The sequence below is a fragment of the Musa acuminata genome, chromosome BXJ2-5, assembly GCF_036884655.1.
Source record: "Musa acuminata AAA Group cultivar baxijiao chromosome BXJ2-5, Cavendish_Baxijiao_AAA, whole genome shotgun sequence".
NCBI lineage: Eukaryota > Viridiplantae > Streptophyta > Magnoliopsida > Zingiberales > Musaceae > Musa > Musa acuminata.
Window position 1 is genome coordinate 12,923,813 of NC_088342.1, and position 71,209 is coordinate 12,995,021.

The following is a 71,209-nucleotide window of genomic DNA, read 5'->3' on the forward strand; positions in this document are numbered from 1 at the left end:
AAATCTTCGTTTTGATAAAAACTGATATCGGAAATACTTAACTTTGAAAATATTCATAAGAGTGTGTAGTTAAAATAATGATGAAGTAAAGCAGTTACAAAGTAATTAAATGGCAACAATAGAAATACAAACCGAGTTTATAATAGTTCAGTCGTCGTGACCTACGTCCACTCCCGATTCCTCTTCCGTCGAGGCCACCGGCATCTACTAACGGTCTTCCTTTAATGGGCAAAGACTAACTACCCTTACAACTATATTCTCCTTTTGATAGGCTCAGGAGAGAACCATTATACCCCCACTCACTCCTCTCTAAATAGAAATCACACTTAGACTAGAGGAGGAGAACTTTCATAAGATTACAACAAAATTTTCTCTTGTTTTTGTTCTCAATTCTTATGTGTTCTAAGTAGAGGAGCATTTATAAGCCTCACATGGATTTAAACTTGGAGCCTAAAAGTATCTTATCCCCATTTTTGGGGTACTGGAGTTACCATCGCTTGTGCTGGGTGGTACCATCGCTTGCAGCACTGATATTGGGCGGTACTACCACTTGGGAGACTATGTCTGGGTGGTACCATCGATGGTACCATCACCTGACATTGGGCGGTACTACTGCCTGACATAGTCTTGGAGACTATGTCTCGGAGACTAAGCCACTAGCGGTGCAACCGCCTAGATCGGTGGTGCTACCGCTTGACTAAACTTTTGGGTCATTGAATGAGCCTTTCTCTTGGCCCAAACAGCCCCAATTCGGGCCTAGTTGGTCCCTAATTGATTTGGTTTAATTACATTCTAAGCCAACCTAATTATGACCTCAACTAACTCGATCTAAATAATTTAAAGCATGAATCATTTGTTATCCGACATGTCATTGGTTCTTCCGGCGCTTCATCTGATTCTTCGGCGCATCATCCTCTCCTTCGACATATTGCCCAATTAGCATCTTGTCTTCTTGCAACATCTGATCTCCTTGGAGTAATGTCTGATCTTCTAGGCCTGATGCCCGAATTCACGGATCGAAGCCTTCTGCCGACACGTCGACCGATTCTCTGGCCCGACGTCTAATCTCCTGACATGTTCAACTCCGACCCAACATCTGATTCCTCCTACTTTAATTAATTTGCTTCTCCTGATTGAAGCTAATCCTGCATCACTCAAAACATAGATTAGATCATAACATTATCAATTGGTTTCATCATCAAAATATGAGATTCAACAATCTCTCTCTTTTTTATGATGACAACCAATTGATGATGGAGTTTAGCTAAACTCCCCTTATCAATATGACATAAATGAGATGAACCTTGAATTAAAATTAAATTTAAGTCAAAGCAAATTTAATCATGAATATTTCATCATTTGCACACATCATTATCATAAGTTAAAGTATTGTATGCATAATACCAAATCATCATGTATATTTTTAAAATATAAAATTATCATTACATGCATGATTCCAAATCATCATTTATAATATCATACCATGTATGATCATCATCATACCTTCTCCCCCTTTATCATCAACAAAAAGGAGAAGTGCAACTATCAATATTTTAGAGATATAAGCTTAACAATTTAGCAAATTTTTCATCATTTTAGAACATGTAAGCTACTAAGTTCTTTCTTCTCTTTTGAGAAGTGCAAGCTAGTAATTTTTGCTTCCTTTGCAATGTTCGAACTAACAATTTTTGCTTCCTTTGCAAAGAGCAAGCTAGCAAAAGTTTACATCATTTTACAATTGGCAAGCTAGCAACAATTTTGAGTTTTGTAAGTTTATAAATTTTGCTAGATGTGTAAGTTAGCATATTTGCTTTTCTTTACGATGTTCAAACTAGTAAGTTTTTGAAAGAGAATGTGAGATAGTAAATAGCAAGTTTAGAACATGCAAGCTAATAAGTTTTTCACATATGAAAGTTGGTAAATTTTTTTGCATCTTTTGAGATGAGCAAGCTAGCAAGTTTTTCTTCCTTTTGCAATATGCAAGCTAGCAAATATAGTAAGTTTTACATTATTTTCGAATATGCAAGCTAGCAAATTTTATAATATTTTATAACATACAAGCTATCAATTTTATCTCCCCCTTTGTCATTATAAAAAAGAAGATAAGAATATAATTTTGTGATTCTTTTCCTTTTACATCAATTTTCATATCATGACAAAGATAAAGTATCATTCTTAATTCAATATGGCATATTGAAATAAGGTATCATTTTAAAAAATGATAATTGTTGACTTTCACATCATTTCATCACAAAATCATAAGTATTACATGTATCATTCCAAATCATAAATATTTCAGATCATGATGGTATCAAAATATCAAATTTCATTATATCCTACCATGTATAATCATAACTTCTCATTTGTATGCATCAACATAATATCATGAGTATTTCATGCATAATTTCATATCATCACATGAATAATATCAAGAAAAATTAATTGGGTGATGAGATATACACTACATGAATACAAATTTTAAGTTGTGAATATCAAAAAATCAAGAGAAAAATTATGATTCTTTTTGGATGACTCAAATAGTGAAAAGAAGAATCATAGTAAATGATCTTGATTCATAAAAAGAAATCTCATGTTATAATTCCAAGAATTCATAAGAAAAATCATGATTCATTTAAATAATTCTCCTTTTTATTAATTAGCAAAAAAAATATGGGAGTTCAAAAATAAGATCTTGATTCATAGAAAAATCTCATGTATCAAATATTGAGAAATCAAGATCATGATTTGAATAACAAATAAATCTCAATCTATAAAATTTTCTTGCATGAAATGCCAAGTCATCATCATTATCACTTTGGGCATGATACTAAATCAATAAATTTTCAAATCATTATTACTTAGGTATGCATGATACCAAAACATGGTTTCAAGTCTTCAAGATATAACATGCATAATTTCAAACCATTATCAATATCATAGTTTGTTTGCATAAGTCTCTTTTTTAGTAAATGGTAAGAAGGAATCATCAAAAAAATATTTTGATTCTTATAAAAGATAGCTCGAGTAGATAAATCAAAAGAAAGTCTATGATTTCGTTAAAAAATTTTCATTCAAATTCAATTTGTCAACTCTAAACTGATTATCAAAATCACTTTTCTTAATTCAAGAGATTCATCACTAATAATCACTTGTTGAAAAAATCAAAAAACTTTAGAGATATTTTCAAAAAACATGCATTCTCCCCTTTTTGTTTTAATTTAAGTGATTTGATTTTATACAAGCATGTCTTTGTCTTTTTTACCAAACAAAAATATGCATCGTCGTTTAAAACCAAAAAGCAACTTTCATTACGACAAAGATCAATAAGCCATAAATCACAAAAATCATCATGCATAATTTTGAAATATAAGCTCATTAAGCATGATTTCAAATCATCATTACTTCAAATCATCATTATATTATTACATCATTAAATCATCAACCATAGTTTCATTGAACATAAAGCATCTTCAATCAAAATAAAAAAGTAATACATAAATCATCAAGATACACATTATTGCTTCTTAAAAACATATATATGATTAATCTTACTAGGTGTACAAGTATTAGATTTAAATTTAATATTTTATTCTTTTATCATAAAGAAATACAATTACCATGATCAATTTTTTTAATTTTTCAAAAACACTAGAAAGAAAAGAATAATCCCCTTTTATTTTATTTTTTACATTTTATATATACTAATTTAAAAATAACTTATAAAATATATCAAGTAATTTCATAGTAAACTAAGGGGGTTTTGGTTACCTCGTTGTCGAAAGCCATTAAGGCGTAATTCGTCACCTTGTTTTTGTTGGTTTACTTCTCGTCTTCGAATGAGCTCGATTCATCTCAAACCATCTTGAATACTTTCTTTTTCTTTGGCAACTTCTTCTTTTTAAGTTTATTTTTATTCTTAGTCTCATATTTTATAAATTTTATAAATCTACTTGTGAGGAGTTCTATGTCATCATCACTTGAACTTTCGCTCGAGTGGTCTTCTTTTGTTCTAAGTGACAAGTTATTTCTATTCTTTGGAAGGTTGTTCTCAAGTTCATCATGTTCAGTATGTACCTTGCACGTTATTTCATATGTCATCAATGAACCAATAAGTTCTTCTAGTGAAAAATTATTTAAATTCTTTGCCTTTTGTATTGCAGTTACTTTCGGATCCCAACTCTTTAGAAGAAATCTTAATATCTTATTAACAAGTTAAAATTTTGAAAAAAATTTGCCAAGATCTTTTAAATTATTGATGACATCCGTAAAACGGGTATACATGTCAACAATAGTTTCGCTTGACTTCATCCGAATCAATTCAAAATCATGCATTAAAAGATTGACTTTAGACTTTTTAACTCTATTCGTGCCTTCGTGTGTGATTTCAAGAGTGTGCCAAATCTTATAAACCATTTCGCAAATAGAAACTCGATTGAATTCATTTTTATCTAAAGCACAAAACAAAGCATTCATAGCTTTGAAATTCAAAGAGAAAGTCTTCTTCTCCAAATCATTTCAATCGTTCATCGGAAGAAAAGACTTTTGAAATCTATTTTCAATGATGTTCCATAAATCGAAATTTATAGAAAGCAAGAAAACTCTTATTCGAGTTTTTCAATATGTGTAGTCCGTCCCATTGAACATAGAAGGACGAATTATAGAATAACTCTCTTGAAATATGAAAAGTGTCATTTCTCTTGAGTGTTAAACCAAATGAGAAAAACATGACTATGATACCAACTATTAGGATCAAGTCGGCACTAAGAGAGGGTGAATTAGTGCGTACGTAAAAATCACGTTGAGTTAGAAATCTTCGTTTCGATAAAAACCGATATTGGACATGCTTAACTTTGAAAATATTCATAAGAGTGTGCAGCTAAAGTAATGAGGAAGTAAAGCAGTTGCAAAGTAAGTAAATGGAAACAATAGAAATGCAAATTGAGTTTATAGTGGTTCAATCGTCGTGACCTACGTCCATTCCCGATTCCTCTTCCGTCGAGGCCACCGGCATCCACTAACGGTCTTCCTTTAATGGGCTAAAATCAACTACCCTTACAACTCTATTCTTCTTTTGATAGGCTTAGGAGAGAACCTTTAAACCTCTACTCACTCTCTAAACAGAAATCACACTTAGACTATAGGAGAACTCTCGTAAGATTACAACAGAATTTTACCTTATTTTTGTTCTTAGTTCTTATGTGTTCTAAGCAGGGATGAGAGGGGTATTTATAGGCCCTAAATAGATTCAAACTTGGAGCCTAAAAATATCTCATCCTTGATTTTCGACGTACTGGTGCTGGGCGGTACCATCGCTTGGGAGACTGTGTCTAGGCGGTACCATCGCCTAAACCTAACTTTTGGGTCATTGAATGAGCCTTTCTCTTGGCTCAAAAAAACCCAATTCGGGCCTAGTTGGCTCCTAATTGAGTTGGCTTAATTACATTCTAAACCAACCTAATTACGACCTAAACTAACTCGATCTAAACAAATTATTACAAAGCACGAATCATCTATTGTCCGATATATCATTGGTTCTTCCAACGCTTCGTCCGATCATTCAGCGCATCGTCCTCTCCTTCGACGTATTGCCCAATCAGCATGTTATCTTCTCGCAATTGTTGAATCCCATATTTAATCATGAAATCATTATGAGTTCAAGCTATATGTCATCATAAAATCATGCATAATCCAAATTTCAATACATCATTCCATGCATGATCATCATCATACCTTCTCCCCCTTTGCCATCAACAAAAAGGAGAAGTGTAGAGTTCAGCATGTATTGAACATTCAAGCTAGCAAGTTTTAGAAAAAGAATGCAAGATAGCATTTTTTCCTCTTGTTGAAATGTGCAAGCTAGCAATTCTTGCTTCATTTTGTAATGTTTTACTTTGCAATGTTTAAGCTAGCAAGTTTTCAAAAAAGAATGCAAGACAGCATTTTTGCCTCTTGTTGAAGTGTACAAGCTAACAATTCTTGCTTCCTTTTGCAATATATAAGTTGCAAGTTTTGCTTCTTGAGATAGACAAAATAGCACTTTTGCTTCTCTTGAGATAACATAAGTTTTGCCTCTCTTTGTGATGTGTATGTTTACAATTTTTGCTTCTCTTTAGATGTGCAAGTAAGCAAGTAAGTTTTTTCATATTTGAAATGTGCAACCTAATAAATTTATCTCCCCTTTTGTCATTGTTAAAAAGAAGGGAATAATATAATTTTGTAATTCCCTTTTTTTTCCTTTTACAATAATTTTCAAAGCATGACAAAGATAAATAACAAAGATAAATTTACATCAATATTTCAATCATAAAAAAAGAAAGATCAAGTCATGATTTTTGACAAATCTCTTCTTTTGTATATAGAATGAATGATAGGAAATGATCTTGATTCAAAAAGAAATTCAAGTCTAAAAAAATTGAGAAATCAAGATCATGATCTGTATAAGAAGAATTTATGCATTTGAGAGATTTAACATGTCTAAGTTTATCATTCAAGCTAGCAAATTATATTAGAACATGCAAGCTAAATCATTTTAGAACATACAAGCTAGCTATTTTGCTTTTTGAGGTGTGAAGTTTAGCAAAGTTTTTGTTTCTATTGAGATAACAACTTTTTGCTTCTCTTTACAATGTGCAAGTTAGCAATATGCTTTTCTTAATATGTGCACACTAGCAATTTTTTCTCCCCCTTTATCATAGGCAAAAAGAGGAGAATAGCTCGGGTGTAAATATTCAAGTCATCACATGGAAGATATTAAGAAAAATTTGGTGATGAGATATACTTTATAAATACAAGGAATAAAAAACAATCATATCATGAAGGATAAGATCATATGAATACCAAAAGATATAATTCATTTTGATAAATATTCTCTTTAATAAAATAAAAGAATCATGGTGAATGATCTTGATTTACATAAAGTTTCAAAACATAATTATCAAGATCATGGTTAGTTTCATAGATCTTCTCTTTAGTAAATGATAAAAAGAAACATAGGAGACATAAGATTTTGATTCGTAAATCTCAAGAATACGTGAAAAATTGGAGAAAAGTCATTCAAATTTAACTCATCAAAATCATTTTCATAGTCCAAGAGATTCATAAAAATGATACAAATAGATTCATCAATCTCTTTTGAAAACTCGATAAGGTAGGGATTGAAAAGTTTTAAAGCAAAATGCTTTCCTCTTTTTTTGTTTCAACTCATGTGATTGATTTCATACACGTATACCCTTTTCTTTTATGTCAAATCCATGCATCATTTATTAAAACCGAAAAATATATTTCATCATCAAAGTCATCATGACCAAAAATATAACACATTAAACATAAGGCTTCTTTAAACAAGTGATTTGATTTATCATTTTGATTCCAATGATAATATATTTTTTATTTTATATATTTGTGATTGATTTTATATAAGTATGCTTAAGTTTTTTGTATGAAAACCATATATCATAGTTTAAAATCAAAATAGCAAATTTCATCATAGAAATCATCAAGATAAATAAACCATAAATCACCCAAAAATCATCATTACTTCAAATCATCATGCATAATTAAATATAAAATCATCAAGCATGATACCAAATCTTTTAACATTTTTATTGCATTATCATATCATCAAGCATGATTTCATTAAACATAGAGCATTTCAATCAAAATCAATTTGTTTATTGTAGTAATGCATTTTCAATTAAAATGATTAAGTTAATCTAACTCTTCATGCTTAGTTTTTCATACAAAATCCATGCATCATTATTTATAATTGAAAAACAATATGGAAAACATCAAGATACATATTATTGCTTCTTAAAACATACATAAAATTAATCTTATTAGGTGTACAAGCATTAAATTTAAATTTAACATTTTGTTCCTTTATCATAAAACATATAATTGTCATTATCATTTTTTCAAAATAACTAGAAAAAGAAGTATGATATATTTTTTATATTTTTATTTTTTTACTAACTAATTTTAAAAATAACTTATGAAAAAGTATCAAGTAATTTCAAAATAAAATAAAGAAGTTTTGTTTGAGTTATTTACCTCATTATCGAGAGTTACCAAGGCGATGTTCACCACTTCGTCTTTATCGGTTTGCTCCTTATCTTCGGAGGTACTCGATTTGTTCCAAGTCGCCTTCTTCTTTTTTGGCAACTTCTTCTTTTTAAGTTCATTTTTATTCTTAGATTCTTATTTTAAGATTTTTTTAAGTTTTATTGTAAGGAGTTCAAAGTCATCATCACTTGAGCTTTCGCTCAAGTGGTCTTCTATTGTTCGAAGTGTCAAATCCTTCATATTATTTGGAAGGTTGTTCTCATGTTCGTTTTGTTCATCATGTTCATCATGTGTCATTTCATATGTCATCAATGAATCAAAAAGTTCTTTAAGTGGAAAATTATTGAGATCTTTTGCTTCTTGTATTGTAGTTACTTTCGGATCCCAACTCTTTGGAAGGGATCTTAATATCTTGTTAACAAGTTCAAAATTTTAAAAATATTTACTAAGAACTTTTAAACTATTGACGACATTCATAAAGAGGGTGTATATATCAACAAGAGTTTCGCTCAGCTTCATTCGAAATAACTCGAAATCATGTATCAAAAGATTAATCTTCGAATCTTTTACTCTACTAATGCCTTCGTGTGTGATTTCGAGTGTATGCCAAATATCAAAAGCCGTTTCACAAATAGATAGTCGATTAAATTCATTTTTGTCTAAGGCGCAAAACAAGGCATTCATAGCCTTGGCATTTAAAGAGAAAGTCATCTTCTCCAACTTATTCCAATCGTTCATTGGAAGAAAATACTTTTGAAATATATTTTTAATAATATTTCATAAATTTAAATCAATAGAAAGCCAAAAAACTCTCATTCGAGTTTTCTAATATCTGTAGTCTGTCTCATTGAACATAAGAGGACGAATGATAGAAAGTCCCTCTTGAAATCCAAAAAGAGTAATTTCTCTTGGTTGTTAAACCAAACGAGAAAAACATGGCTCTAATACCAACTGTAAGGATTGAGAGCGGCACTAAGAGGGGGGTTACGTCGATTTGAAAAACTTTGTATGATAAAATTCGATTTCGAAAATGTGTTTAATTTGAAAGCAGTAAGCAAGTAAGACAGTTTGCAATAAAAGTGAATTGCACAAATAGAAACGCAAACCGTTTTATATTGGTTCGGTCATCATGACCTACATCCACTCCTGATTCCTCTTTTGTCGAGGCTACTGGCATCCACTAATGGTCTTTCTTTAGTAGGCAAAGATCAATCTCTTTTTTACAACTCTATTTTCCTTTTGACAGGCTAAGGAAAAAATCTTTACACCTCTTTTTTAGACTTAGACCTCTCTTCTCTCTTTAGAAGAACTTTCTAAATACCAGGAAGAATGGACTCTACACTTCAACAAAGATTACAAGTTTTACTTAAGGATTTTTTTCCCTTTTTCTAACTCACTTTTCTTGCTTTACTAAGCAGGAAAGAGTGGGGTATTTATAGGTCCCAAATGAATTCAAATTTGGAGCCCAAAATTTAAATCCCCGAGATTTCGGGGTATGGGCGGTACCACCGCCTAGTCTGGCGGTTCCACCGCTGGACAGCCTCGGAGACCAAGATTTTTAAGTTTTCTAACTCACAAGTGGTTCCACCGCTTGACCCAACTTTTGGGTCATTGAATGGGCCTCCTAGTGAGCCCAAATCAATCCTAATTTAGGTCCAATTAGCTCCTAATTGAGTTAGCATGATTACACCAAAAACTAACTCAATTATTCCCTAAACTATTTCGATCTTAGACAAATGATTACAAAGCATGAATCCTTTGTTCGGCATGTCATTAGTTCATCGGCGCTTTGTCTAATCTTTTGGCGTATCATCCTCTTTTGCGACCTTTTGCCCAATCAGCATGTTGACCTCCACAACTCCAATCTCCTTGGCGCAATGTCCGTTCTGGTATCACCGCTTGATAGCCCAAATTTGGAGCTCAAAATTCAAATCTCCAAAATTTCGAGGTACGGGTGGTACCTGTAACATCCCATTAGTCCCACATCGGAAGTGGGCAATGTGTACGATTAGCTTATATGGGCCTGATGAGTGTACTACGTTAACTCCCGCTTAAGCATTTTGGTCCATGGTTGAAGGACCAAAATGGAGTTATTGGCCAGTTGGCTCATTAGACTCGGGTCGTGACATTTGGTATCAGAGCCGACCTAGCATTTGGGCAGGGTGAGAGGGCTCGAGTAGGAAAGGGCTACCCGTGGATGGAGTCAGAGAACTTATCACGGCGTGGAGCCACCACTGAGTTAATCCTCACATGCACTAAGCTAGGGTTTGATCTGGGATATGTCGGGCCTTGACGAGGACGTCAAGCTAATTGAGTTGGGGATGTGTATGATTAGCTTATATGGGCCTGATGAGTGTACTACGTTAACTCTCGTGACAGTACCACAGCTTGACCCAACTTTTGGGTCACTGAATGGGCCTCCTAGTGAGCCCAAATCAGTCCTAATTTAGCCCCAATTAGCCCCTAATTGAGTTAGCATGATTACACCAAAAGCTAACTCAATGAGCTCCCTAAACTACTTCAATTTTAGACAAATGATTACAAAGCATGAATCATTTGTCCGACATGTCATTGGTTTATTGGTGCTTCGTCCAATCCTTCGGTGCATCGTCCTCTTTTGTGGTCTTTTGCCCAATCAGCATGTTGACCTCTACAATTCCGATCTCCTTGGCACAATATCCGCTCTAGTATCATCGCTTGACAGCCCAAATTTGGAGCCCAAAATTCAAATCCCCAAGATTTCGAGGCACGGGTGGTACCACCGCCTGCAGCTTGATACTAGGCGATATCACCGCCTGATAGCCTCAGAGACCAAGTTTTTTGAGTTTTCTAACTCACAAGCGGTTCCACCACCTGTTCTAGCGGCGCCACCGCTTGACCCAACTTTTGGATCACTGAATGGGCCTCCCAATGAGCCCAAATAAGTCTTAATTTATGCTCAATTAGCCCCTAATTGGGTTAGCATGATTACACCAAAAGCTTGTTAGGATTAAGAGCAGCACTAAGAGGGGGGGGGGTAAATTAGTGCAGTAGAAAAATTACGTCGATTCGAAAGCCTTTGTACGATAAAAATTAGTTTCGACTCAAACCATTTGTTTCACTTTAAATAAGTAGAGAAAAGAAGGTTGGGCAGTTTGTAATGTAGTAAAGTTGAATGCAGTAAAGAGAATTTACAGTAATAAAAGAACACACCGGAATTTATAGTTGTTCGGTTGTTGTGACCTACATCCACTTTTGATTCCTCCTCCGTCGAGGTCACCGGCGTCCACTAATGGTCCTCATTCAATAGGCAAAGACCAACCACCTCTTTACAGTGTTTTCTCCTTTTCACGAGTTTAGAAGATAACCCTTGCAAGCCTCACTCCTCTTTCTTGGATGATTACAAAGTTAAAAGAGGGAGGAAGAGGACTCTTCTCACTTTTACAACACTTTTTAATACCTCAACACTTAAGATTTTTTCATACTTTTGATTGCACTTTGTTACCCTTTAATGCAAAAAAGGGTGGGGTATTTATAGGGCCCAATGACTTTAGAATTGGAGCAAAAAAATATCACATCCCCGGATTTCGAGGTACTGGTAGTACCACCACCATTATTGGGCGGTACCACCGCTTAACAGAGCTCTTAAAGACTGAGATCTAGTGGTACCACCGCTTGGCAGGCGGTACCACCGCTTGACAGGCGGTACCATCGCTTGACAAGCGGTACCACCGCTGGCAGGGAATAACTGCCGGCGGTACCATCACCCAGAACACTTGGGAGACCGAGTCCCAAGCGGTGCCACCGTCGACCATGACTTCAGGTGCTGAATGGGCTATTTAATTTGGCCCAATTCAGCCCTATTAAGGGCCCAGTTTGCCCCTAACTGAGTTAGTGGGATTACCTCCCAATCCTAACTCAACTAATGGTCTAACTACAATAATTAAGATATTTAACAAAGCATTCTTGTTCCGGTATATCAATTGTTCTTTTGGTGAGCTTTCGACGATCTTCTAGCAAACTTCCGACGATCTCTCGGTAATGTTCCAACGGACTTCCGGCAAGCTCCTAGACTTCACGACAATCTTCTTAGCGAGTTCCGACGAGCTTCTTTAGCAAGCTCCTAGACTTCTCGATTAATTCCAGTGGAACTTCCGACGAACATTCGGACTTTCGAGGAACTCTTGAACTCCCAACGAGATCTCGATCTTGACTCCAGCACAACATTTACTTTATGTCTTACCCCTATCATAGTTAATCCTGCATACTTTTCTTAACATATAGATTAAATCAAACAAGTTACCAATTGATTTCATCATCAAAATTCGATATTCAACAAAGCTAACTTAATTAGCCCCATAAACTACTTCAATCTTAGACAAATGATTACAAAGCATGAATCCTTTGTTCGGCATGTCATTGGTTCATCGATGCTTCATCCAATCCTTTGGCGCATCATCCTCTTTTGCGGCCTTTTGCTCAATCGGCATGTTGATTTCTGCAACTCTGATCTCCTTAGCGTAATATTCGCTCCTTCGGCCTGATGCCCGAATTCATGGCACGAAGCCTTCTACCGACACATCAACTAATCCTTTAGCTCGATGTCTAATCTTCTAACATGTTCACTCCGGCCCAACGTCTTATTCCTCTTACTTTAATCAATTTGCCTCTCCTTGATCGAAGTTAGTCCTACATCACTCAAAATGCATATTAGATCATAAACATATCATTTGATTTCATCTTCAAAATTTGAGATTCAACAATCTCTCCCTTTTTGATGATGACAATCAATTGATGACAGAGTTAACCTTAACTCCCCTATCAATATGTCATATTGATAGAAACTTAAATTCAAATTGAATTCAAGTCAAGGCAGATTTAATCATGAAATCATTATGAATCCAAGCTACATATCATTATAAAATCATGTATAATCCAAATTTCAATACATCATTCCATGCATGATCATCATCATACCTTCTCTAGGCGGTACCACCAGACTGGGCAGTGGTACCACCCAGTGATAGTGTGTCAGACGATGGTACCGTCTAGTGTCAGGCTATAAGCGGTGGTACCACCCGTACTCCGAAATCTCCGGGATTTGAATTTTGTGTTTCAAATTTGAATTCATTTGAGGCCTATAAATACCCCACCCTTTCCTGCTTGGTAAAGCAAGAAAAGTGAGTTAAAAAGGGAGAAATAATCCTTGAGTAAAAATTATAATCTCTCTTAAAGAGTAGCGTCCCTTCTTCCTAGTATTTAGAAAGTTCAAGGGAGAAGAGAGGTCTAGGTCTAAAAAAGTGTAACATCCCATTAGTCCCACATCAGAAGTGGGCAATGTGTATGATTGGCTTATATGGGCCTGATGAGTGTACTACATTAACTCCCGCTTAAGCATTTTAGTCCATGGTTGAAGGACCAAAATGGAGTTATTGGCTAGTTAGCTCATCAGACTCGGGTCGTGACATTTGGTATTAGAGCGGGCTTTGAAGTCAGATGCACCACAAGAAAAACCTAAGTATTTGCTTTGGGTATTTTATGACCTAGGAACATCTTCCTAAGACATTTGTAATAGTCTCTTTTATAGTAGTGATTTGCTCCTCTTTCGTCCGTGGATGTAGGTCAAGGTTAATTGACCGAACCACGTAAATCTGGTGTTCTTGTCGCTTTTATCTTTTCGCTTTATTGTCTTTATTGGGTTACCAAAATTACCCTTTGGTAAATTTCTTGGGGCTAGCTCTAACAAACTGGTATTAGAGCCTAGTTTCGGGATCTTTTGGTAACGATGACAATAACAAAGATTGTTGTCGAGAAATTCGACAGAAATATCAACTTCGGCATGTGGCAACTCAAGATGGAGGCCATTCTGGTTCAAGACGGAGTTGATTTGGCATTATAGGGAGCTGAGAACATTCCAGATGGTACGTCAAAGGAAGATCTTGCGGGTATGGATAAGAAGGCCCGATCCAGCATTATTCTAAATCCCTCTAATGAGGTTTTACGGGAGGTAGCTACGGAGACTATGGTTAAGAGCATGTGGGACAAGCTTAAAGCCTTATATATGAAGAGGACAGTAGAGAATCGTCTCTACTTAAAGCAAAGTTTGTATATGCTTCGGATGACTGAAGGTACATCTATACTCTCACATATTGATAAGTTTGATTCCTTGGTTATGGATTTGGAGAATATAGATGCAAAAATTGATGATGAGGATAAGGCCCTGTTACTTTTGTATTCTCTTTCTCAATCTTTTAAGCATTTTCGTGATACTATGATTTATGGAAAAGAAACAATTTCGCATCAAGAAATTAAATCTGCACTAAAATCTAAGGAGTAGATAGACAGAGATATCACTGGGGAAAGTAGAGAGAATCGGGCTAAAGGTCTGGTTGTTAGGGGGAGAACAAATAAAAGAGAATTTGACAGTAGTATATCTAAATCTAGATCTAAAAAGACATAGAAATTTGGAGTGCATATATTGTCATAAAATGAGATACATTAAGGCTGATTGCTTTAAATTGAAAAATAAATTAAAGTAAAAAGAAAAAAATTGTTGAGAAAACTACTGAATCTATTGAAGCTAGTATAGCAACTGATGAGAATGTTGGAAATATTTTCTCTGCTATTGATGACAGGACGAGGTCTAAAAATGAATGGATTTTAGATTCTGGTTGTTCTTATCGCATGTGTCCTAATAGAGATTTGTTTTCCACATATGAATCTTGTAATGGTGGAATTGTTTTGATGGGCAATAATACAGCATGTGATGTTGTTGTAGAGGAACAATCCGAATTAAAATGCATTATGGTATTGTGAGGACACTCACTAATGTCAGACATGTTCCTGATTTAAAAAAGAATCTCATCTCTTTAGGCACCCTAGAGGCCCTTGGGTGTAAATACATAGCTGAAGGTGGAGTTATGAAAGTTTCTAGAAGTGCCCTTGTTGTTACGAAAGCTTGTAGGTCTGGTAGCTTATATATTTTGCAAGGAACTACTGTCACAGGCTTAGTTGTAGTCTCGTCATCATCATTGTCTGATTCTGACATCACCAAATTATGACATATGCGTTTGGGTCATATAAGCGAAAAAGGTTTGAACATATTAAGCAAAAGGGGTCTACTTTGTGGACAGAGTACTAGGCCACTGGATTTTTGTGAACACTGCATTTTTGGAAAGCAGAAAAGAGTCAGCTTCAGTTCTCTGACAGTTCACAAAATGAAAGGTACTCTTGACTATATTCATTCAGACCTTTGGAGTCCAGCTCATGTTCAGTCTAAGGGTGGTGCCAGGTATATGTTGACTTTCATTGATGATTATTCTAGGAAAGTTTGGGTTTATTTTCTAAATCATAAAAATGATATTTTTCTAACCTTTAAACAATGAAAGGCTTTGATTGAGAAGCAAACAGGTAAACAGATTAAGCGGCTTCGAACAGATAATGACATGGAATTTTGTGAAGGTGACTTTGATGAATTTTGCAAAAATGAAGGAATCGTTCGGCATCGCACTATTAGGATGACACCTCAACAAAATGGTATGGCCGAATGTATGAACAAAATACTTTTGGAGAGAGCAAGGTGTATGATCTCAAATGCAGAGTTGATAAAGGACTTTTGGGCAGAGGCGATTAATATGGCCTGTTACATTGTCAACCGTGCTCCTTCTGCAGCACTTAATTTTAAAACTCCAGAGGAAGTTTGGTCAAGTACTCCTGCTGATTACTCTGATTTAAAAATTTTTGGGTGTCCAGCATACATGCATGTAAATGAAGGAAAATTAGAGCCTCGAGTAAAAAAGTGCATTTTCCTTGGGTATGCTTCTAGGGTGAAAGGATACAAATTATGGTATTCTGATCCCAAATCCTCAAAATTTGTAATCAGTAGAGATGTTACTTTTGATGAATTGTCTATGTTATCTTCTAAAGAAGAATCTACTAGTTGTACAAATGATAGTGCGCAGAAGCAGGTGGAGCTTGAGATTGGTAGTTCTAATTATTTTCAGTCTAACTCTTCTACTCAAAGAATACCAGTAGATGGTCCTGAGTCTACTGACAAAGTTGATCCAGAAGAAGATCAATATTCCATAGCTAAGGATAGACCACGGAGAAATATTCGACCACCATAAAGATATGCAAATTTGGTTGCATATGCTTTATCCGTTGCAGAAGAAACAAGTGAAGTTAGTGAGCCTACTTCCTACTCAGATGCAGTTTCTTGTGATAATTCCGCTAAGTGGTTGATTACGATGAATGAAGAAATTGAATCTCTTCATCGGAATAGAACTTGGGATCTTGTGAAGCCGCTTTTGGGTAAGAAAATTGTTGGATGCAAATGGGATACTATTGTTGAGGGAAAGGTCCTTATTCAGAAAATTCATACGAAGGACAATCCAGTTGATATGCTTACGAAGCCTCTTCCGGTTTACAAGTTCAAGCAGTGCTTGGACTTGGTTGGTGTTCATTGTTGGTGATTGCCCATTGGGGCTTTTATGAAGAAGGTGGAGCAAGTTTTGTTGGGACATGCCAAGGTGGAGATTTGTTAGTTTAGCAAGTCTCATAGTCCCACATCGGGAAAATCAGGCTTGTTATCTCTCATTGGAACTATAAATAAGGGTCTGAGCTTTGAAGTTAGATGCACCACAAGAAGCACCACAAGAAAAACCTAAGTGTTTGCTTTGGGTTTAAGTCCACACTCAGTTAAATAGTTTGGGCTTATAGTTTAGGTTTTTTCTTGTTTAGTAGTTTGGGTGTTTTATGGCTTAGGAACATCTTCCTAAGGCATTTGTAATAGTCTCTTTTATAGTAGTGATTTGCTCCTCTTTCGTCCGTAGATGTAGGTCAAGGTTAATTGACCGAACCACGTAAATCTGGTGTTCTTATCACTTTTATCTTTTCGCTTTATTATCTTTGTTAGGTTGCCAAAATTACCCTTTGGTAAATTTATTGGGGCTAGCTCTAATAACCTTTATTGTAAATTGCCTTACTTGCTTATTGTTTTCACTACACTTACGAACGGACTTTCAAGTTAAACACATTTTTAAAATCGATTTTATCGTACGAGGTTTTTTAAATCGACGTAATTTTTCTGTTGCACTAATTCACCCCCCCCCCCCCTAGTGCCGCTCTTGATCCTAGCAGCAACATCCGATCTCCTTGGCGTAATGTCCGATCTTCTTGGCTCGATGCCCGAATTCATGGACCGAAGCCTTATGTCGACACGTCGATCGATCCTACGACCCGACGTCCAATCTCCTGACATGTTCAACTCCGACCCAACATCCGATTTCTCATGCTTTAATTAATTTACCTCTCTTGATCGAAGCTAGTCCTGCGTCACTGAAAACGTATATTAGATCATAATATTATCAATTTGTTTCATCATCAAAATCCAAGATTCAACATGCAATACCTCAAGAATCAAAATTTTACTTTTTCAAGAAATGCTCGTATGATCGGAAATCCCTTTGTAATCTTCTATGAGCATCCAAATGTGGATTTTAAAAAATCTATCTCCAAATGATTACTCTTGATTTATGAATATCCCTACATCAAAAAAGCCCACCTATATTAATACCACTTGTATAAGTGTTACTTACGTTTCTATCCGACCTTTAGAATGTAACTCTAATAATAACCAACTAATTCACGTCCTATTTAACCTCTCATCGTCGTCTTTGATATTTTTCTTCCTATCACTCCCTTTGATGATCATTCCATTTGATCATCTCATTCTCTTAGTTAGATTTTGACTCATGGTGCTTATGCTTTCCTAAAGAACATTGTTAAAAATGTAAAAAATGGATAGAAGGATTGAATGGTGATGCGAGTCCTATCGGTGCTACCCAAATATATATATATTCTTTTGGGGGAACTCCTATTAAAACACCTTCCTTCATATTTTCTATATAATTATATCATCAACACTTATTCAATTTGTCATTCCATTAAAGACTCCATTAAGTATATTTTTTTGAATTTATTTTTATTAAAATTTTCTTATTCATAATCCAATCCAAAACTTCTCATAAAAAATTGGAACATTTTGACAATTGGCTCCAACGTAGTTCAATCCAAAATTTCTATTACTTTTCGACATTTTGACAATCGACTCCAAATGATCGTGGCTCAACGAAGAGGAAGATCTTGATTCCCCCTCAGCTTCTTTCATTCATTCGTCGTCGGCAAATTATCTTTGGCTCTCGTGGAAGTCCCATAATGATTACAAACATCCATAATCAATCACAGCTTTGCATCCAACGCAAAATCCGAGGGCAATGGTAAGATCTTCTCTCTGCAAACCCAACCCAACACAACATTCCTACACTCGCTTTTTATGATTGTTATATTTTGATCAAGATAACAACATCGGTCTCACCGGTTACTGTTCCTTCAATACCACTTCTCCCACAAAGGCGAAGGCGAAAACATGAGCGGTCCTCCAATGCCTTTAAAAACAATCTCTCACATCTATTCAGGTCAATTCTGACCGCGCAACTTATGCAAATCTCAGTCACTTATAAACCTAACTCGAGATATTATCTAGAAAGTAGTAGACTAAAACATCATCGAAACTATTTTGCACATATTTTAACAAATTTTACAAGACAACTAATCTTTCTTTTTTTTTCTTTGTATGAACTTCTTATCGCCTAATTTATTACTTTATTTCAAAAAAAATACATATTCATTTATATTTTGCAAAAGGAAACTCAATTTAATAGCAGATTTCATTCTACGCATAAAAAAACACCAAAGATATCATCCTCAAAAGGACTACTACACAAACAATCAATGAGAAAGCCCATGCAGTGGAGGAAAGCAAATCGTTGCTCTGAGCTGTGATCTCTGTTATCATGAGAATAATAGACGTCGATCCTAAAGCAACATGATGAACAACTTTCTACAGCAGGCAGTAACATTTATTGAGCTAAATAACTGATGAGTGTAAACAGCCACCTTTTTGTGGTACCCCTTTTGCTGCCTCTTGGTTGTCAAGATAAAAGATCCATACACCTGAATTAAACCTAGCTGGCTTAATGCCCACCTCAGCTTTCCTCCTAAGGATCTGTGGCAGTGCTAGCGGTGTTATGTTGGTGTTCGTAATCCTCAGCTTCATCTTTCATACTTCTCCCAAAGATAAAAGGCTTCGTTCCCATGGTAGTGAACGGCATTAGTCCAAAAGCCCGTGCAGTTTTAATCTCCCTCGCAACTTTCCTCTGAGCTTTGGCACTGATACGAGTCTGCAGAGAAACCATGACGGTAAGTGATAGAAAGAACGGTCATATCATTTCTCTGAAATTCTCGATGGCAAATTATATGAGTGGGATTCAATCTTGACCTTGCTTCTTTTAATTATAATTCCTGCTTCAGTCAGAAAATTTGAGAGGAACCTCACATTCTGCATTGGATCATCCCAGATGTCAGAACAACATAAGAAAAGGCCAATTTAATTAATTTCTAGAAGAAAAAGAATTAAGAGAAACCCAAGACATTCAAAACCAAAGACAGAAAGATTAGTGATGAGATCAGCTGCACAGTGCTACAAACAAAATCAGAAAGAAATTTCTCTCCAAAAACTTTCATAAACTAGGACAGAATTTCCAATGCAAACATATCCAACCTCTTCCAAATAGAAGAGCACTTTACTGTTTGTGATAAATCAACCAGAAAAAAAGATGTCAGATACCTCAGAGTAGATAGATCACACATAGGGACCACATTTCCAAGAATGCTTCATTATCACTGTTATAATATGCTGAAATTACAGATATCTAATGGCGGCAGAAATGCTAAATATCTATTGGAGGCTACTATATTAATAGAACAACTTGAACTAATCAGAGTTTAAGAATATCAATACAAACATATCAGTGTAGCTTTGGTTAAGGGCTCTAGAACTCTGGGTATGAAGTCATTTTTTTTACTAAAATAGTGCACAGTGATGTACCTACGTCAATTCAAAATCTTAACTGTTCAATTTGCTCCATGGAAACATATATAGCCTCAAAATAGGAAGAGTCTGTTAGAGACAAAGTCAATAGAAAATTTATTGGGTATAAAGATATGCGCATATGCACCAATACATTATTTAGAACTTAAAATGTATTATAGTGATAGTGAAAGCAGGTCAATCATATTGTCAGGTTCTGACTCAATGAAGTTGCAAACTACAATGTGATATTAATGCAAATTTTTAAGTATATGAAGAAGCCAAAAAGTATTATGAGCCTACCCTGAAATCAGCTTTCTTCAGAACCTCTTGTGTGGTTGTCTCAAACTCATTTCTTTTGAATCTCTTTTGAACCCCAGGTTTTGTAAGATCAAGATCCTAAATGGAGCCACAGGAAAAAAGTGAGGATGAAAGCATACAAGTAATAATAACAGTTTAAAAGAAAAACTATATGACTCTAATAATATATATCTAGGGTACTAAATAACATATGAACTATATGATTAGCATTCATTTAGATATTTGTTGTCTTGCTACAAAAACAAAAATAGTCATACATAAGATAGCAACCATAGAACTAAAAATAAAAAACTTACTGCCAAGGGAAAAGGCAAAAAAGCTAGCAATTAGAATGCCTCTTACCCTTGTTGTGTAAGTCATACCAGGATAAAATGTCACATCTGGTCTAAATTTATAATTTTCATCGTGTATCTCATCACTAAAAACAAACGTACGAGCTGCTTCCTTCAACTTTTCATCCATACCATCTGACAATGAATTAAAACTATCACTTATACCATCTATGATTCGAGAATCATCACTGTTCAATTTGGAGCCAATGCCAGATCTTCCATGAGCCTTCTCAAGTTTGTCAAGTTTGCGATAAAATGAATCATTTATTTCATTATTGCTTATATCACCAAATAAGCGTCGTTCAAAGTCATCTGAGCTCTCAAATGAATTATCACTGTTTCGGCCAGAATTACCATTATCTGTTTGGACCAGAGAAAGAACAACAGTGTAAACGTTAACACAGAAATAAGACACTGATAGAAAAAAAGATCAAACAAAGTTTTAAATAAAATTGACTGCTAAAATGTTGCCAAATGTACACAAAGCATGTTAATGTCTCTTTTGATAAAACACCTAGGATCTAGAAGTGGCTAAATTTTGTGAATAAGAAATGTTTTCCATTCACAAACAAGTAGGTGCAGCTCTGGAAAAAGATAAAATGAGGAAAGACAACTAAGCATGACATGTTTGAAGGAGACATCTAAATATCCTCGTTAGATGAGGCAAATTGGATAGGATTAGTGGTGTGAGAAAATACAGAAGGAGAAATAAGAATATATTATTAAAACAATAAAAAGAAAGTTCACTACTTTTAGTTTAAGTAGGATGTTTTCCTACCAGAACCCAAGAGAGAAAAAAGATCCACATAGCCAACCCAAACAGTTGAGACATTACAGCTAAAAGTAAGTTTGGAAGTGAAAGAAGCACATCTAATAGGTGGCCATAAAAATTTCAAGAACACAGCCGGAAAGAGCATTACAAAATACAACATTTTTCAGAAATAAAGTAGGGATGTATTTTCAAACAGGTTCTTGTAATTGATTCGTGCCTGCAAAATATAGAATTACCAAACAATGGATCTCGCTGAGAGGTTGTTATCTTTACAATTCACATGACAACAAATTTACGGCCTTCTAAAATGAGAATTCATCAGAATACACTCAGTCCATGGCCGTGTGCTATCCTAAGCTGTTATCATTGCGGCAGTTGTCAGCCGAGAATACAAAACTGCAGAGAATGAATGCACAAAAAATTTATCAATACAAATGCTGCCATGACCTACTCAAGTAGGAGTTTTTGGTTGAAGGGGAAAGCTGATCATGAGCTCTAGCCACCATAACAGTGATGAAAGATTAAGATAATAGTTTGCTATTACGTAACATTTTTTATATTGACCATGCAGCAATGGATAAATGGGTGTATCTTACAAACCAAATTTTTAGAGATCAAAATCATATACGATGTACATACAAAATGGATTACTGAGTAGTGAGACTTTTGATTGGACTTGCATGAATTATAATTCATCAACTGTGATAGCAGAAAATACCAGAAATCAACAGAAGATGCTATGCATGATGCAGATCTCCTAATGGGGCAGGGTTCAATTTTGCAGACAACTAGACTTGTTGACTGAAGCTGTCAGCTCAACAATATGGACTATGGAGCAGAGTCAGAATGTTTAAATTCTGAGATTATGAATTAGACGTCTGCATGAGTTTCTCATCCCATCTCTCATTTAGTGTGACTCGAGAGGAAAGCATCCATGACTTCAACATACTTGGGGATGGCTCATTGGCTGGCATCCAAATTAACCTTGAGTCCATGACAAGATCAACCAAAGGGGCTTAGCAACACTACCTACGAGATATTGGCTCCTCAACTCACTCATCCACTAATGTCCCTGATAAAAAAGAAGACACTTGATTTGCATACCATATGTTCGACATACTTCCCAAAGCAATGACATATCAATTCCATCGCATACATAAAAATTACAATGGTTCATAAGGAACTATAAGCAAATTTTACATAATTAGTATACAACAAACATTGACAAACTCGCTCCAACAGAATTGAGATACAAAGGAAAGGAGGTGCAGAAGAAGTTTATCTAATTGAGGGGGAGAAAGAAAGTAATCAGATACCAGTGCGAAAGGATTGGTGTCTGAAGAAGAGAGGCAGCACTTGTTTGGAGGAGATTAGCCCACACAAGCTAGGCTGACGCAGAAGTTCTTTTTGCAATGCTATCCTTCTCATCATTTGCTTCACGAACGATGCTATCACACTAAGGAGCAAGTTACAGATTGAATACCACAGTGGAGATAATAATCTTAAAAGGCATAAAAACAAACACCCAATGTGCAAGAATCATTACCAAAGAAAAACTTGAGGATAACGAAAATTTTACAGGCAAAAATACAAACATCATTATTACGAACACACACACGTCCGTTACTTGACATAGATTTGCCCCAAAACAAACACAAAAAGCCAGAAAAACAAGACAACACAAAAGCTCACGACTTACCAAGAAGTTCGAAAGGGTAAAGAATGAAGAGGATCGAAGGCCAGAGAGAGAAATAGAGAGGTACAAGGGGAAAGACGAGTTTGAGGAGCACCCGAAAAGCAGGCAGAGGAGGCTCTGGAAGGACGGAGGATACCGCGGCTAGATCGAGGAGGAGGAGGAGGAGGAGGAGGCTCCGGGAGGATGGAGGATACGGCGGCGGCAGCGATGGCGGCGAGATCAAGGAGGAGGCCTGGGGGCAGGCAGCGCACTGGAGCCGGGGGAAGAAGGGTGCGTCGAGCAGCTTCGGCGGCGCGCGAGTCGTTGGTGTATCATCCACGACCTAAATGAAACTCGAGTGCAACCCGGCACCGACCGTGTAAGAGCTTAGTGGTGACATTAAAAGGCCAGAAAGCCCATCAAACTCGGCCCATGCGCACCATGCGGTCCAATTACAATTCCCGACGACGCCAGGATTCCTCCGCCGCCACCCGCATCTCCTTCCTGCCGCCAGGATCCTCATCTCCGCGGGGAGAGGCGAGGAGGGCGGCTGGGCGAAGACGAGGAGGAAGAGGAAGAGGAGGAGGCACCGCCTCTCGTCGCCGAGGGATCGGTGCATCGCCAGATGAGCCGAGGACGAGGGAGCAGCGAAGCAGCCGACTGCTGTTCGTAAGGGAGTGGGAACAGCGAAGCGGAAAAGGAGGCCAGCGGACGGTTGCAGTTGTGGCAGTTGTTTGTTATTATTGGGATAAAAATGATGGCCAGCATTAAACATCTAATTTGATCACTTGATTATTTTTATTTATTTTTACAAAAATTATGATTTAAACATAATTATATCTCACGTCTCTTTTTTATTTTTTTTTGGTTGCATAATTACATTTTTTTTATTTTCAGTTTATTTATAAGTATACTGATTTTAAGAAATATCCTTTGTTTTGGATTTTTTTTTTTAATAAAATTTTTCCCATTACTGTCCCATTTTTTTTAATCTCAAAATAACTCGAGTTGAACAGTCAAAAAGTCTCAGGAGTTAGTATTTTTAAATAAAATTATATCATTTTTTCGAAAGCACTAATAGAAAACATAAAAAAGGGATGACAAGTGGAAAAAGTCTAAATTGAGAAGATTTTTCGGAAATTCGTCTTATATAAGATGAATTTTTTTTTTATCACAAATAACTCCTCTTTTGTAAGTAATGATCAAAGTGTGCGAGAAGTTGCTGTGGTAGCATATCAGAGATGGAGATGGAGCATAGCTTTCACCTCTCCATCCAATGAATTGATGTCTCGACATCCCGAGATGTGCCATCAATCCGTCCCCACCCCATCACAAACAACGCCCCTTGGCTCCCAAAAATACACCATGTGCCATGTCCATGGTGGAGCACAGCGTCAACACAGCAAAAGAATCTAACACCAGCCATGTGACTCCCCCGTCCGCGAAAGCAGGTCACAGGCGCAATAGCCACCAGCCATGACGAAGACGACCCGGTTTTACACCAACCACCAACAGTGAAAGAATCCGTAAAAAGAGAGTTCCAAGGTGACAAGCCACTGAAACAGGACGACGCTCGCTCTCTCTCCCCTTCGGAGAGGGCTACAAAGGGACGCACATTGCTGAGCCCCCATGGCTCCACAACATTTACACACCCACACAGCTTACTTCAGACACACTTCCATAGCCCGCCGGATCGCCTTTGCATTTCCTGCGGGAACACATGTACCAGGCTTGTTCTCAAGGTTTTATTCTTCTTCTGCCATTCATTGATGGCGTACCTTCTTCTTCTTCTTCGATCAAAGGAAGTTAAGGCGAGAGGTGTAGGTGGCCTTGGGAGACCAGTTTCTTGGAATCACGTCCCGGGCTGAGAGGGTCCTTTGGGTGGTCAATGTGGTGAGCTTCACTGAGAATGGCCCCTGCAGAGGCCCCCCAATGATGCACCAACTCGCTCCCCACACGTGCTTCATCTCTAGCCACTTCATGGAATTTGCCTGCAAGAGAAATATGCACTTAACTGCAAAAGAAATGGATCAGTTCTTGACCGGACAGGGAGGAGCCTTTCCAACCTTCCAATGTAATGAGGAATCGGTGACCGAGAAATATGAATCCTAAAAAGTGGGATCAAGAGTGCTACCTGCAACTTTAGCTCCAAAGAGGGGAAGAATAAAGAGCTTTAGTTGCATCAATTCTTGTCTTAAAGTTGTGAGTGCATTCATCAATCAGGTTTTGGCCCACAACACTAACAACAAGAAAGTTCTTCTAAGATTCTTAGCATTATTATACTTATCACTCTCCTCTAAGACAACGACAACCATTCATCACTGCAAGATCTACAGTCATGTCAGACAAATAGCAGAATCCTTGATGAAATCTTATCTTCATAAATAAAACTACAACTTATGAGCTACTGATGATGGATTGGATTTGCCCGGTCAACACAACTCCTATTTTCTTCAAAGATGATAAATAGGCAGACCAACTTGTGGCAGACAGGCAAACCAGACACTGGGACATTTGTTTGGGCTTTATTGTTTAGATAAATGTTACTTTTACAACCATAAAAAGAGGAGGATAAATTGCAGCAAAACTCCTAGAGCAGAGCTGTTCTTTCACCTAAACATTTTAGCTACAAACAGATTGTGGAACAAACTGCATCATTTCCATCTGTGCCGGTTCATGTAGGAGAAGCGTCAAACTACAACTTAGATAAGAACATAAAGCAGATATAAGGTAGGAAATTGTACTTGTTTTATATGCATGGATCCGATATCTCCATCGTCACCCTCAAACTCCACAAGAAGAGAGAGCCAAAAGTTCGTGGAACCTTCGTTTACATGAAACGCGATATTCTTTCCCGGGTACTTGCATGGAGTCCTGAAAAATACAACATTCGAAGATAAATTTTTGATCCAACTATATTTGCTAATGTAAGAATTAAATCACATGATGGTGGATTTCCAATATAATCCTCGACTTTGGCTGATGCTCTATGATTTTTCCAGGCTAATTTGGCAATTACTCTGAAAATTCAAGAGATTGGTAGAGCTAAACAGTAAAATCACATGCTTCATAGACTGCTCTGATGAGCATCAAGGAAAGCTTCTGATCCCATTCATCAAACAGAATTAACACAACCTTCTCTATCTGATGATCCCACAACACCGACTTATGATCCAATTTTAGGAGCCGGTTTTAGCAATAAGGACTAATTAGTGCAAGTATTCAGTTCTACAAGGAGCAACATCATTCAGCAATCTTTTTTCATGTTCCAGATCAAATCTTATGCTCTCTATCTCACTCTGCGGTAACTTTTTTAAGTTTAATTTGAGTTCACCAGTAAAAGATTTCTCATAAATTTGGTGATTACTATGTGCATGACTAAGAAAATTGTCAGGAATCTCGATAGCCACCGATCTAATATGCTCAAGTCACACTCACACATATATGAGACAACAAACAATTGCATAAAAATGCCAAAAGCAGTTCCCTGTCTTGTATGATGAACAAAATAAGGGGCGTCCGAAAATGTCGTCTTTTGCACGAAAATGTCGACATTTGCACATAAATGTGGTAAACGGGGTTGTCGTCATCGATGTTTCGATGCTTAGCTTACCTGCGGAATATGACGGAGATCTCGCCACGGTCGCGCAGCTGGCCGGCCTCGCCCGCGACGGCCATGCGGCCGAAAGCAGCGCCGCTGAGGTCGAAATGCGTGTGGCCGGAGGCGCAGTACCCGCCGGGACACTCGTCGGTGACGATGACGGTGACGGCGCGGCGGGAGCAGATGGCGGGGTCGAGGCACCGCACCTTGTAGCAGGCGCCGCAGCCCTCGCCGCCCTTGAACAGCACCGGGCTCACCGCCCCCACCCGCGCCCGCAGCGGCTTCACGTCCACCAGCGTCCCGTACCCGCACGCCCCACCTGCCATCCACGAACCATCACCAAAGCTTTATTTCCATCACAGCACGGAGGCGGCCAAATTAGCACCAAAGGAGGGCGACGGCCAACACGATGAGATACCGTCGTCGCCCTACACACGCAACGCCTTCATCCACCACACCGCTCTTGCCACGCAGCCAGAGTCAAGCGGGACCCGCGAGCAAGCGGGGTGAACACCCAACGGCTACGAAGCCGCCAACGGCTAGAAACGCAAGCTCACGTGCGCGCCCGTCCGATCTTAATCTAATGGTGGCGAGGGGAAGGCGAAGAGGTAGGGAAGGGCGAGAGCTCACCGTCGCTGCCGTCGCCCTCGGCGCTGCCGTACCACGTGGCAGTCGCCGGGTGCCAATGCGGGTCGAAAACCGCAAACGCCTCGCCGGCGTCGAAGAAGAAGAAGAAGAAGAAGCAAAACAAGAACAAAAAGAAGCCGCAGCTGGAGGAGGAGGAAGAAGTCATCGTGAGCTTCTCTCCTCGCTTTTAGGCTTCCAGGAGGCCAAGTATCAGCTCCAGTGTCCGGATCTCGATGTGCAAACGGCCACTGCAGTTTGCCTCACTTATATAGACCAACAAACCCACCTCTCACCACCCCATAAAATATTGCTCATGCTTAACGCCCCAAACTACTGGCAACAAACAGTACTTGGATCTCCAGAGAGAGAGAGAGAGAGAGGCGGGGGCGAGGGAGACAAGCTCAGCAAGTCCCACTGCAGAGGGGGAGTAATTTTGGGTTGCTGCCAATGACGACATGGACGGGACCAGAGTCGATCCGACGCGGGGCCCGTCATGTTGTGCTCCTCCATGTGCACTCCCACGTCGCGTAATTACGAGATTGACCCGGGCACGTATGCGGCTCACTCGGTGTGCCGACAGTGGCTCGACCGTTATAAACCAGGAAACAATTTGGTTCCGTTAGTTAGTTGAAGGGTCAATTCTTACCGAGCTTTTCTTATTAATTTCCATTATAGTGGGCTTATCGAATCCAAGGAGGTATGACGGAGGATATGTCGGCTCTTAATTCCTTATATCAACCTTTTTATTTATTTAATTTCCCTATCACCAAATGGTGGGTGCAACACGTGCCTATCGCAATCTTGAAGATGATGTTTCGTCAGAAATCTTTTATATATATATATATATATATATATATATATATATATATATATACAAATATGTCATTGCACGGTGTTCATATTTGTCTTTACAATATTGTTGATAGCCAATTTTTATTGAAAACACATCACATTTTTAAAGAAATCCGATGGGAATTAACAAATAATGATGGGCAAGTTTCGTGGTCTTGCAATGATTATGGTTGTAAATTTAGCCAGTTAAAGAGGGTATTTTCGTCATGGAATAGTGGGGAACTGCACGACCGAGATGGTCGACACGTCGAGACATGGATACGGTAGCAACGAAAATTTACGAGAATGTCCATGACTTTTGTTCGAAACTTGCAAAGTACCACCACCGGGGAGAGACCAGACGGAAGGAACGGCGGCGTGCTCATGGGATCTGCCGACACTCGGGGCTATAACGGACGGCAGAGATGGCGTGCGCAACGGACCGTTGGTGTCCAATCAAACGGACAAACAACTCGACGCGAGCGAATTGGCCGGTCAGCTGCTGTTTTTAGTGGGTCAAACTCTACAGCAGTCTCTGTACCCGATGATGACGGTAATTATATGTGTATGTTTAATGATTGATGCATGTAATTATTTGGAGGATTAAAATGTCAACGGAGGGCAACTAGTTATGTTCCTCGTGGAGTCAGTACACAGGGTCTGCGTGGGCCTTCTGGAAGTTAATACTGTGGGGCAACCGCTGCATACTACCAGTTTGACTGTGTCGTTGAATGTAATAAAGGTTTCTTCCATTACCGACAGTTGATACAGATTTTGAACGAATTATTATTCATCCTAAAATTTTGAAGTTGTTATATATATATGATGTATATTAAGCTCAATCGGATTAGAATTGAAACATGAAACTGAACCTAAATGTATTTTGCAAATCAATTAAACAGAAAATATTGGTGAAATAAAAAAAGAAAGGATAGAGAGAATTTGAATTCACAACTAGCTCTTCTGATAATACGATAAAGATTTTGATTAAGTTATCATTGTTCTTGAATGTTTAAGCTGTTAAAAAACGGCATATTGGCATGTTCATGCAGAAGTCGCGAGTCATCCATGCTATTAGTTAGCCTCTGTTCTTTGAAGCCATGAAGGCTTCTTCATGTTGACGGGTGACAGACAAAATAATGGCTGTTGAAGAAGGGGGGGGGGAAAGAGTAGGAAAGAAACAGGGAGACGTAGTAGCCAGAAATGTGCCAGTGGCGATGTCTTTAAGCACGCAGGTCCAGCTCTAGATCAAAATTTAAGAACTTGTTAATACTCCATTATTTTGTATCTGTTACATAACTCATAAAATCTCCTTGATCATAGCATCTTTAAGCAATTTGGAAGCTGTAAATTCTATAAATATAATAGCAAACAACTTTTGTATAGGTATGTTGGACAAACTTGTTTCTCGGAATCTTGGACACATCTCTAGATCAAACAATCTCTTTCTGCTAGGACCAAATAAAAGCAAGTGATTCCAGCCTTGTTGGATAAATTTGATTTCGTCTGGCATTTTAACCTGCAGAAAGTTGCAAAAAGTTAGCTTCGAGTATATTTAACTGCTGCTGATCATAAGATGCAGCTTTTGTGCAGGAGGCTCTCATTTTATCAGATAAAACACTTCATCACAGTACAACTGACAATGGAACTCAACAAACAAAAGATCACAGAAGATGCCCTCAGTATTAGGCACAGGAGTTAATAATCAAAAGTCGAAGCATTTTACTGAGACCAACATGTCCAATAGACCAAAATTATCACAAAACTTCAAAGAAAAGGATTGTTGTGCTGCTAAGCAATTTCCATGCCCAACTCAATAAAAGATGGACTACCATACCGAATCAAAGTACTCCTACAACCAGATTGAACCTCGATACTTTATTTTAGAGAATGAATCAAGTCAACTGTTCGAGCCAGATAAGTAAAACTCAACAAAGTGCTGTGGAATCAAGCATCAGATGATGGCTCCGGTGCCTTGTCTGCTTGCTCTTCTACCTGGGGGTTTTCTCCCTTTGGTGAGCCAGTAGTGCCATTAGCTTTGGCATCCTCCGCTGGTGTTGCTAGCTGTTTTTCTACAGCAGCAGTACCACCACCACCATCTTTGGCATGCTTAGCTGGTGAAGCGGGCTGTTTGCCTGTAGCAGTAGCACCAACTTTGGCACCTTTGGCTGGTTCTGGTGCAGGTGGTGGTGGAGGTTTCATGTGTGGTGGGGGAGTATGTTTCAACTTGACCAATATCTGGCGCATCCTAGAGATATCGGTGGGCTTCCCAGGCTTAGGACCCTGGATAACAGCGATTGAAGGTTTCTTCTCCTGCTCTTTCTTCCCTCTCCTCTTCTCAATGTTGGCTATCTCATGAGGGATAAGCTCTGCAATTGCTTTCCAGTATTGTTTATCTACATTTGCATGGAACTTCTCCTGGTTGGCTAGATATAGCTGATCACAGACAAAAGAAAACTGCTTAGAGGACTTCCGATCATAAATATAGCAAATCTTAAAAAGCAACTAAATAGAGGGACCAAAAGGTGCAAGAAGAATTATTTTAACCTTTTCTCTTTCTCTGTTCTGTGTCTTGTTTGTTTCACAGTTCAATTTCCTTTTCTCATAAAAAGCTCGTTTGTATTCTTCAGCTTCAGCGATAATCTCGTTTCTACGCTCTTTTTCCTTTCTCTCTTTCTCCTCAAGTTCAATGGCATTTTGGCTGCATGTTTGACATATTACCGAAACAACTTGAAACAACAGCATCAAGAATTCTAAAATAGAGTATTAAGAGTATGCATCGAAGACCATTCTCAAGAACTTCTAGAGCATGTTCGTTTCGATATGAAAATAACCACATTAAGTTATCCTAAACCAGTTATGTTAACCTTAGAGGGTTATTTTAACAATTTAACTTGATAGTCCTGACAAAACGCATGCATGGAAATCATGAAAAAATGAATCATGTTTGACAACAAGCAATACATATGCAAGAATTCAGAATTGACTAGTTTACAACAATATATGTCAGTCAAAATTAGTGGTTGCAGTAATGTCGTCAGAAAGGTCAGCAGACAAACAAACAGAAAAGTAAGGTCCAAAAGGTAAAGATTATACATTGTTGTGAAGTTTCTAAGTGAAACGTGACCTATCAACAGAAAAGAAAATACATCTTAAACCATTTATTTGTATGATCTTTAAGCGAAAAAAATCTTTATTATGGATGTCTAACAGAATAGCAATATAGTTAGATTAGAAACAGCTAGAGAAGTCAGATATGTCTGTCCAACTATTAGGAAGCATCTAAGAGACTTCCACTGACACTGAACACCTTAAACCATCTAATAGAACTGATAACAGCAAGCACAGCCAGAAAGCACCTTAAACCATCTAGGAGATGCCCACTGACACCTCAAAAGGGGAAAGCAAAAGATCATGAAGAGCTTTGCCAGCTCTACCAACCCTTTATGGCAGGTAGGCACATAAAGAATAATAAGCAATGTAAAATCTTATTAGTCACAAGTATGTTCCTTGTTATATTTACAAGAAAAATCCAGTAAGCAGAATCCTGGTTAGGCGTGTCAGATAAGACATCATGTCTACATGATGAAAGCTGCAATTTACAGAAAGAAAGATTGTCATGGTTGCAATTGAGGATTGGTAGAAAAGGTTGTCTAAAAAAATAAAGCATCTTCGGACTCAGTTTGAAGTAGTCAAAATTCAACATTGAGAACATAGCTTTTTTCTATTTTCAGGAGAAGATTGAGAACAGAATTAAATGCAACAACAAGTTCTTTTCGGTTTCAAGACCAGGCCTTATCCAGAATCCTTTCGGACCAAAAGGACTTTTGGACCCTAAGGTGATCTGAAGAGAGCCTAAAGCTTGGATTTTGAAAATTATGCGAAGTTCCTATTCCTTTTAACAGATTTTGGACAAGGACAGTATGTGGCACACGATTGGAAAAGAGAAAAGATGGGAAGCTTACAAAAGATGACAAATCAGAATATATATTTTCAAGTACCATACTATAATAGTAAAGGTCTAATTTGCTCTAGATAAAACTCGATACTGGCAGAAGATCCATGTAGCTGGTCATAATTAAATGGGACAGTACATCATGTTGTCGTATTTATCAATGAAAAGAATCTCAGAACTTGGAAAAAACTGATAAATTTGGTACAAAGTTTGAAAACAGAAAAATAGTAGCGATTCCTCACATTGATAAAACCAATAAAAGAAACAGATCCAAAGACAATTTGGTGAGAATGATTGTAGAAAAATTGTCTGAATTAAAATCCAATTGAAAAGACTAACCCTGGCTGAAAAAATAAAAAGTAGTTCAATCAAACTTCAGATCACAACGACTATAACAAGAAGAAACCTTTATCTCGAATTGACGCGAATATATAATTATTAATCAGAAAGATATCTGACCTTAAATAAGGGAATTAAATAAGCAGAGATCAATGCACCAAAGAGAACCAAGCAATCAAACTAGAAGAGAACCTATAAGCATGTATAGCATCATGCAATTAGATCTATCATTCTAAAATAACTTCCAGTAACCCCAATTTCATGAAACAACTAAGTCAACGCAATTAGAACATAGGCAATAGAATGAAGCTTCGATCTAAAAGACCAGAGGCTCACCGGCGCCACTCGCGGAGGAGGAAACCCTCCTCCCGCATCTGATCCGGTTCAGGAAGGAGCGGCCCGTCCGTGGTGAAGATCTCGCCGTTCTCCTCCCCCCCGTTGGCCACTTCGTCAGCCTCCGGCATCACGAACGGCGAGGGCGAGGACGAAAAACCGTAACCCTCCGGCGAGGCCGACATGCTCCCGCCGCCGTCATGGTGGATGGGGACGTCCTCCGGCTGGAACCCGTACCCTCCTCCGCGGTCGGCGGAGGCGGCGCCGGGGAACATGTCGTCGCTGGCTGGGTCCTTGGCGTGTTCGCCAGCGGCGAAGGAGGAGTACGCGTCGTAGCGCTGGGAGGGGAGGCGGGGGTCGTAGCCGAGGTACCCGTCGTCGAAGGGGCGGGCGGTGGCGGACGCGGGCGCCACGGCCGCCTCCTCCTGCACGCCGCCGTTGCTGAACTCGGTGTCGAACTCGGACGACATCTCTCCGATGGCGCTCTCTCTTCCCCTTTCTCTACCTCCTCCGTTTACTTGATATGGGTTGTTATTGTCTCTTCTCCTGCGAGATCGGTCGAAGAGGAAGGTCGTTTGGCGATGGTTTGACTGCAATTTTATGCTGTTTCGAAATGACCAGTTTGCCCTTCAGGGGGAAGGAGACGAAATCATGCGCGAATAGGATGACACTTGGCACGAAAGATCAAATTTCATTGTCAACAAATTTATTATTTAAAGAACACGTGCCTCGAAAGGGGAGAACCAAAAGGCTAATTGTTTATATTAAACATTTGAGGAAAATATATAATTAAACATTTATAATAACAATTTACACTATGAGGAGAAGATTTTGCATGAGAACAAAACTCATTTAATTTTTATTAATAAAAAATACATAACCTTTTTTTCATAATGTATATGAAAATTGAAGAAGTTTCCGATGTTCAGGAGAAGTTTCTTATAAGTTGGATTGGACAATCCTGGACCTACAAATTTTGAGAAAACTCAGTTCCCAAACATGGATCAAATCATGCTATTTTAGCAGAATTAGTATCGTGGAGCTTTATCATGCACTTTTGTTGGATTAATCATATAAAAACAAGAAGAGATGCAATGTCTATAAACAAACTAACATGTTGGTTAGTGCACTATTATTTAACTCTCTAATCTCATAAATATTATAATGAGCGAAGCTCAGACATCATTCTGATCTCGACTTTAGTTAAATATGAAATAGAAAAATCATAAATAATAATAGGTCGTCTATTAGAATGAAAAGTCAGGAGATTAGGCTTTGTTAGTAAAGATGGAATATATATAAATATATATATAAGGATAAAAGGACAGCCACTGCAAACTCAAGTAATCACAAACCAAAAATTATCATGAATTAGATAAATAGGGTCATCTAGATTTACCTTCAACTCTTCTAGTGCCACAACAATTTTCTTACACAGTGGCATGTCAAAGAGTATGATGACTAATCAACAAGCTAGGAATAACCAGAAGCCATGAACCCAGCTTTAGTGTCGGTGAAAATGCACCTCAACAACAATCAGGTGAGCTACAAATAGTTGATAAACCTGATTGCATCAAAAAGGGGAAATTTTGATTTAGTTTCTATGAAGTCTTTGAATGATGAAGAACAAGAACGCCAAGGATAAACTGTTTAGAGATCATGGGGTGGAAATGTCAAACAGAGATAAAAAAAATGATTGCTTCTATAGCACAGAGGATGGAAAGCGAAGGAGAAACAGTTCAGAGATCATCAGGTGGAAATGTTAAACGGGGATAAAAAATTATTACTTTATAACACAGAGGATGGCAAGAATAAAATTCACCAAATGCTAATAAAATTCATCGATAGTTATCCACAAGTCCAATTAATTACTTCAAATATGCAGCTTCTTGACTTTGAATTTCCCCAAAACAGAGTTTTTTACATGCAAGTAAACTGACACCACAACATTGAAAAAGCAACCCGTGTTTGCCTGGCATTTCATAGCAATAATTTCGGGAAATCATGTCACAAATTCCAAAACCATTTGCTTCTAAGTGGTGTTATATAAATATCTCCAATGATTCAACTGGAAATGTCAACTTAACTGCATGCATCTCCACAATGCGCATTTAGGTCCATTATCCAATTAAACAACCAAGAACCAAGAATGCCTTTAAATGAAGAGCTCCAAATAGATGGGATGAGTACAAGTACATCTAATTGGACATGAAAAAATATACCATCAGAATACTAATATTCAATTAGTGGATTTGTGATTCATTATAGTCAGAAAATATGAGGACCACAAAATCATTTCGTCCGAGGACTTATGTTGGGTCAAACAACAGAAAACAACAAACACTTTGACATTATGTGAAATTACATAGCATCCACAAGAAGCTCATCTTTTTCTTATGCAGGTAAAAAGGTAATATTTCTCAACTTTCAGGAGGCTACCCTAAAATTTCTCGAGACACAAGTAGGTTCAAGCAGCAGAGTACCTTCTTTATTTTGAACTAAGCTCTATACTCATGGATACGCATCCATTTTGTAGACGACCACTTATTTCCGTTGATAACAGGACATCCAGCTGCAATAAGTTTAACAACACAATTACCATCTCAGTAACAAAGCTGGTAAGTTCAACTTGGCTGCAGACAGCTAGAACAGTCTGTAAGAAGATTGTGGATGAATCTCTGAAGTGAAACAGTTCCAAAATCTAAACATGATTTAGCTGGTCAAACACTTAACAACTCACCGTGCAAACTAGATGGATCCAATGTGGCATCTGGCCTCATGCTCCAAAAGAGTAATGCATCTCCCATCTTAGGTTTCACAGAAATACCCTTCTTTGCACAGTCTGATAGCTCATTATACCCTGGCAAAGAGCTACTATTTACTTTGGCAGAAGGAAATACAGTTTCACCACCTTCCTCAACATCAGAACTGAGGAACAGAAATGGTTACAAAAAAAGAGAAAAGATGTTAGAACTTTTTTTTACAAACTGTATCATTTACTGACAATGTTATTGGCCTCTGAGTATAATATAGGGTGTGATTCTTACAGATACATAAGTAGGGTAGCAATTCGCTGACCCCCATTCTTGGTGTTGAATTCGTCGAGGAAGTAGTCAAAGTGCGGTTCATATTTCTGACCAACTTCATAATGGAGAACCTGAAGTCCCTCACCATTTTCTATAAGAACATAAAGCCAAATTCTAGGTGAAAGATAAGAAAAAAAGTAAAAACTAACACCTAAGGCAAATGCTACTTCAAAAGAAACTAATACTACGATAGAGATGTATAATTTATATTGGTTAGAAAATTAGTGGCATGATGATGAACTGTCTATTTACTAAGGTGCTGGAACATACTACTTCTATCACTGTAAAAGTCAGCCAATTGTATACTTTTTGAATTTGGCATTGTTTTTCACTGAATAAATGTTAGAATATTCCAAGAGTGAATCAAACAAATGCCCTACAATAAAATATTATCAAAATAGATTGATGATGTTTAAAATCCAGTACTACACAATTGCAGATTGCAGTCGTGGCATCTCACTATAAAATGAGAAGTACAAGCATTGCGACTACATATCATATCTAGTCAGCACACACAAATTACATATAAATTGAAAGCAACAGTCAAAATAACATTTCTTACAGAGAAAAATTCATGCTTACTACAAAAGATAGACCATGAGAAATCAAATATGTCTGTTAAGATGACATGAACCAGACGATTTCTCACTTTAAAAAGGAACAAATGTATATTAGAAGTACCACGATGTTTCATACTAAGCAACTCAATTCACAGATAATCTAACCCAAGACTTGCAAATTACAATGCTCCTCAGGCCCTACAATGGCAGGAGTCAATGTGCATTGGGCTTCCCTTTCGTTCATAGGATCATTTTGATTAAAGATGATCACAAAAACCATGGAATGGCATATCAAGTAAAAGACTTGCTTTTATAGTACCCACAGACGAAGTTTTTCAGTTTGTATAATATACTGAATACACACCTACAGGTATGAAGGTATAATCGGCTATCCTTTTCTCAATCGTTCGGATAATTTTGTCTTGTCCTCTTCTAAGAAACATGCCTGAACTTGTCCGTACCCTGAAAAGAAATTAGTATGATTGAAGATGTATAACAAGGAGACAATGTCTGATAAAATTCGAGCCTGCGAAATGCAAACCTGCTGTCTTTACTCTGACCAGTAGCAGTATCGACAACTGTTGACTTCTCCATGTGAGGCTTTGCCAATTCAATCAGGTATTCACATTCTTTCTTGGACTAATAAAAATGAACACAATACCAGAGCCCATCACTTCCAACAGAATATCATTGGCGAACCTTGCTAAAGGTATTACTTGCATAATCAGACAGCTTTTAAAAGATAATTTGAGGTCACCAAAGCAAGAATAACAAGATAAAAAAGAACTTTTAGACCTAGAATCACACGCTTATATCTGGTTTTCCCAGGTCACCATATGAGAAGGATCAAGAGTGAGGGTAAAGAAACAATGTGTAAAACATCTAGGAGTCCGCCGTATTGGAAAGTTTTATATAAATCAAGCAAACTTACACAAAGCTGTAAAAAAGATAAAAAAGAATGAGGGTATGTCAAATATGGAAGATTTGATGCTATGACCGATGCAAAGGTATGCAACATGGACAGCATTCAACAAACTCCCACCCAGGACCAGTATATGTATCTACATGTAGAATAAAATCTTTTTTTTTTCAACAAGGAACCAACCAACTGTTCATGGTATGGTAAAATCATGTCTAGACCTTAGGACAACAACATATAGAAAACTTGATGGTGTCGAAGGCAGAAAATGTGATATGTGAAAAATCAAAGAATGATAACAACTGCAAGAACAGATGTAGCAGGTCAGTCTGAAGTGTATCATCACAAGAGAAAGTTGGAAAACACCTTTCAAGACTAATTTAGCAGGTAATCTTAACAGAGATGTGAGCGAGTTCCTCGGTGGCAAATGACCTTCTACCGGTGGATTCCTTGTAGAGGGGTTGACAAATATGGTTTTGGTATCCTTTGACTGAGAAGTAATCTTAAGGTCAATGCACAACCAGTTGACCATGATATCGAAGGACTTTGCGAGCATTCCCACTGATCATGATGTGCAAGATTGAGATATATTAGAAAGAAGCCGTCGGTAACCTAGTTCGCTCGGCAATCTTGCATCAGGCCAGAGAATTTGACAGGACATAAATATGTGATCATAATTCATTAATGTAAAGCCTAGATCAGGAGAGTCGCCACAAAGAGAGAGGTGATAAATAGTGGAATTTTCACATTTATCGGATCTATAAATGAAGCTAGTTTTTAGAATTACTGCCATTTTAATTTCTCCCCAAAAATTAAAACAGAGCGCATTGCTTTTTAGGTTTGGAATGACAACTAAAATTGGTACCTTTCAACAGTTTTCTAACACGCATTTCAGGAAATCTAGGAGCAGAGACGGGAATCAACATGAACGGAGAAAAGCAGCGGATGAAATATACCAACCAGAAAGTTGTGATATATAAACGCCCTGGGCTCCCACGAGAGCACCTCCGTCCACTGATCCCCCCTCTCCCCCATCCCATCCCTCCTACAAAACCCGAAAACGCAATCAATGCTGACGGAAAGAGACCGCAGATCCAGGGCGAAGCGTCAACAGATCAGGTCGGGAGTGAAAAAGAACGCACATCTCGCGGATAGATCGATGGGGGCGGTGGTCTAGCTTGGGTGGGCCGTCGGAGTTCACGGGAAGCGAGAAGATCCCGAGGGCGAGGAGCATCAGGAGGACCACCGACGCGGTCAGGAGAGCTGCCAGGATCAGCGTGAACGGGGAGGATCTGCGGCCGGGAAGCTTCCGGGGGTGCCGCGCGCCCCTCGCCATGGTCGCCGCCAGCACAGCAGCCACCTTTGGGAGATCTAGACCGGAAGAGAAGAAGGCGAGGAAGACTGAAGCCGTCTGCGGTTCGCTTCTTTGTTCTTAAACTAAACTACCGTCTTTAGAACTTTCTTCAAACTCTTCTTATATTATTTTTTAAAAAAATACTTAAAATATTTTTAATAACTTGATCAAAGGTAAATTTTCGGAAAAGATCCTTAGTCTCAGTTTTGGGAAATTGATGTGGAGCTCCCCCTTCTTAAAAACATTTCTACAAGAGTCTCAAAATTTTAAAATAGCAAAAATAACCTCCAATAACTTTTTATTTTTCTCCCCTTAAGATTTATCTTTCTCTCTCTAACTAACTTTTTCGATAAATCAACCGATACAATTAAAAACATTTATTAGATGATATCATAATTCTATTAAGCCCTTAAAACTCCATCCCATACATATCCCAAAATCCCTTCCCATGATTTATAGCCTTAGAGAACAAAACCTGTTCATACATCTTATCCGACTACAGACGACAAATATTATGGTGGCCAGAGTCAGATGGGAAACTGTTCATACATCTTATCCTGCTCCTACTTGCTTGCACTTTCTGTAACAGATATGCCTTGCAGGAACTGAGACCATAATTCTGCAACTGTAAAATTAGAGTTTATCACGATTTCATTTTGTCCGAAAAATAGGCAGAATTGTGGAACTGATAACCGAAATGCATTGTAACTTTCTTGCAGCTTACAATAACAACATAGTAAAAAAATAATAATGTGGAATATGAGGAAACCTAAGACTGCAAATACACCCAAGAAAGGCATGACCGTGTAAGAAATCTCAGATGACTTCCAACTTTAAATTTGTACAATACTGCTGGTTTCATAATTTGATAGTCTAAAAAGTTCCGTAGATCCAAGTCTTCCAAGCCGATTGGTTCTCTCGCAAATCAACCAAGCTACTGCAGAAGCGAACAATGATGCAGCCCCACGTAGCCATTTAGCAACCAACAAAACTGCAACAGGATCAACCTAGCAAGCAGTAGCTGAGAAACATTTGAATGCAAGAGCTTCAATAGCTAAAGAGATTCCATTATCGCGGAGCAGCTGGCTTCATGTCTGTACCGGAGAGCCAAAATTTTGAAATGTTCTAATTTCACCACCCCAGCCTGCAGTCACAATCGCCAATCCCCAGGCTGACATACTTTGGGCTGTCGTGCCTGCACTGCAAAAATCACCATTGCATTGAGGGCTCTGTTTATTAGCTGTCATGAGCTCTTCAGGCCAAGTTGCAGAAGCCCTATCGCTAAACCGATTCAAGTTTGTATTGCGAAGGGTACTATGCTGGTGGGAATCAATGCAACGGCAAGCGAGTGAAGGTGAAAGCTGGGGTCTGTTGGTCCCTGCCATTGATGGTGCATTTGTTTGACATTCTCCATCGAGCTCATCCCGTTTGTTGGGGCAAGTTCTCACCATTTTCCTCGTACTGGTGTTTGGCCAAGGAGCAGCCACAGTCACGCCCTTGCTGTGGAAATATTCGTAAGATTGTGTCATGGTGGTAGCATCTTTGCTTTTGCTTATTCGGGAATCGTCGTATCTCCATACATAGACATGAGAGTCCTCACTAGCACAAATCACATGCTTTCCATTAGTAGTCAAGCAAGCTGATATCTGGCTGCTTGTGTTGCGAAACCCTGAAACAGAATAGCAACATCACTCCAAAAACAAGAATATGTATAACAATAGATCATTTACTTCCAAAATATTGCATGCTTTATGGCTATTGGAGTATCCACAAACTAAAAACAACTTGAGTCCAATTTTATGACAAAAAGACTTTCATGTTCGAGAATTGATGATTTAGCTTTCACCCCCTAAAAAAAAAGAGAGCAGAAAGGTGAAACTTGTCTCACAAGCGAGCACATTTCATCAAGTATTTTGTTCAATCATTGCAATTGTGTTCACAAATATTGCAGTTAGCATTTCAGATAGTTATCACAAAGAAAAAAATCTATTTATATTCTCTTTTTAATACGTTCTCCCCAACGTAATATCACATGTCCAAACTCCAAAGAGAAGTTGGATTTTGTGATCATTTTCCTGTGTTAGAACTACATATTACTGCCAAAGCAATGTCTATTCTATTGTTCAAAACCTGAAATGTATCCACATCCCTGACATGACAAACTAATACGTATATCCAATATCAAAAGAAATGACAGTAACTTCTTATAGTGAAAAACAAAGCTTTAATTTTGACTGCAAAAAATACTAAATGCCTCAAGAGAAACGAAGTCTTGCTTTGTTTAGCTGTCATTTTCCAATTGTAGCAATATGGTTGTCCTTGTGATGTCAACACAAATCTTGTGACTGTTTTACTCTTTTAATACTTTAAAAATAATCAAAAGAGTCTTTGTTTGTAATAACTGAATCCAACTTTTCAAATTTCTCATCATTTCAGAGGAAAACAAATAGATTAATAACATGGATTATGATATATATGATTCATATTAGCATTAGCCTTAATTGGTAAAAGGACATCGGCATGGAAAAAAACTCGCTAATACTAACTGAAGTAAACTGTTTGATCCTTAATGAGTTGGTAAAATATAATTGTTTTGCAAGATGATGACTTTAGTAGAATAACAATGTTTTGGTAGAATATGATTGCTGTGCTAGATGATGACTCCAATAAAGCAACATTTTTTCTAAATATAAGCTCAGAAAGGCATTCTCATGCAAGGTCTCAGAAACTCTTCAAGAGTTTAATATGTGGGTTGTTATTTTTTTCTTTAGACTGGTTATTAGGCAACAAGGCGACCTCAACTGGACAGATAGGAATTTGCTAAGAACTTCAGTTATTCAGCATTTAAATAATCATGACATTACTTGTGCATAATCTAAACAAGGCAGTGATTCCAAAAATTCTTCCAGTAGATATCAAAGCAAAATATTTTTACCTTTAAATTTGTGGACCAGTTCATCACCATCAAGAACCCGGATTCGTGAATCTGCAGATGTTACTAGCACCTTTGAGGAATTGCCAGGGGCAAACTGTTGAATGCAACTAATCAGAAACCATAGCCGTATCCTATCTTATTCTTCAACAGAGAAGGAAAACCTCAAAACTACAAAAATCTTCAATAAACAGTTTGCAGATTACACCAGAATACCTGGAAACCAGTGATTTTCTTGTGTTTAGACTTCCCTTTTCTGCTTTGCAAGTCAACTTGAGTTTTCTGAAGAAGCCTATTGTCTAAGAGCAATTGAAGACAATAAAACCATTGGCAAATGAAGACAACAACAGCTGATTTGAGACAAATTCACACAAAATTGTAGAGTATTAATTGCTTCATACCAGATGTGTCGTACAAGTGGCAAGTCCCGTTGTGTGAACCAACTAGAGCACCCTGCAAGACAACAAGTGAAAGCATTATTTAAAACATAAATAAAGACAATCAAAAAGCAAACTTCGAGAAGTATGTCCTTTAAACGGAAAAAAAATGTTAATTGTTAAGTCTAAGAACCTGGCCATCAGGGGTATAACAAGCAGCAGTGACCATCTCATGCAAATCATTCCAATCAACAACTTGACGTTCTGGAATACTCCATATTCGGACTTTCTCATCAAGAGAACCACTGATGAAGTATCGGTCATCAACGGGATTAAACTGAATGCAAGTCACTGCATAAAGCCAAAATCAAGAAACATCATAGCAACATAAGTAAAATCAGTAAGCCAAAACACCAAGAAGGGAAGAAAAAGAAAAAAAGAAAAAGATAGTAAAGAATGGGATATCATTAAACATGATTTCAACTTACCATAGTCACTATGTGAGAATACTTTTAAACAGGAATTGCTTGACATGTGCCAAAGTCGAACTGTTTTGTCCATTGAAGACGAAAGCAGATACTGATAAAATTCAAGCAGATACAGCATTTTACAAAGCAGTTTTATAATCAGTGTGGCAAAACTCCGAAAGTCCAAACATCATTTTCACAAACACGTACTGCCAGGGAAACTAAATAGCGCATAGAAGAAAATACAAAATTGTAATAAGAGCTTTAGCTACTTCTATCAGGATTTCTGGAACTAACAAAGTATATGATTAACCTGAAGCATAGGTGGTATCTGTCAATGGAAGTAATAGAAGAGAGGTACTCTACCAGACAATCAAATTTATTTAAATGGCAACATATTTTAAAGTTTAATATAACTTCTTCAGTGACACAAGAAATACATAAGGCTGAACTTATCACCATTACAAGATTGCTTGGATGCAACCTGAGTGTGAAAGGACCGAGTAATGGAAAATAGTCTCCTAGTGTGCAAATCTAAGGTGGCACATAATTTACACTCTTTCCAGACCTTGCTTTGGTGAAAGCCTTGTTCTTTTGATTGCCCTTTCAGAGACCCTCTACTCTTCAAAGGAATTTATCAAAGCACAACCATATCAGAAGCATCACGGAGATAGACCAAATGTGTAAATTTAAATTTTCTCAAACGTGTATGAAAATAGGCTAAAATAATGCATAAGGTTGCACAGAGGGCCTGTTTATGTGTCAAACAATTACTATCTTAAATGCAGACAACCATTATCTCTCATATCAGAGGAGATCGAAAACTCCAATTCAGGAGGAAAACCATCATTCCAAAACATCCTATAGCTATTAGCTCTCACAAAACTTACTAAGCAGTGAGGCAGTTCGATTTCACTCCTTATAAGTATGCGTATTTTCACACTCCTCAAAACAACCAAGCAGCTCATAAATATTTTTATATAATACACATTCATAATGGCCTATGGTGGATCGGCATTTCAATTATGAAATTACAGTTTTTATACATCTTCCACGAGATGGTGCTAACATGTATTTTCCAAATACTTTTAGAAATGTCAATCATAAATTACCCTCAAATAAACTTTAAACATTTTTATGATGCTGGATAAACATGTCTTGTGATGACTTTCCCTTATTGTACAGCATTAACACATCACTCTTTATATTCATACTTTCATATTCATACTTGATTTAATAACTGAATCAGATCAGGACAGATTTTGATGGCTTCAGCCATCTTACAAATATGCATCAACAATTTTATCAACTAACAATCTGTTTCGGCAGTTTGAATGGCTTCTGTTAAATGTCACATTTATAGCTAGGGAGACCCTATTCGTATCAGCTAATCGTGGTTTACATAAAATTGATCAAAGTAGAAATCATGGTTACAATTTCTCTAGGAACCAATGACCAAAAATCAAAATACGATGTGAGAATTACTTGCCCATAGAGAAAAATCAGCATGTCATCCCCTTTAAATTCATTCATGATTACCAAATTGACCATGATGGTGACAGTTTTCATACAATATGACAGTTAACATGTTCATTACTTAAGAACCTATGTTGATCTGAATGTGCTAACATCCATCCATTTTCATGATCAACATTCACAAGAATAAAGCGACTTTTAATTTTGTTGAACCTGCCTAACAATGAGCAGCAAAATTGGTCCAATAACAAAGGTAAAACTTTTGCTCATGCTCTAGCGGACCAACTTACTACACATATCATCACGATTCACGATTCACTGGTAAATGATAATATTATTCCAAGCCTTCAAAAGTCCAATTGAACCAAACCATGGAAACATAGATCGTTATCTATAGCTTCGTGATATCAGCTACAAGCAAATTACTAATTATTATAAGCAACAGCTGGGTGTACTTTCACAAAAGTCTCGCAACATTGGACAATATTTCAAATTAGTAGTTCTCAGGATCCTATTAACTTAAAGCATGTATGACTTTTATCAAAACTTACATTTTTAAGAAATTAAACTAAAATAAATTACATGATCAGGATAAACTTTTTTATGCCCTGCAAATTCTTTTTCTGACTGCAAATAGGTTTATGACTGCATTCCATCAAAGAATCTTTCAAATTCTAATACAGATTTAATACCATGTATAATTACGATATTCACAAATAATATAGTTATTTCTAGTTCTATTTGTCAATAAGGAACTATTAAATTCATTCGGCTTATAGATTTCACATGAAAGAATTAAAAGACAATTCTGGTTCCAGATCCCAGGTTGTTTAAAATCCATGAACAAGATGAACAATTTCTTAGTACTTTCTATCATCAACCCTAAATACTGAAAACTAAGATAACATATCTTTTGCCTGAAGACAAACCTAATTCATCCATATGCAGAGATGTAATCAAAGAAAATAAGATATACCTGAGATTTGGACCAAGAGAGATCAAGGACATCATCTAGGTGTCCTCGGAAAGAGTGCACAGGCTTCTCTGACAGAGAAAACAAATAATCTGGTACCACCAGAGGGTCCAAACACAGAGATTTCCTACTGCCCACGACCTTTGCTATTCTCTCCTTTTCCCAGTGGTTCCTCTCTGGATTAGCCAAAGACACTCGCTCCGGCAAACCTTCGATAACTGACACAATAGATGGATTGCAACTATCATTCCCCCATGAAGCCTTATCATTCAGCAAATCTCCCATGCTGTCAATCTCCAAGACCTCCCACACATGGATGACTCGATCCTCCCCTGCACTGGCCAAGTAGCGCCCATCCAAGCTGAATTTGATGCTCCAGATGGACCCATTATGCGCCTGAAGTTCCTGGCTCATGAACAACCCACTGAGGTCTTTTGGGGACTTCCCATACTGCCGGACTTTAATTTTCTTGAGGTCATGACGGAGGCAATGGGAACCGTCCAGGCTATCATCGGTGGCCGAGCTCGGCCTCCTCCCTCCCTTCTCTGACGAAGAATCTTTCTCATCACTGCTCCTGCGGTCGCGGTTGTGCCCTCTGCCTACCATGGTCCCAGCTACATTCTTGATGCTTCTGAGCCAACTTCCCCTCTTCTTCCACCTCGATCCTCCCCCGGACCCACCGCCACCAGGGCCTCCGGGGTGGCCGCTGCTGTTGGTGGAGTCCTCCAAATTCTGACGCCTCATCAATTCTTGAACGATGGGGGATTTCCCGACCCACAACTCGAACTCCTCCACCGTGAGCTGCCGTCCTGTCCCGACCTCGCTGAGCGTGTTCCACATCCCGTCCTCGCGGAACTCCTTCACCAGGAATTCCCTCCCGTCGTCGAGACTCTTGATCAAGTAACGGGGGTCATAGCACAAATTTTCTCCATCGACCCGGCGATTGCTCTGGGAGACCTCAAGAATCCGAAATCTCGCGTCGAGAGGCGGCTTTCTCGAGAACTGCTGCTGGGTTAGGGGTTTGCTCCGTGGACCAGGAACCACGGAGCAGTCGGATCGGGACCGGGCATTTCCGGAGGGGAAGGCAGGGATGGGGTCAGGGAAGGAGGCGGATCTACCCATCCCAGGGTCCCGGATCCGAGCGACGGCGCTGGTGGGTCCGGGGCGGCAGAGGGCGGGGTCGCCGGCGAGGCCGAGGTGGCGGAGGAGGCGGCGGCGGCGCTCCTCGACGGAGGCCGGTTCGGAGAACCAGACGTCGAGGGAGCGCAGCGGGGGGAGGCGGAGGCGGCCCCGGCGGCGGTGCCCGACCACAGAGGACTCATCATCGGAGGCGGAGGCGGAGGTGGAGCACGACGACGACAGGATCCGGTCCAAGGACTCATAGAACTCCTCCTCTTCCTCCTCCTGCGGCGAACCGCTGCTGGTCGTCGTCATAACGGGCATCCGGATCGCGAGGCGAGGGGGCAAAGCGGTTCGGAGCGGGATTTATATGCCACGACGGAAGGAGAGGGAAGGAGCGAAGACCGAGGGGATATGATATGATGATGCTGTTGCTGTAGCTTGTAGTTGTTGTTGCCGCTGTTGTTAAGGGGGAGGAGTAGCCGTCGTACGGTAGTCGTAGTAGGTGTATACCGTATACGCCTTCAAATGTACAGTGCGCCCAAATCGATATGCTTTTTTAACTAAGGATTTCGAGAGGGTTGCTTTGTAAATATCCCTGATATGTATGATAAAAGCAAATCAAAAAATTCTCTCGGAAATATAGCCAGCTACAGCTGTTATGTAGGCTGCTACCATATGACGAGCGTGGGGAAGAAAAGGCTGCAAAGGCATCAACCAAAAACCAGTTTCTTTTACCCATGGTGGTCAATAATAACTGATGAGGTACAAGCACCACTGCATGATTGAGACCACTAATGGCAGAGCGATCCCATTTATAGCCCTTTCCTCTCTCTCGCTTGATTGATTTTCTTACCTCTCCCTGCCGTGCTCCTCCTTCCACCCACAGCATTTGGATCTCCATCATCGGTCCACCAAGTTTTGCACTAGTGGCAGAAGCCGAAGAACTCGGCTTGTTCTTCGGCTTTCATGAACCGAAGCGTATCGCAATATACCAAAGCTTTGGTGTTGCAGTGATCATAGCCAAGGGCCGAGCAGTGAAAGAAGCTGGTCATGATTTTATGGAGTGCCATGGAGGGAGGGGTAGAATTATGGATCCAAATTCTTCTTTCCGACAACAACTAGTCCTCTTGGCGTCCGGCCTGTATAATTTTAGGAAAAGAGAGATTTCCGACGGAAGAATCAGCAGGGACCATGTACTGTTGGTCACCACGTATGAAACATGCAATAATCACCTCCACCATTAACCTCTCTCGCAGCAACCAGAAGGTAAAAAAGCAATGCCTCCTCCTCCTCCTCCTCCTCTTTTTTCAAAGATGAAGGATGACAATGGAGGGGACCAACAATGGCCATCGACACTTCGATATTGCTCTAGGTAATCTTAATTTCCCATTTGTGTCATCCAATGTCTCCTCACCTCCTCCTTCTCCTCCATGGTTACAGTTTTTACAGGGAAGGAGTAAAACCCGGATCTTTGGTGACACTTAATCAACACCTCAAGAAAACAAGCAGGCATGCTGCTACCCAAGGAATAACTTTTGACCTCGGATCTCTTTCGGTAGGACCCGGCGCAGAACACTGTGCCATGTATGGGAATGAATGGTGCAGTGGCCAGAGCAGATGGTTCTGAGGTTTTTGATGGTCGTCTTCTGCGCGTGCATGCACTAGGGAATGAGCAAATGGGCATATATTTAGTGCAGAGCCAGAGAAGAACCGTGGGTTGCAGAGTTATAAAAGCATGGAGCAGAAACCTTAAGGCTTTGGATGCTATAGATTTGGCTGGGGCATCAACTGGAAAGAGAAGCTTCCTTCTGAACTCCAAGCGAATGGTGGCTTCTGCATGCTGGGTTCCATACTGTCATGTGCAACCACATGACCTGTTCCTACACCCACTTTCAAAAGCTGTGAAGCTATGAATGAATCATTGAAAAAGGTAGCTATAAACTGATACATTTACTTAATCCCTTCTCCATCGTTGGTGAACACACATCTTCCAGGGAGAAAAAGAAGAACTGGTTGATGAAGAAAACCCAAGTGTTTTACGTGTCTCCTTCTACAGTGCACTGGGAATGATCATTCAGTGGTCCTATCATTTGAATCGAAATGTACCATTCCAGCTGTAACCGTGGCCCTAACTCTCAAAGAGCAGGGACCATGAAGATCCTCGAGCTCATCTTTTACCGTCATTGTAAGAACACACCGTCCTCTCGCTGTAAAACGCAGAAACCACGCATCCCTCGTGAACTTTCTTCAAAGAAGCAAGATCAAGATCCTGAGATGATGGAGATGAGAGAGAATCTGCAGCGGTGGAACCTTGCTTTGCATGTATCGCTGTCACCGACCTTGATGCCCTCCCCTCGTTGTAGTTTTCACTGCCACTATTGGCACGCTTGTGTACAGTGTTGGATGGTACGGGGATCGCAAGTTGATGCTGCGAGAGCGAGCAGGCGTGAGCTTCTTGGCTTCATATCATTTGGAGAATGCTCTACCTTTCCTTAGTTTATATGTGTAATTATACCCCATCCCTCTACCTAGTATCTCAACTATCATGACATCATACCTGCACGACTGCAGCTAAGGTCTTCTTCAAGTTAAATCAGCATGTATGAACAAATATATACTGATCTGGAAAGTGTGTTGAACCTTTGGGGTTTTACAATGGAATAATGTGTTAATCCTTACACTGAAGTTTTTTAGGCTTTTTGAAGGCATGTTTCTACTAAAATTTAGAATATAATAAGTACAAAGATTATTGAACTTTGACGAGATTTTTATGATTTTGTAGATATAACTTTACTATCTATGTGTCGTAAACACTTCATAACATAAACATGCCACAATTTCTCTTATAACTCTACTGTATGATGCCTTTGATATTTAAATTAATTTTGATTTAAAAAAAGATATTACTATTTAAATTTTTTATATTTTAAGATTATCCTTCCATAAATAGATATAAATATTCTTTTCATCCTCTCTTTTTTCTTTTTTTCTTTTTCGCTTCCTTTTTTTTTTTTCTTTTTTCTCCTCCTTAGAAGATAGTATCGTAGGGGTGACGAAGAGTTGGAGGGGTCATGATCGATGGTAGAGAGCACTAAGAGTGTTGATGATAGGGTGTGCAAGGGATGATAGTAGTATGGGATGTAGGAAAGAAAAAAAAAAAAGATAAAATCAAAATTAGAGAGAAAGTAAACCTAATGTGATAATAAGCTTTAGCCATCTAAAGCGGTAACAGGTGGGTGCCAATGGAGAGGAGAGAAAGGGTTTCCTGCCGAGCCTTAATGGTGGCATCATCGTCGATGGCTTCTTGCCTTGTCACCTTGGCAAGAGGTCATCATGATGGTCATGATCGTCATCTCATTTGCTAGTCATAGATGTCCTACAAGCCAATTGTATGAGTGATAGCATATGTAATATAGTACGCAGCCTTTTTGCTTATATATATATATATATATATATATATATATATATATAATGATGTCCATGGATTTATACAATCAAAATTAGATCATAATTAGATCACGATAATGAGATTGATTCGTTTTTCAACACAAACCTTAAAGAATCCTTATCATAAGTTACTCGAGAGGAACATCGAAATAACCGAATAGATTGGTGTACTATATGCCCATTCATATAATGGAAACAGCTAATCTCATAGCTGCTCGTGTAGGAACACTAGGAATACAATGCAGGTGCTCATTGGAGAATGAGTTCCCTAATTGATCCGCTTACGGAATGTTGGATGGTTGATAATACCTCATTATCAAACAATGATTCTATCGACCCAATGGTGTATTTAGTCCTTAAACTTGAGACACCAAGGATGTCCTGCATGAATAATCCACTCTTTGATGCCGAACTTATGTTTAGAAGTTCCAAATCTAGTATAACCGATTATTATGAGTGGCAGCCAACCTTACAAGGGCTATTGAGTATCTATAGAAAATCATCCACTATCGATGTCATAAGAGGAATATTTCATGTGTTCTTACTCAGAAAAATCCTCAGCTAAGGTCATTTGGATTGAGAGAGAAAAAGTTCTTTGAGAGAATTCGATTAGAGCGAAACTCGAGTAGAAACCATATAGGTCTGATAGCACCTACTAGTCATAGGTGCCCAACAAGCCAATCATATGAGTGATGGCATGTGTGACATGGCACACAATCTTTTTGGTTATTATTATTATTATTATTATTATTATTATTATTATTATTATTATTATTTATTATTATTATTATTATTATATTCTCTCACTTTATATTGCTTATTGCATACATATATTGTGATGTCCATAGATCTGTGTAATGATAATTGAATCGTGATGCAATCACGATAATGAGACTGATTCACCTTTAAACATGGACCTTAAATGATACTGGTCATAGGTTACTCGAGATGGACATCGAGATAACCAGATAGACTAGTGTACTGTATACCCATCCATATAATGAAGGAGGATGGTCTCATAGCTGCTCATATGGGGACACTAAGGATACAGTGCAGGTGCTCATTGGAGAATATATTCACTAATTGATCCATTTATAGAATGTTGAATGGTTGAAGAAACCTCATTGTCGGACAGCAATTCTATCGTCCCAATAATGTACCTGGTCCTTAGACTTGAGACACCAAGGATGTCTTGTATGAGTACTCCACTCTTTGATACTGAACTTATAGGTTTGAAAGTTTCATATCTAGTGCAGCCGGTCATTTGGAGTGATAGCCAACCTTACGAGGGCTATTGAGTATCGATAGAGGATCTGATAGGACCCAAGCAAGGTTAGGTCCTACTCAACCAAGAAGCAACTAATAAAAACCCTATGAGATTATAATAAACCCCACCTAGTTGTCTTTATCCTATAAAGAAGAGTGGCTATGGTTTATATTTGGGCCTTTGGGATTCCTAGCCATCACCCCCTTTTATTGGGTCGGTTGGCTAGGGTTGAGGGCAAAAGGGGTAACTCACTTAGGAAGCAGCTCTTAGGGCTAGGGTTTGGAGCCCTATATAAGCATGCAACCTCCATCTCTTTGGGAATAAGATCTATCTCTTTTAGGAGGGTGGAACCCTGTTAGAACCCTTGCAGATTCTAAACTTGGGGTTGATCTTTTTAGGGGATCGGCCTCCTTGGAACTCTATAGGGGTTTCTCCCTCCAAGTTGCTGCTCAAAAGCTGCAGAAAAGATTCATCTATTGCTTATCAAAAGAGAAGGAATACATGGCTATTTATAGGGCTTCTAAACCCTAACTCCTAATAGGACTCCTACTTAAGACTCTTACTTCTAACCAACTCCTAATAGGACTCCTACTTAAGACTCTTACTTCTAACCAACTCCTAATAGGACTCCTAGTCAAGACTCCTATTCCCTCACAACTCCTAATTATTCTCTAAGAAAACACCTCCTACATGAATGCCCATCTTAATTAGGACTCTCCTAGCTAGAGTCCTAACAGAATGTCCCTCTCAATTAGGACTCTCCTAGCTAGAGTCCTAACAGTTTTACATGAATGTCCCTCTCAATTAAGACTCTCCTAGCTAGAGTCCTAACAGTTTTACATGAATGTCCCTCTCAATTAGGACTCTCCAAGCTAGAGTCCTAACAGACCCGTCCTCTTCAAATCAGCCTTGTCCTCGAGGCTGATGATTCATGAATTCTGGGAATTTGATCTTCAAGTCGTCATAGTTCTCCCAAGTTGCATCTTCTATTGGTAGGTTCGCCCACTGTATTAGAACTTCATTAGTGGGTCGTCGTCGTCGAGTCACGATCCGTCGATCAATAATGGCACTTCGCTGGGTCTGGAGTTCTCTTTGGGTAGTCATATTTGGTGGGTGGCTTTGGGCTGTCTCCAAGCACCTATTTACAACTGTCTCGCCGTCGATTTGTGGGTGATATGTCATACTCCTTTTCAATTTAGTACCCTGCATATAGAATAACTTGGTCCAAAATCTACTCGTGAAGATGCAAGTAGAATTTATCATAAGCACAATGCGTCCCTTATAGTGTAATTCTTTTGAGTCCCAATTGTAATGAGCCACGGAGCTTGGTGCTTCCTCCAATTTTTTTATAATCTTACTAGTCTCTGAATCTTCCTGCCATTCCATCTTAATATCCTTAAGAAAGTTGCTGGTCGGAAGTGAAATGGCCGAAACTTCAGCTTGCTCGGGTAGCTGCGAAAGCGCATCTGCAAGAACATTGTCTTTCCCCTTTTTGTAAGTTATTTCATAATCAAATCTAAGAAGTTTTGTTACCCATTTTTGCTGCTCAGGGGATGATATCTTTCGCTCCAAAAAGTACTCGAGGCTTTTATGGTCGGTTTTAATTTGAAATCGTCGACCAATCAAGTAGGGTCTCCACCTCGTTGCTGCGCGCACAATGGCAAGCATCTCCTTATCATATGTTGACTTATTTTGATGAGAGGGAGATAATGCCTTGCTAGTGTATGTGACTGGTTGACCATCTTGCATGAGAATAGCTCCAATTCCGACTCCAGATGTGTCGGCCTCAATACTGAATGGTCGGTTGAAATCTGGTAGTGTTAGCACCGGCGTCGTCGTCATGGCTGTCTTAAGTTTGTCGAAGGCAGCGGAGGCTCTGTCCGACCATTGGAAGACATCTTTTTTCAGTAAGGAAGTAACTGGTGCACTAATCTCTCCATAGTTTTTCACGAACTTGCAGTAGTAGCCTGTTAAACCCAAAAAGCTATGTAGCAATTTTATGTTCCTCGGGGTCAGCCAGCTTTGCATTGCTCCAATTTTGAAGGGGTCTACTGCCACACCTTCCTCTGATATAATATGCCCAAGATATTCCACCTTCTTTTGAAGAAAGCAAAAATTCATAGTGGTTGTTGTGTGTTCAAAAGGTGATTTTCGGTATGTCTTCTTCGCATACTCGTATTTGATGATACCCGGATCGAAGGTCCAGCTTTGTGAAGATTTGTGCTCCATTAGCAACTCATCTACTACTAGAATAGGGTATTTATCCTTGATGGTTATGCCATTGAGAGCTCGGTAATCAACACATAATCGCCATATTCCATCCTTCTTTCGTATGAGGAGCACCGTTGAAGAGTAGGGGCTGCAACATGGCCGAATAACTCCTATTTTGAGCATCTCGTTTATAATCCTTTCTATTTCATCCTTCTAGAGATGTGAATACTGATATGGCTGAGCATTTGCTGGAGATTTGCCTGGAAGAATCGTTATACAATGATCATGCCGACGGGTAAGAGGTAGGTTGCGCGGTTCGTCAAATATATCTGAAAATTCAGCAAGCAAAGGAAGTAGATTTGGATCTTCAAATTTTGTTGGCTCTCCCTTAGTTTGCTGCTCAAGTTGTACTAAAAAGCCGCTGCTTGCTTTTTGCAAAACCTTCTCCATTTGTTGTGTGCAAATCGTCGTTACGTCGCCCTCACGTTTCCCGTGCAGTATCACCTGTTTCTCCTTATTGTAAAATTTTATAATTAGTTGCATAAAATTTCAAGAAATATCACCTAATGTCATCAACCATTTAATTCTGAGTATGGCCTCATGATCATCAAGAGGGAGGAGGAAGAAATCTGTAATTATCTCTTGGTCCTGCAGTAATAGTTTCACTTGCGGGCACCTATGATCACACTTCAAAATCCGTCCGTTGGCAACCTTAACGACAAACCTGCTGCAATTCTCAATAGGTAAGTTTATATGGACAGCAAGCTTACTGTTTAGGAAGTTATTAGTGCTGCCCGTGTCGATGAGAACAGTGATCAGTTGTTGTTTGAGAAGGCCTCCAACTTTCATCGTTTGCGGGTTTGAGTAGCCAGCTAGTGTATGTACCGTAACTTCGGTCGGTTGTGGCTCTTCTTCTGCATCTTCTTCTTCATATTCAAGGCTCTCTTTTGGATGTTCAATGACCTCTTCTTCTATCAGTTCAATCATAAGAAGTCCCCCTTTACTACAGCGATGCTCACGGCTCCACGGCTCGTCACAATGCCAACATAACCCCTTCGCATATCGCTCCCGAAGCTCTTCTCTTGTTAACCTCTTTGGTGTAGGGACTTGGTCGATAGTAGGGGGGCTGAGGGCTTCAATATTACTGGTTAAGGAGTGACCCTAGTCCTCCGAGCTTCATGGTTCAATTGCTCCTCTTGATGTCGTGCGAAAGAGATGGCTGCCATAAGCGTATACGGTTGTCGCGCTTTAACTTCTCCTCGGATCTCCGGCTTCAAGCCCTCAATGAAGGTCCTCAATAGCTGTTTTTGAGACCAATCATGAGTTTGATTAGATAACCTTTCAAACCTGGTTTGATACTCCTGAATGGTAGAGGTTTGTCGGATCTTTGCTAGTTGTCCGTCAATATTCTCGTAATCGGTTGGTTTGAAGCGGATCAGCAGTCCTTCTTTGAATTGTCACCATGAAAGGACTCCATAAGTATGTTCAAACTAGTCAAACCACTGTATAGCATCCCCTTGAAGATGTATAGCTACAATTTTCACCATAGATGCATATGCGATTTTATAGTACCGAAAATATCGCTCCGCGCGCGAGATCCAACCAATCGGGTCTCCTTCTTCCCATCTAGGGAAATCCACTCTCATGCATGGATAGTTGGGGTTGGTCATAGAGCTTCCCCTCTCTTGGAAGTCATATCTTTGGGCTTGGTGTGATTGGGCAAAGCTCTCTCCTTGATGTGATTTCTTAAGGCTTAGTGGTCGGCCCAATCTGAGTTCGGTAAAGAGCATCCGAATCTTATCCTCCATTCGCGCCTCTAAGGCTTCGAATTTAGCATTGATTGCCTCCTTAGATGTCATAGTATATGGCCCCAAATCAATTATGTTAAGATCTCTCTTTTGCTGTTGGGTTAAAGACATGTATAGGTTAAGAGAAGTGATGGTCGAAAGTGTTGGTGGATTGGTGGATGTAGGCTGCGGTTTAGGCTTGTTTTGTGGCTGTTTTGGGTGCAGTTTGAGGGTGTGGTTTGGTAGAGTTTTAGGGCTGTGGATGAAAGTTTTGGATCTGTTGCAATTCACGGGGAGATCAAAGGATGATCCGCGGTGGTGGAGATGATGGCGGAATTCGGTGACGATCTTTTAAGCAATTGTGGGAATTGCTTTGGATGGTTGTAGAGGGTTGATGGATGGCTGTGGAAGGGCAGTGAGATGCCAAGAACGCTGCTCTGATACCAGGTGTTAGAACCCTTACAGATTCTAAACTTGGGGTTGATCTCTTTAGGGGATCGGCATCCTTGGAACTCTATAGGGATTCCTCCCTCCAAGTTGCTGCTCAAAGGCTGCAGAAAAGATTCATCTATTGCTTATCAAAAGAGAAGGAATACATGGCTATTTATAGGGCTTCTAAACCCTAACTCCTAATAGGACTCCTACTTAAGACTCTTACTTCTAACCAACTCCTAATAGGACTCCTACTTAAGACTCTTACTTCTAACCAACTCCTAATAGGACTCCTAGTCAAGACTCCTATTCCCTTACAACTCCTAATTCTTCTCTAAGAAAACACCTCCTACATGAATGCCCATCTTAATTAGGACTCTCCTAGCTAGAGTCCTAACAGAATGTCCCTCTCAATTAGGACTCTCCTAGCTAGAGTCCTAACAGTTTTACATGGATGTCCCTCTCAATTAGGACTCTCCTAGCTAGAGTCCTAACAGTTTTACATGAATGTCCCTCTCAATTAGGACTCTCCAAGCTAGAGTCCTAACAAACCCCTATAGCGTTCCAAGGGTTGATCCCCTCAAAGATCAATCTACATATAATTCCTCTAGGGTTATATCATCTGGTATCAGTGCAGCAATCTTGTTGCTTTTACTGTCATCCTTACCGCCCACCACCAACTAAGTAATTTCCACAATTGCTCTTGATATCGTCATCTCCACTGTCATCTTCCGTCGTAGATCAAATTAATCTACTACTGTCACCTCCAATTGCATCAGAGATCTAATAGTCTACTATCACCAATATCTTTTGTTACTGTAATTTTTCATTAAAAATACTAAGAAGAAGTACTTTTATCTATCTTGTTCTATGAATTCCTTTCACCGTAAAAATTATCATCTTTACGAACAAAGGATTGCTGTAGAAAATTTCAGTAGCATATTGTTGCCTTTAACCAATCAATTTACTATCCTTTTTGAACAAAATTTCTTATACACTTTATAGATCGTCTTGGCTTCCGTTTGAGATTGATATATTAAGGAATTTATCTCTAAATATTCTTGTGCTGTAAATTTTCGTCGTAAACTACTGGAATATTTTGACGAGAATTCTGCTATCGCAACTTGCATCAATTTCCTTGCTATTATACTGCCAAAATTCTTATACACTTCATAGATCGTCTTGGCTTCCATATGAGATTGATCTATTAAGGAATTCATCTCTAAAATATTCTTGTGTTGCTGCAAATTTTCATCACAAACTGCTGGAATTTTTCAACGAGAATTATGTTATCACAACTTACACCAATTTCCTTGCTATTATACTGCCAAAAACTTCTTGATCAAATTTATCATCATTGTTGTTATCTAAATTAAAATTTTACTGTCAAATTCCCTCATCAAATCTCTCAGTTTTTACTAAAAATTTCATCATGAAATCGTTCTTTCTTCAACGACAATTCTGCTCTTACATACACCAATCTACCAACCCTTTCGGCCACCACTTCTCTCAACTGATACATGCTTTTAACCCAACAACAAAAGAGAGATCTTAGCATTACAAATTTAGAGGCATATACTATGGTATATGAGGAGGCAATCAATACTAAATTTGAAGCCTTCAAGATGCGAATGGAGGATAAGATTCGGACTCTCTTTACCGAAATCAGTTTGGGCTGACCACCGAGCCCGAAGAAATTGCATCAAGAAGAGAACTCTGCCCGAAAAGATGACTACCAGGAGAGGGGAGGCTTTGTGACTGATCCCTATTATCCAATCATAAGGGTGAACTTCCCTAGATGGGAAGAAGGAGACTCGATTGGTTAGATCTCACGTGCGGAGCGATATTTTCGGTACCACAAAATCGCAAACGCATCTATGGTGGAAATTATGGCTATACATCTTGAAGGGGATACCATACAATAGTTTGACTAGTTTGAATACACTCATGGAGTCCTCTTATGGTGATAATTCAAAGAAGGACTGCTGATCCGCTTTTGACCAACCGATTACGAGAACATTGACAAACAACTAGCAAAGATCCGACAAACCTCCACCATTCAGGAGTACCAAACTAGGTTTAAAAGGTTATCTAATAAAACTCATGATTGATCTAAAAAATAGCTATTGGGGACCTTTTATTGAGGGCTTGAAGTCGGAGATCTGGGGAGAAATTAAAGCGCGATAACCGTACACGCTTATGGCAGCCATATCTTTTACACGACTTCAAGAGGAGCGATTGAACCATGAAGCCCGGAGAACTAGGGTCACTCCCCGACCAGTAATACCGAAGCCCTGAACCCCCCTACTGTCAACCGAGCCCCAGCACCAAAAAAGTTGACAAGAGAAGAGCTTCAGAAGCGATCTGCAGAGGGGTTATGTTGGCATTGCGATGAGTAGTAGAGCCGCGAGCATCATTGTAAAAAAGGGAGACTTCTTGTGATTAAACTAGTAGAAGAAAAGGTCATTGAACATTTAGAAGAGAGCCTTGAATATGAAGAAGAAGATGTGAAAGAACAGCCACAATTGATTGACTTTATAGTACACGCTATCACGGACTTAGCTGGTTTTGCCTAAGTCGTGTGGCACCCTTGCATGTCCGTCTGCAAAGGTCAGCCTCCCCGAAGCCTCCCATGGTCCATTACGACCTACGAAAGAGAAAATGGGTTAGAGAGAATGCCTCACTCGGGATCCACAAGCAAATATTCTAGGAAACACTTCATATACAATGCAAGTTACAAATAGACTTTACAAGCTCTGAACAATTACACAACAAAGGGTTAAAATAGTCCATTACAGATCGATAATCTCTCATAAGTGTCAACATGACACAACCTTTATTTACAAGCCTAAAACTACCACCAAACCCAACTAAATTAGGACTATTAAGCCTTCGGCCGTCCCTCTACATACTGTGTAAAGCATGAATATACCAAAAGATGTGGACATACATAAGCATTACATCAAACATCCTGTTTTAAAGTTTGTCCGTAACATTCTCCCCCACTTATTCCTTCGACATCCTCGTTGAAGCCGTTGCCGACATTGCAACTCCTCACCCTTGCTGAGTCTTTAATCTTCTGCTCTAGCTGCAATATGCCTCTTGGCTCCCAACTGCTCTCTGCTGCTGTTTTTGAGTAGTCGAACTTTTGATCCACCATGTTGCTTCAACTTGCCAATGACTTTGACTCTAGTGTGGGGTTAGCTGAGTTGTGTTGATCCTTATTGGTTCCTGTGGATCCTCCATATGAAGGAAAAGATTATTCTTACTATGCGCCAGTCTCTTAAATGCCTCATACTGTTTAACTTGGGTGGATGCTTGTTGGAGCTTTAATGAGTATCGCCTCGCAAACTTCTAAAGTTTTAGGTCCTTTTTCCACAAAATTTGCCCATTGACTCTTCTTTCACTTAGTTGTCACTTCCAAGTAGATTTACATCACTTCCGTTTTCGATTGACATTTCATTGGGAAATAAAGTGAACAATCTACTCTTAGTAACACTGATCACCGTTGGTGAGGATTTGACAACTATTGTCTTCTATTATCTTCGAAGGGTCTTTGAATCTGTGCAGAGCTCCTCTGTTGGATAGATAAGAGAATTAGGGTACTCGGTTTCACCCATTCTCTTAAGAGTTGAGAAGGCAAAGATTACTTGACTTCGCCCGCCTCCTCGAGGTTGTACTCCATGTATCGAGCTAGTTACTGGCCTTCGCCTACTCTTTGCTCACACTTCTGAAGTACTTGAAGTGTTTGCACTCCTTGCGTTGAGTTAATTACTGTGATTCACCTTCTCAATGCTATTGAACTTCTAGAATGCAGGAAGTTTTCACCCCAACTTGGAGTAATTTTCTAATAGATTTGGTTGCCTCTGGGATTGTACCGTCTTCTCCATCAACCCTATCGTCTACTCCACTGAGTAGCAAAGGTACAGCACCACGTACTGCCTGCTTCGTTCCTTGGTCGTGCACTCTTGCCTGACCCGAAGTCCTTCACTTTCAGCTATCTTGATAAGAAGCTCGTTGACACCGGTCTTACGAAGTTCCTTGGCCTCTACCCTTCAGCCTTATCTCGGTACTTAGAGTTTGCCTCTACATGCTCCACCTCCTCGGCCCCTTTCACGACTAAGTGCTCTCCCTCCATGAGAGCAAAGGATCAATGACTTTCACGAAAATCCCGCCTCTGCGGTACCATGGCGCTACCGTGCTCATGGCCCTACTATCCGTCGCCTCACATCTGCATCCCTTTTCTTCACGATCAGTAGATATGTCTCTGTGGCACTCCTCTGAGTCCACCTCCATTCTAACTGATGCTTGATTTTGGGTAGCTAAGTCTCTCTGGACTCGTCGTTGCTTCCTCGCCCCTTTTGACCCCCTACTTCAACACCTTTGTGTTATCCAAGCAGCTCCTTTTGGTCGATGGAAAGACATACTGCAACTCTCATGCATGGCCTCTACCATCGCATTATAGGGTTTGCACTGATTCTGTTCTCCTTAGCTTCCTTGGTAGCAACGTTCGCTTACTCGACCTTGTCCTCTAACTTGTCGGGCTCCCTTAAGCAAATATGGGCTCTGGAGTAGTCCAACTCTCCAGCTGCTTCGATCATACTTCTGCATGATCAAGTCCCTCCCATGGGACTCACTGGTATTTGCATTCGAACTTTTCCCTTGGTGGAACACAGCCCCCATATGCTGATGACCAAGGCTTTCATCCGATGTAAAATTTGATGCACGCATGGAAGACCCGCCTCTGCGGTACCATGGCCTTTACTTCTAGAATCCATAGCCCTTCTTGTCGTCATGTTGTTCACCGAAGTGGAGCTTCTAGTAGCTCCCGATCATACCTCCGTATGATCTAGTCCCTCGCGGGATTATGTCGTGTGTATCGCATTGCCACGAACTATCCCACCACGATCCGCTGCACCATGTCGCCTCCTAGTGACATCTCCATTGCATTCTGATCCTTGTGGGATGAACTCGAATTGTGATCCCTCCATGTGTGGCCTCTGCCAATACATCGTAGGGTCTCTTCCACCTTCGATTTTGTTCGCTCCTTTGACAATCGACCTTCATCCACCCACTCTTGGGTCACACCTAGATGAAGTACCGCTCTAGGACAGTCCGCCACCTAGTAGCTCCTGAAGTCCACTGACTTCGTTGCAATTAGTGTACCATTGTCTGGAACTTGGGCCTCTGACCCTACCAGCACAATATTCGCTGTGCACCGCTTCCTGCTTAGCAACTTGAATGACAACACTATGGCATATTCTTCAAAAGTACATGCCTCCGCGTCCTCTTGCCTCGTGCCAAGGCCTTCTAAACCCAACTTCGCCTCCGTAAATTGAGTCACCTTAGTTCCTCCATCAAATGCTTTTTCGAGATAAGGTGCATATGCCTAGAAGCTCCCTTCGTCTTTGGCACTATGCAAGATGAGTCTGCTCCATCAGAATGAAGGACACATGAAACAACATGATCATGCTCTTGCCTTTGCGAGAGTTCATGTCCTTGACCTCTGTCCAAGGAAAGCACTGTGCCTCCGCTCCATGTTCCATCTTCCATGCTGGCTCCCTTCATGCGGCTTGGGTACTTCGCTAAGTTACACCCAAGTTGCTCCGCTCCTCGTTTTTGCATTGAGTTGATGGTGGTCCTCGCGCCCACCATTCCACGGGTCAGCCCTCCCTTGAGTCCGATCTCCATATCGACTCCAAGTGTGCCTTCATTTGTATTACTTTGGGTCGCGACCTCACTTGATCTCACAATGCATCCACCAATGCATTCTCTCGAGCGACATCATACGATGACTCCTCGTTGCTTGCTCAATCCATTGAGCTTCGTGGAGTTGTTGTTTGTTGAGGTACTCCTCCTCAACATGTGCGGTCCGTCCCACATGATTCTCCCTCTGGAGAGCCGGGACTTATCCCTCCTGGATAACTGTCCTATTGGAGCAACATCTCTCTTCGTTTTGGAGACTACCATCCCCTTGGACTACTCCGATTTGCTGAACAAACTGTGCATTGTTCTGCCTCCTACAAACGCACTTGCTAGATTGCGACTCCACGTCAATACAGCCCCTTTATACCACTCAAGGCCTAGCAAAATGTTGAACTCATTGCACACTTCAGCCTCCTACAGACGTGTCCTTCACATGCTGAAGAGAAAGTTTTAATGCTCCATGGCACCGAGTTTCGGTCGCCTTGGGATGGCGGCGAACATTCCATCGTCTGCATACAAGCCCATGTATGAGTACCAAATTCTTTGAGTTAGCAATTCCCCTCACCTCTGTGAGCTTTGCACAACTCTTTCGGTCACTGAGCAACTCGTTCCACCTTGCATGATCTCATCTTTTACCAAGCGCCTCGCTTGCCTTGAGCACCATCAAGTATAGTTGTCAACGTTGAGCCGTAGCTCAAACTTAGCCATCCCACTCTTTGTGCGCTCCACATTCTTCCAAGCTTGCATGTTCTCGTGATGCCTCTTGCGCGAAGGGTTGGCCATTCCTCTGAATGCCAATCTCAGATGCCCACTCCTCCGAGCGACTCTTTTCCCTACATCTCCATGTCTGTTTTCTCCCAAACGGTCGCGCGTGTGCTGACTGCCCTCAACGCAGCCCAACTATGTCCCCCACGTTTGCATGCTAAGTATTTCTACGAGTGCTTGTCCCGCTCTGATACCATCTGTCATGGACTTAGCTGGTTTTGCCTAAGTCGTGCGGCACCCTTGCGTGTCCGTCCGCAAAGGTCAGCCTCCCCGAAGCCTCCCATGGTCCATTAGGACCTACGAAAGAGAAAACGGGTTAGAGAGAATGCCTCACTCGGGATCCATAAGCAAACATTCCAGGAAACACTTTATAGACAATGCAAATTACAAACATACTTTCTAAGCTCTGAACAGTTGCACAACAAAGGGTTAAAATGGTCCATTACAGACCGATAATCTCTCGCAAGTGTCCACATGACACAACCTTTATTTACAAGCCTAAAACTGCCACCAAACCCAACTAAATTGGGACTATTAAGCCTTCGGCCGTCCCTCTACCTATTGTGTAAAGCACGAACATACCAAAAGACACGGACATACATAAGCATTACATCAAACATCCTATTTCGAAGTTTGTCCGTGACAATGCACTAGCCGGCTACTCAAACCCGCAAACGATGAAAGTTGGAGGCCTTCTTGAACAACAACCGATCATTGTTCTCATCGATACAGGCAGTACTAATAACTTCCTAAATAGTAAGGTTGCTACTCAGATGGCACTCCACATAGAAGGTTGTAGTAAGTTCGACGTAAAGGTCGCCGACGGTAGAATCCTAAAGTGCAACCAAAGATGCCTGTAGGTGAAACTATTACTGCAATACCAAGAAATTATCGCTGACTTTCCTCCAACCAATTGATGATTATGAGGTCATGCTTAGCATATAATTACTAACGATGCTAGGTGACGTCTCTTGAAACTTTTCCAAATTAATTATGAAATTCTACTGCAAAGGCAAACATTTCATCTTATGCAGGAAGCGCGGAAGCAACGTAACCACCTTTTTTACCCTATAAACGGAGAAAGTTTTACATAAGGTAAATGGTGGCTTTTTGATTTATCTCTAGTAGCAACTAGAGGGGAAGAAAATAGAAATTGAAGGTCAAAATCTTGCCCAATTACTAACTGAATTTGCTAATGTTTTTGCTGAACCGCATGGTCTTCCTCCTACTCGGTAACATGACCATCAGATTCCAATTCTTCTAGGCAAACCACTAGTGAAAACTCGATCATACTATTATCCTCATCTCCAGAATGATGAAATTGAAAAGATTGTAAAGGAGATGCTTAAAATATGGATGATTCGGCCAAGTTGCAGCTCCTATTCCTCACCGGTGCTACTTGTACACACGAAGGATGGAACTTGACGAATGTGCATCGACTACCAAACTTTAAATTGTTAAATCTTGGATTTTAATGATAAAATCAATTGATGTGTTAGTCATCTAATCTACATTTTGAGTAACGTAGGACTAGTTTCAATCAAGGATAGGCAAATTGATTAAAGTAGGAGGAATCAGACATTGGGCCGGAGTGAACATGTAAGAAGATTGGACGTCGGGCCGGAGGATCGATCGACGTGTCGGCAGAAGGCTCGTACCATGAATTCGGGTATTGGGCCGAAGGATCGGACATTGCACCAAGGAGATTGGAAGTTGTAGGAGTCAACATGCCGATTGGGCAATACGCTGAAGGAGAGGATGATGCGTCAAATGATTGGACGAGTGCCAGATGAACCAATGACATGTCGGACAAAGGATTCATGCTTTGTAATCATTTATCTAAGATCAAAGTAGTTTAGGGGACTAATTGAGTTAGCTTTTGGTGTAATTATGCTAACTCAATTAGGAGCCAATTGAGCCTTATTTGGGACTGATTTGGGCTCATTAGGATGTTGAATCTCATACTTTGATGATAAAACCAATTGATAATTGTGTTCATATTTTAATCTACATTTTGAGTGATGCAGAATGCTTCGATCAAGATGAGACAATTAAAGCAGAAAAAATCAAGTTGTGCCGAAGGAGAACATATCAGAAGATTGGATGTCGGGCCGATGGATCGGTCGACGTATCGACAGAAGGCTTCGGGCTGTGGATTCGGGCATCGGGCCAAGAAGAGCGGATATTGCGGAGTCAATTAGCCGATTGGGCAATAAGCCGTAAGAGAGGACGATGCGCCGAAGAATCGGACGAAGCATCGAGAGACCAATGACATGCTAGACAACTTGATTAATGCTTAGTATTAATTGTCTAGATCGAAGTTTGTTTTACATATGCAGGATTAACTACGATGGAAGTAAGATATGCAGTAGGAGTTATGCCGGAGTCAAGACCATAATCATGTTGGGGGTTCGAGAGTTCGACGGAAGTTCGGACGGTCGTTAGAGGTTCTGCGGGAACAAATATGAGAAGTCCAGGAGCTTGCCAAAGAAGCTCGTCGGAACTCGCCAAGTGGATCATCGCAAGTCCAGGAGTTTGCCGGAAGTCTGTCGAAACATCGCCAAGGGTTCGTCGGATGTTCGTCAGAAGCTCGTCGGAAGAAGCGATTGACGCACTGGAGCAATTTACAGTATTAATGTCTTAAATATCGTAGTTAGCATGTAGATTAAGTTAGGAATGAGAGGTGATCCCATTAACTTAATCTGGGGGCAATTGGGCCCTTGACAGACCCAAATTGGCCCGAATGGATCAGCCCATTCGGACCCAGAATTCTTGGCCGACGATGGCACCGCTTGGGAGCTTAGTCTCCCAGGAATGCTAGGTGGTGATACCGCCCCTGTCAAGCAGTGGTACCGCCTGAGCTCGGTCTCCAAGCAATGCCGGTGGTAGTACCGCCCAGTTATGGCGGTAGCATCGCTAGGACCCCGAAAATCGAGGAGATGACATTTTTGAGCTCCAAATTCAAACTAGTTGGGGCCTATATAAACCCCACCCTTTCCTGCATGAAAGTGCACCGAAAGCTTGCATTTATTCTGAGAAATTGAGAGCTTAAAAGTGTTGTAAAAGGCTAGAAGTTCTTCTCCCTCTTTTCTTCTAAGTTCTGATCATTCAAGAGAGGAGTGAAAATATGTAAAGGTTGTCTCCTAAGCCCGTCAAAAGGAATAAAACTGTAAAAGGGTGGTTGGCCTTCGCCTATTGAAGTAAGGTCTCTAGTGGACGTCGATGACCTCGCCGGAGGAGGAAGCCAAAAGTGGATATATGTCAAGATTGACCGAACCACTCTAAATCTCAATTTGTGTTTACATTCTGCTCTTTATATTAACTGCAAACTGCCTCCATTACTTTACATCAACTATACTTCCGTTTTGATCTTAAATTAAAGTTCTTTCCAAAACGGTTTTCATCGAAAATAGATTTCTTCGTACGAAAGTCATTTTTAAACCGACGAAAGTTTTTCGCTGCACTAATTCACCCTAATGGCTATCGGAGAGGAGGTAACGAATTTAATTGATGTAGATTTATCATTTGATGAATTATTAAATGCTTTCCATGACTTATTTGATGAATGCAAAATAATTAGTAGAAAATATAAATTACTAAAAAGGGAGCAAGAATTTCTAGTATGCATATCACGAAAAGAGGCAAACTTGCTAGCTTGCTAATCTCAAAAAGGAAGCAAGAAGTGCTATCTTGCGAATCTCTAGAGAATCAATGTTTGCCAAGTTACACATTTCAAAAAGAGGCAAAATAGTCCATCTTGCACATCTCAAAAGATGTAAAATTTTGTTAACTTTTTTATGTGTAAAAGTTGATAGCTTGCATACTATAAATTTGCATACCAAAAGTGTTATCTTGCCTATACCAAAATGCAAAACATGCTAACTTGCACTTTGCAACGAAAGCAAAATTGCTAGCTCAACATTACAAAGGAAGCAAAAATTTGCTAGCTTGCAACTTGCATATTTCAAGAAGCAAGAGTTACTTTCTTGATCATCTCTAATTTGCTAGCTAGCATGATGTAAAACTTGCTATCTTGAACATTATAAAGAAACGTTATCTTGCCTATCACAAAGAAAAGCAAATATGCCAACTTGCACATCTTTAAATTTGCTAGCTTATATGAAGTAGAACATGCTATCTTGCTACCTTGTATATCTACAACTTGATAGATTGAATGTTTTAAGCATGATGTAACACTTGCCAAATTTTCTATCTTACAAATTGCATGATGATAAAACTTCATGTTTTTCATGCAACAATTTGAATTTTATGTTTAAACACATGAGAATTGTACTTCTCCTTTTTGTTAATAACAAAGGGGAGAAGTATGTTGATTGTATGTCATGATTTGATCATGACATGTTGCTTGGATTTTTGAATCCAAGAGTTTCTATCAATAAGGCATATTGATAGGGGAGTTTGGTTAAACTCCGGGAGTTAAGTTTAACTCTGTCATCAATTGGTTGTCATCATAAAAAAGGGAGAGATTGTTGAATCTCGTATTTTGATGATGAAACCAATTGATAATTGTGTTGATGTTTTAATCTGTGTTTTGAGTAACGTAGGATATTTCGATCAGGATGAGACAATTAAAGCGGGAAAAATCAAGTTGTGTCGGAGGATAACATGTTAGAAGATTGGACGTCGGGCCGGTGGATCAGTCGACACAGGCCGGTGGATCAGTCGACGTATCGACAGAAGGCTTCGGGCCGTGGATTCGGGCATCGGGTTAAGAAAAGCAGATATTGCACCAAGGATATCGGAGTTGCGAAGTCAACTGGTCGATTGGGCAATAGGCCGCAAGAGAGGACGATGCGCTGAAGAATCGGACGAAGCGTCGAGGGACCAATGATATGCCGGACAACTTGATTAATGCTTAGTATTAATTGTCTAGATCAAAGTTTGTTTTACATGTGCAGGATTAACTACGATGGAAGTAAGATATGCAGCAGGAGTTGCGTTGAAGTCAAGACCATGATCACATTGGGGGTTCGAGAGTTCGACGGAAGTCCGGACGGTCATCGGAGGTTCTGCAGGAACAAATCCGAGAAGTCCAGGAGCTTGCCAAAGAAGCTTGTCGGAACTCACCAAGTAGATCGTCACAAGTCCAGGAGTTTACCGGAAGTCCACCGGAGCATTGCCGAGGGTTTATCGGATGTTCGCCGGAAGTTCATCGGAAGCTCGCTAGAAGAAGCGATTGACGCACCAGAGCAAGTTGCAGTATTAATGTCTTAAATATCATAGTTAGCATGTAGATTAAGTTAGAAATGAGAGGTGATCCCATTAACTTAATCTGGGACAATTGGACCCTTGATAGACCCAAATTGGGTTGAATGGATCAGCCCATTCGGACCCAGAATTCCTGGCCGGCGGTGGCACCGCCTAGGAGCTCAGTCTCCCAGGAATGCTAGGCGGTGGTACCGCCCCTGTCAGGCGGTGGTACTGCCTGAGTTAGGTCTCCGAGCAATGCCAAGCGGTAGTACCGCCCAGTTATGGCGGTAGTACCGCCAGGACCCCAGAAATCAGAGAGATGACTTTTTTGAGCTCCAAATTCAATCCAGTTATGGCCTATATAAACCTATGGCCTATATAAACCTTACCCTTTCCTGCATGAAAGTGCACCAAAAGCTTACATTTATTCTGAGAATTTGAGAGTTTAAAAGTGTTGTAAAAGGCTAAAAGTTCTTCTCCCTCTTTTCTTCTAAGTTTTGATCATTCAAAAGAGGAGTAAAAATCTATAAGGGTTGTCTCCTAAGCCCATCAAGAGTAAAGATGTAAAAGGGTGGTTGGCCTTCGCCTATTGAAGGAATGCCTCTAGCGGACATCGGTAACCTCGTCGGAGAAGGAAGCCAAAAGTGGATGTAGGTCAAGATTGACCGAACCACTCTAAATTTCGGTTTGCATTTATATTCTGCTCTTTATATTAACTGTAAACTGCCTCTGTTACTTTACATCAACTATATTTCCGTTTCGATCTTAAGTTAAAGTTCTTTCCGAAATGACTTTCATCGAAAATATATTTCTTCGTATGAAAGTCATTTTTGAACCGATGAAAGTTTTCCACTGCACTAATTCACCAACTCCCCCCACCACCCGAAACACCCCAAACCCCCCACCCCCCCTCCTTAGTGCTCCAAGCAGTGGTACCACCAGATTGGGCGGTGGTACCGCCCGTACCCTGAAATCTCGAGAATTTAAATTTTGGGCTCCAAATTTGAATCCATTTGGGGCCTATAAATACCCCACTCTTTCCTGCTTGGGATAGTAAGAAAGTGAGTTAAAAATGGGGAAAGAATCCTTGAGTAAAAATTGTAATCTCTCTTAAAGAGTAAAGTCCCTTCTTCCTAGTATTTAGAAAGTTCTTCTAAAGGTAGAAGAGAGGTCTAGGTCTAAAAGAGAGGTGTAAAGGTTCTCTCCTGAGCCTGTCAAAAGGAGAATAGAGTTATAAGAAGGTGGTTGGTCTTCGCTTATTAAAGGAAGACCATTAGTAGATATCGGTGGCCTCGACAGAAGAGGAACCAGGAGTGGATGTAGGTCACAATGACCAAACCACTATAAAACTTGATTTGCATTTACTTTAAGCTCTTTACTTTCATTGCAAACCGCCTTACTTGCTTTACCTTCTCATTACACTCTTCCGTATGCTTTCAAGTTAAACTCACATTTTCAATATTGATTTTCATCGAACATACGAAATATTTTCAAAATCGATATTTTTATCCACTATACTAATTCACCATCCCCACTCCCCCACCCCCCCCCCCCCCTCTTAGTGCCAACACGGTCCTAACAATTGGTATCAAAGCCACATTTTTTTCTCGTTTGGTTTAATACCTAAGAGAAATTTCTCTTTTCGGCTTTCAAGAAGATTTTTCTATCATTCGTCCTCCCATGTTCAATGGGACGGACTATACATATTGGAAAACTCGAATAAGAATTTTTTTGCTTTCTATATATTTAAATTTATAGAATATTATCGAAAACGGTTTTCAAAAGACTTCTACTCCAATGAACGAATGGAATAATTTAGAGAAGAAAACTTTTTCTTTAAATGCTAGAGCTATGAACGCTCTATTTTATGCTTTGAGAAAAAATGAGTTTAATTGTGGTTCTATTTGTGAAATGACTTTCGATATTTGGCATACACTTGAAATCACACACGAAGGCACTAGTAGAGTAAAGGATTCTAAGGTAAATCTTTTGATGCATGATTTTGAACTATTTTGAATGAAGCCATGTTAAACCATTGTTAACATGTACACCCATTTTACGGATGTCATTAATGTCATTAACTTATTAATAAAGTTTTACGATCTCTTTCTAAAACTTGGGATCCTAAATTAATGGTCATTCAAGAGGCTAAGGATTTGACTACTTTGCCTCTTGAAGAACTTATCGGGTCTTTAATGACCTATGAAATGAGTTGTATGGCACAAAATAAATATGAGAACAACCTTCCAAAGAACGGGAAGGATTTGACACTTAGAACAAATGAAGACCACTCGAGCGAAAGCTCAAGTGATGATGAACTTGAACTTCTCACTATAAAAGTTAAAAAGTTCATTAACCAAGAATTAAAGAATAAAAATAAACTTAAAAAGAAGTTATCAAAGAAGAAGAGAGCACTCAAAGTGACTTGGGATGAAACGAGTGCATCCGAAGAGTAAATCGATGAAGACAAAATGACAAACTTCGCTTTGGTGACTCTCGACAATGAGGTAAAAAACTCAAACGAAACCCTCTTAATTTATTTTGAAATTACTTGATGCATTTCATATGTTGCTTTTAAATTAGTTAGTAAAAAATATTAAATAAATGAATAAAAGGGGATCATGCTTTTCTTTTTTTAGTTAATTTTAAAAATGATAATGATGTTGAATCTTGAATTTTGATGATGACGTCAATTGTCGTTTGTTATCTAATCCATATGTTGAGATAAGTGTACAGGATTAACTACGATGAAAGTAAGACATGCAGTAGGAGTTGCGCCGGAGTCAAGACTATGATCACATTGGGGGTTCGAGAATTCGACGGAAGTTCGGACGATCGTCGGAGGTTCTGCGAGAACAAATCCGAGAAGTCCAGGAGCTTGCCAAAGAAGCTCGTCGGAACTTGCAAAGTGGACCATCGAAAGTCCAGGAGTTTGCCGGAAGTCCACAAGAGCATCACCAAGGGTTCATCGGATGATCGACGGAAGCTCGCTGGAAGCTCGCCGGAAGAAGCGATTGACACACCGGAGCAAGTTGCAGTAAATGTCTTAAGAAATTCGTAGTTAGCATGATGATTAAGTTAGAAATGGGAGGTGATCCCATTAACTTAATCTTGGGGCAATTGGGCCCTTGACAGACCCAAATTGGGCCGAATGGATTAGCCCATTCGGACCCAGATTACTTGGCCAGAGGTGGCACCGCCCAGGGCTCAGTCTCCGAGCTCTAGCTGGGCGGTGCAACCGCCTCTGACAGAGGTGCAACCGCTTGAGTTCCGTCTCCGAGCTCTGGCTAGGCGGTTCCAGTCAGGCGGTGCAACCACCCCAATCAAGCGGTGGCACCACCTGAGCTCGGTCTTCGAGCTCTGGCAAGAGGTGCAACCGCCCCTAACAAGAGGTGCACCGCCCAAAGGCTCAGTCTTCGAGCTTTGCCAGGCGGTGCAACCGCCAGACCCAGAAATTTCGGGAATTAATAGTTTTGAGCTCAGAATTCAAACTGAGTTGGGGCCTGTAAATACCCCACCCTTTCAACAATGAAAGAGCAACAAAAAACCATCGAAATCCTGATTTTACTCTGTGATTTTTAGAGCTCAAAAGTGTTGTATGAGTTAAAAGTTCTCCTTCCTCTTTTCTTCCAAATTTTGATCTGTCAAGAGAGGAAAGAAAATTCTGTAAGGGTTGTCTCCTAAGCCTGTCAATAGGAGTGAAACTGTAAAAAGGTGGTTGGCCTTCGCCTATTGAAGGAAGGCCTCTAGTGGACGTCGGTGATCTTGTTGGTGGTGGAAGCCAAAAGTGGATATAGGTCAAGATTGACCGAACCACTCTAAATATCGGTTTGCATTTACTTTGAGCATATTATCTTTACTACAAACCTCCTCAATAGCTTACTGCCTACTGCGCATTTACGATTGTATTTCAAAGTTTAGTATTTTCCGAATTGACGTTTAGACGTAAATCAGTTTTATTGTACGAACATCATATTTTAGTTTACGCTTACATTCTAATTTCCATCATAACTGCAAACTGCCTTCATAGACTTGCTTTAACTGCATCTTGCTTGATCACAAGTTAAAGTGATTTACGAATCGGCTTTTCTACCGAAATCGCTCTTATCGTACGAACGTAGTTTTAATCGTCGAAAGTTTTCCGCTGCACTAATTCACCCCCCCCCCCCCCCCCCCCCCCCCCCCTCTCTTAGTGCTCTTGATCATAACAAATGACAATTGCATATTTTATGAAAATATAATAAAATGTTAGATTTAAATCTAATGATTAATCCTATGTATGTTTTTAAGAAAAAATAATATGTATCTAAATTGATGATTTTTTATTTTGATTAAAAATATTTTTATGAAATCATGCTTGAT

The 71,209-nt window shown here is 39.5% G+C and overlaps 5 protein-coding genes across 7 annotated transcripts; all 5 read right to left on the reverse strand.

Moving 5' to 3' along the window:
• Window positions 1-18,749: 18,749 nt before the first annotated feature.
• On the reverse strand, window positions 18,750-23,527 carry LOC135580737 (uncharacterized). The gene is made up of 7 exons (XM_065108917.1): window positions 23,510-23,527; window positions 23,094-23,412; window positions 22,711-22,842; window positions 20,633-20,982; window positions 20,273-20,368; window positions 19,379-19,438; window positions 18,750-19,280 (listed from the first exon to the last, which is right to left on the reverse strand). Exons 1-7 carry the CDS (start codon window positions 23,510-23,512, stop codon window positions 19,098-19,100), a joined length of 1,143 nt encoding a protein of 380 aa, XP_064964989.1. The 5' UTR covers window positions 23,513-23,527; the 3' UTR covers window positions 18,750-19,097.
• Window positions 23,528-24,584: 1,057 nt separating this feature from the next.
• On the reverse strand, window positions 24,585-27,697 carry LOC135612526 (expansin-B16-like). The gene is made up of 4 exons (XM_065108919.1): window positions 27,301-27,697; window positions 26,683-26,989; window positions 25,814-25,943; window positions 24,585-25,060 (listed from the first exon to the last, which is right to left on the reverse strand). Exons 1-4 carry the CDS (start codon window positions 27,461-27,463, stop codon window positions 24,866-24,868), a joined length of 795 nt encoding a protein of 264 aa, XP_064964991.1. The 5' UTR covers window positions 27,464-27,697; the 3' UTR covers window positions 24,585-24,865.
• Window positions 27,698-29,792: 2,095 nt separating this feature from the next.
• LOC103973277 (clathrin light chain 2) lies at window positions 29,793-33,333 on the reverse strand. The gene is made up of 3 exons (XM_009387799.3): window positions 32,759-33,333; window positions 30,676-30,829; window positions 29,793-30,564 (listed from the first exon to the last, which is right to left on the reverse strand). The coding sequence occupies exons 1-3, from the start codon at window positions 33,223-33,225 to the stop codon at window positions 30,076-30,078; spliced, it is 1,110 nt and encodes a 369-aa protein (XP_009386074.2). The 5' UTR covers window positions 33,226-33,333; the 3' UTR covers window positions 29,793-30,075.
• Window positions 33,334-34,181: 848 nt separating this feature from the next.
• On the reverse strand, window positions 34,182-38,772 carry LOC135612528 (probable prolyl 4-hydroxylase 3). Of its 3 annotated transcripts, XM_065108922.1 has the most exons (8): window positions 38,463-38,772; window positions 38,281-38,365; window positions 36,943-37,040; window positions 36,766-36,863; window positions 35,803-35,932; window positions 35,496-35,683; window positions 35,239-35,327; window positions 34,182-34,319 (listed from the first exon to the last, which is right to left on the reverse strand). In XM_065108922.1, exons 1-7 carry the CDS (start codon window positions 38,654-38,656, stop codon window positions 35,254-35,256), a joined length of 867 nt encoding a protein of 288 aa, XP_064964994.1. In that variant the 5' UTR covers window positions 38,657-38,772; the 3' UTR covers window positions 34,182-34,319; window positions 35,239-35,253. The 3 variants fall into 3 exon arrangements, with proteins under 3 accessions (XP_064964994.1, XP_064964993.1, XP_064964995.1); XM_065108921.1 differs by lacking the exon at window positions 34,182-34,319 and having other exon boundaries at window positions 34,989-35,327; window positions 38,463-38,771; XM_065108923.1 differs by lacking the exon at window positions 34,182-34,319 and having other exon boundaries at window positions 35,271-35,408.
• A 508-nt stretch (window positions 38,773-39,280) lies between these two features.
• On the reverse strand, window positions 39,281-46,525 carry LOC135612527 (uncharacterized). Its single transcript, XM_065108920.1, has 7 exons — window positions 44,903-46,525; window positions 42,472-42,562; window positions 42,177-42,334; window positions 42,008-42,059; window positions 41,823-41,905; window positions 41,610-41,703; window positions 39,281-40,343 (listed from the first exon to the last, which is right to left on the reverse strand). Exons 1-7 carry the CDS (start codon window positions 46,340-46,342, stop codon window positions 39,763-39,765), a joined length of 2,499 nt encoding a protein of 832 aa, XP_064964992.1. The 5' UTR covers window positions 46,343-46,525; the 3' UTR covers window positions 39,281-39,762.
• Window positions 46,526-71,209: the final 24,684 nt, after the last annotated feature.

Coding starts and splice junctions, on each gene's coding strand:
- LOC135580737 (XM_065108917.1), bottom strand. Junction 22,843..23,093: donor TTACCCTTTCGAACTTCTTG/GTAAGTCGTGAG, acceptor TTAGTGTGATAG/CATCGTTCGTGAAGCAAATG. Junction 20,369..20,632: donor GTATGACTTACACAACAAGG/GTAAGAGGCATT, acceptor GGCTCCATTTAG/GATCTTGATCTTACAAAACC.
- LOC135612526 (XM_065108919.1), bottom strand. CDS start 27,463: ATGACTTCTTCCTCCTCCTCCAGCTGCGGCTTCTTTTTGTTCTTGTTT. Junction 26,990..27,300: donor CGAGGGCGACGGCAGCGACG/GTGAGCTCTCGC, acceptor CGTGGATGGCAG/GTGGGGCGTGCGGGTACGGG. Junction 25,061..25,813: donor GATCCATGCATATAAAACAA/GTACAATTTCCT, acceptor TTTCTCTTGCAG/GCAAATTCCATGAAGTGGCT.
- LOC103973277 (XM_009387799.3), bottom strand. CDS start 33,225: ATGTCGTCCGAGTTCGACACCGAGTTCAGCAACGGCGGCGTGCAGGAG. Junction 30,830..32,758: donor CTCCTCCGCGAGTGGCGCCG/GTGAGCCTCTGG, acceptor TCAAACATGCAG/CCAAAATGCCATTGAACTTG. Junction 30,565..30,675: donor AGAACAGAGAAAGAGAAAAG/GTTAAAATAATT, acceptor GTCTGTGATCAG/CTATATCTAGCCAACCAGGA.
- LOC135612528 (XM_065108922.1), bottom strand. CDS start 38,656: ATGGCGAGGGGCGCGCGGCACCCCCGGAAGCTTCCCGGCCGCAGATCC. Junction 38,366..38,462: donor CATCGATCTATCCGCGAGAT/GTGCGTTCTTTT, acceptor CGGGTTTTGTAG/GAGGGATGGGATGGGGGAGA. Junction 35,328..35,495: donor GGATCCATCTAGTTTGCACG/GTGAGTTGTTAA, acceptor AACTTATTGCAG/CTGGATGTCCTGTTATCAAC.
- LOC135612527 (XM_065108920.1), bottom strand. CDS start 46,342: ATGCCCGTTATGACGACGACCAGCAGCGGTTCGCCGCAGGAGGAGGAA. Junction 42,335..42,471: donor ATTCTCACATAGTGACTATG/GTAAGTTGAAAT, acceptor GGCTTTATGCAG/TGACTTGCATTCAGTTTAAT. Junction 40,344..41,609: donor ACTGGTCCACAAATTTAAAG/GTAAAAATATTT, acceptor ATTCTGTTTCAG/GGTTTCGCAACACAAGCAGC.